Raw genomic sequence first — 57,562 nt, forward strand, 5'->3', positions numbered from 1 at the left:
CAAGGGGAGTAGCTACCAGAGCTGGGAGCACGTCTCCCAGCGCTGGTGCACTGGCTACACTGGCACTTTACAGCACTGAAACTTGCGTCGCTCGTGGGGGAGGTGTTTCACACCCCTGAGTGAGAAAGTTTCAGTGCTATAAAGTGCCAGTGTAGACAAGGCCTAAGTATTGCTCTCCGCCAGGCGCTAGGAAAGCAAAGATGCTGCATCACCTGGGTTTGATGGAAAAGAGGCATAGAACTGTGTGTGCCATGTGAATCTTGATAGAACTACAGCCCAAATTGTTTTATTATTTTCCTCAGCATGACATACAGGAGGGGTACTCAAAATTAGCCTGGCAGAACATGCATGAGCACTGTCTCTGGACAGAGAAGCAATTGATCAAAGCACATTCTCTGACCTCTTGGGGCCAGACCCTGTTCCCATTGAAATCAAAAGAAGCTTTGCTATTGAGTTCAATGGGAACAGGCTTTGACATTTGGAGAGGAAAGAACAAAACCACTCAAGCAAGGGCTGTGTTGCTTATATCACAGGTATCAAAGGCTGCTGACTCATGTGAGAAAGTCAGCAGACATCTGATCTTTGCTGATTTTTCCCTTGCAATGGACAATCAATGAGGCTAGAACAGTCTTTGTACCATATCGAACTCATAAATCCATCTGCAAAGGATCAAGGAAATATGAAGGCTCCAGATTACCTTAAAATTCCCAGTCCCTTGGCCAGAATGCTCCCATCCGTATATGTTCCTAGTCCAGAGGCTGGAGCAGGAATCAAAAACAAATGTTTAAACAACTTCCTTCCCCCTTACCACTCACCCCTTGAGGACTCCTGACCAACTTAACAGCACAATACATATGCTAACAACCTTAAACAAAGCCTTTATTTTAAGGTTGTTAGCATATGTATTGTACTGTTGGACCCATATAAAAAATGAATGCCCTCCGTAACCACGTTCTGCTCCTTTAAGGAGCAGAGTGCAATTTCACCCCTCCCCGAGGGGGATTCTAGCTCCCCCCCAAGTCTTTCCGGTACCCTGTACCCACTAAAAATCTCTTGCCGGTACAGCGTACTGGAGCGTACCACCCTACGTGCACTCCTGAGCAGGTTAGACACAGTGCTTCCTATGCCAATGTTATGGGGATGCTCTTGGACTAGTTGCATCTCTACTTGAGTAGGATTTGAGATTCCTGTAGCCCTATCAATCATACTGGTCATCCAAGCCCACTTTCTGTCTTTCATCTGTGCTAAAAGGTCCGGCCTTCCTTCTGTTCAAACACCCTCAAGCATACAGGAAATGTAACCTTTATCATGAGCTTTCCAGATTCATTTCTTAACATATTGAGGTTCTAATGGGAATTTGTTATGTCAAAAAGTAGCAGCTGGACTGATTTCTACACCAGAGGCTGATATAAATTGCAGCAGCAACAAAAAAAATCTTATTTAACCCCAAACCAACCCCCCAAAGATGTTACGCAATAATATGGGTGGGTCTCATTTAGTGTTAACTAATGCAAATTATTCCATGTAAAAAGTGTAATACAAACTGCAGATGTGATACTTAATTAGATCAATGTGCACATTTTCTTGTTATTTGAATATGCATTAAGCTGTTAAAGTTATGACTAACAATAGTACATTGCACTTTAAATCCGTATATCTCAAAGTGCTTTACAAATAGAGGATCCTGGTGAGTATTATTAGCCTCATTTTACTGATGGGGAAACAGAGGCACAGAGAAGTGAAGTGACTCGCCCAATGTTACCGAACAAGTCAGCATCACAGCTGAGAACAGAACACAGGTTACTGATTAATTCAACCATGCTGCCTCCCCATGCCTATCTAGCTGTGCCTAAATACCCTCTTTTATTCTGACGTGGGTGGATTAACTGAGTTCCACATGTTTTACTGTTTGTGGGGATTTTTAGGCAGGAAAGCATTCCATTAACAAAACAAAACAATTACATATGTACTTAACTTTAAGCATGTGTTTGGGACTTGTGCACATACTTATGTGCTTTCCTAAATCAAGGCCCTTTTTTTCTTTGTCATATGTTGTAAGAGTCAGGGCTTGTTCTGGAGCTTTTTTGCTTTAAAAAAAAACTATGAATTTTTTCACAGCAAAAAAAAAAAAAAATCCATGTTGGAAGAACAGAAATGGAATTTTTCAAAGATTTCCAGGGCCAGCTCCCCACACTCCTTGTAGCTCAGAGCCTGGGGAAGCCTTCTCTATGAATAACCCCAGTACCTCTCTCTGCCTGGCTTCTAGTTTTCCCAAGCAGCTGCTAACTGAAATGATCATGATTCTTGTCAGTTTCATTAATGTACACCTCTGAATAGCATCCCTGAAACTGACCAGACCCTTGTTAACTTCACTCAGCTTTTTGATAAAACTATGAGTAATAAGAGGAGATAGGTACTGGGATTTTTCAGAGAGAAGGATTCCATTCAACAAAAAAAGGAAACTAGAGGAGGTACAGCATTGTATGATTGCAGAGCTGGGAGGTACAGCCCTGCATTAGGATTAGATGTTGAAAGATTCCTTCAAAACTGAAACCAGAGAGCTTGGAAGCCCAGGGAGCCCAGTCTCTGTGCCAGTACACCAGGAGAGCTGCCAAGGAGCTGGGAGGTGGGCAGAAGAGCTGGCAGGAAACCAGGCAGGTTTCCATAAAAATTTGCATTGAAATCGACACGTTCCAACACAACATTCTGATTTCAATGAGTCGGCATTTTCTGATGGAAGAACGTTCCTTTGGAAAATCTCTCACCTAGTGCTAGTATGTAATTTGCGAAGTATTCTGGGATCCAGTTGGATGAAAGACACTATGAAGCAGAAAGATATTATTATTACTATGATAGAAAATAAATTATCCTAAACTCTTATAAAAGAGTATCACCTATCAAAATGCCTGAACCTCTTCAAGGCACCATATGTATTAGCATACTTCTCAATGATGGATAAAGGGACCTCTTTGCTTCTCATGAAAAGGCTATGTGCAGTGTTTGTTTTTCTTTTACAAAATTAAACAAACTTTGATGCAGATGGGGTCTTGTACTCCTCTAGCAGCTACATATTTCTCATCATATAGGTCTTTTGCTCAGGTTCTCTATTACACATTACCATATTCATTTTTCCTTCTTTTCCTCAGTGTTTGGTTTGGTTTCTATGGGTATTTGCCGGAGCGGTAGAGGACAGGAATATAATTCTGAGGCTGTCTTGTAGAGTTCTATTATACAGTGGAGCTGGCTTGGTGTAAAATCTACAAGCCTATAATTTTCAGGTGGCTGGTCTCTCTTTTGCGGCTGCAATTTGCCTGTGCAAAATTTGCACTCACATTTTTGCATCGCCAACAGAGCTGTGGGTAGAAATCTCAGTTGTAACATGCAACTTATGACTTACACCCATAATTCATTTGCTGACACAAAAGACATAGGTGCAAATTTTGCACCTTTTTTTCAAGTGCAATTTGTGCTTGTAAACAGTGAAGCTGAGCCCTCTGAGAAGCATTCCCACAGTATCATCTCCCTGTGCATACATTTTCTGTGCTTTATTGCACTGTCCGTGATCTTTGTGCTATTAAACATTCATAAGAACATTTCATTATTTTTAAAAATGTCCAACAAAATCCTCAACTCATCACATCATAATTAGCATTACCTGGCACCTTTGCTAGCACTCTCAGATACTAAGGCCTGAATGGAACATAGAGATTGAACCATTCTCTCAGCACTTTTTTTCCTGGTCAGGATGTACCTGTTCTGGCCCTAACCAGATATTCCAGCCAGTTTTACAACTTTAACCAGCACTAGAGTCACTAAAAGAGAGAGAAAGAAATCCCAGTTTAAAGCATATTGTGTAAATTGCATGGGTCAAGCTACAGACTTGAAAAGATTTATTTTAAATATGCTTTTCAATTTAACATAAGCTACATTCCATAACTTTCCCGGACCTGTACATTTTAATAAACAGAGCAAGAGGAAGATAAAAACAGGAGGAATAAACCCTGTATAATTGCATAACTTTCTTACTAGAGCTGGCCAGAAAACAGAATTTCTGTTCTGTAGGAAATTCCTACATTTCAAAATTTGTTTTCATTCAGAATTGGAATGAAAAGTCAAAATTTTCTGTGAAATGGGAAATGCCAAAAAATTTAGGATCAGCAACATTTTATTTCAATCATGTAAAATCATTTAGTTTCAGTAAGGTAAACACATTTCATTTAGATAATGTCAAAACATAATAATATATAACAATAAATATATAATTTTAAATATACTATTCAAATTAATACTGTGATATACTATAAAAGTATAAATGAAATTACTTGATATGATAAAGTTAAAACAAAATGTTTCAATGTTATCAAAATGAAATGAGAACGTCAGAATGATTCATTTAAACTTTCACCCATCAAAAATCAATATGCTCCTGAAAACCATTTCAATTTCAACTAACTTGCATTTTATGATGGAAAATGGTTATGCTGAAAATTTGACTAGTTTTTCTTAATTTTTCTAATATGCTTATTCCTTTACTTAATATTCATTTTATAAAGTACCAATTTTATGTCATATTGCTACTCTGTGGGATTTCTGCTCTGTTTTATTTTGATTTGGTACGCGGAAACATACAGTGGAAAAAATAATTCCTTTAATGAGTTATTTTTGCATTAATACGCTGGAGTTGTATTATTTTCTGAGGTTCAATCCTTAATCAGGTATTCCCATCTAAACGGCTTCAATGGATCTCTCTTTTGCAATTAAACACAGTCTTTTAAGTGGGCTTAGCTGGCCAAAGGTATGTGTTTCACTCCAGCCTGACATTCCTTCCTTATTCATGGCCAAGATCTACTTTAGCTAAACCACTTACAAGTCAGATGTGCCAGGCAGAGAATTTAACCTTAACAATTTGATTAATCCTATTTGAATTACAATGCTTTCATAAATCAGGCTCCAAGCAGAGCCTCTCCTTCTATGTGAGTTTGAAGGATAGAACAGTGCTTTTGTGTATCTTCTTTTCAATTTGGGATTTCATCCTGCAAATTCAGCAGAAACTAGGAAGAAGCAACACAAGGGAAGCCTCAAAAACATTTGTTAAAAGCACTCCTCTGTGCTTGGAGAGCATGGGAAGAGAATGAAAAGGTGAAGGAGAATTTAGTACAGCACTGCTCAGAAATAAACGCTGCAAGTCATAAGACATCACATGGTTGTTAGCAGACTGAAAGACTCTGTTGACTCAGTTTGTTCATCACAACTTTTCAGTAGTGTAGGTTATTGGGAGGGGAAATAGGACGAGGCAAATTATAACTCACTTTTTATATTTCTCTTCCAGGAAGATATTTAGCTGCTGAGGACTAGAGAAAGTTATTGGCGCTGTCATGCCACATAAATGGGAACACGAGAGGAAAAAGGGCAGCATCACCAGCTCACTGAAGATGGATCGACAGAGCAGCGTTGGGAGTAGGAAATCAAAAAAGTTTCGCTCCATTTCAAGATCACTTATACTCTGTAATGCCAAGAATACTGATGATGGGTCGAGTCCAGATGAGAAATGCCCTGATCCCATTGAGATTTCTACCAATTGGGATCAAGAGGAAATTGACAGTTGTCCTGGACTACAAGTGCTGTGCACTTCAGAACCGGATAACAGCACTCCTTATCCTCTTGTGATCACCAACGTGATCCAGTCCAAAGATGATGCAAGTGAGAGCTGCAAGAATATGAGAAGAAAGTTCTTCATCCAGGTAGGCAATTCACTGACTCTTTTTTTATTTCATGTTACAATGGTTTCATGAATCTCAGGGCACAGAAGACACCCCACTGATTCTCAGAGATCATGAGGCAGCAGTGTTCCAACTCCACATAAATAGCATACAAAATGTATTACACTCCCTCTTGGGCTACAGGGTCTCTCCACTGCACTCTGCTGACTGACATGCCATTGAAGTCAGTGGAATGTTAAACCCTACTCAGTGCATTCAGCAGCACAGCAGGTGCACTCTATCGGGAATGCAGCAGATCAGCTGTCATAATAGAAAGCTGTCATTACAGTACAGACCATTTTTAAACAGTGATCTTGTCAGATATTACAAGCTAAGTGAGGTGCAGCTGGGTTAGCACTATAGGAAACTATGATCTGTCTGAGTTTGAAGAGTGCTAGAGACTATGTTGCTAGAGATGTCACCTTCTTAATAGATATAAAAGTGAGACCCTAAGTACCTCTGGTCATTAAAAAACTGATGCTGCTTTTATGAAGAGGAAATGTAGTAACCCCACCATTCTGGCCATTTTTCAAATTGAGTGATTACATTCTGGACACCTATAATAAATCCCCTCTACAATTTCAGTTGGATGCTGCATATTTCATCACTTTCTGTCCTAAAGTGTTGTATATTGTTGCTGTGCTCAGTCTCACTCTCAGCTCCTCGCGCCTCTTGCTCCCAGCTCCTCACACGCACACCTCACAGACTAACTGGGAGGCTTTTAATTAGTTCCAGCCAGCCCTTGATTGGCTTCAGGTGTCCCAATCAATGTAGCTGTCTCCACTGCCTTCTAGAAGGATCTTAATTGGCCCCGGGTGTCTTGATTAACCTGGAGCAACTGCCATTTGGTTACCATGGTACCAGGGATTTGTTTTGCCTGGGGCTAACATACCTGTTCCTCATTACTTTACTGTAGCTATCTGGCCTTGCCCCGTCACAATACCTAGGTAATTTATAGCTGGTGACCTCCATGGTATCCTAATACCTATTACATCATATTCATATTAGCAATGCAAATATTGTCCTGTATGAGGGAACTGATTCCTTCGTATTAAATATTCCTTCCATTCATTTTTGCATATCTTCTTTAGCGATGGGCTCAAATCAAAACTTCATATCCAAATATCAACTAATATTTATGGTGTTCAAACTCTGAATCCAAATCTACATCATGCCGCTTGAGCTTCTCTCTAATAATCACAGCACATAGCCCAAACTTGACAAAAAGGGATTCAGGAGAATATAGTGCGCAACATTTCAGTCTCAAAATGGAGGCCCTCCCCCCTGCCTTCTACTGCATTCCAACGGAAAGAAAAAAAATGACAAATTGAGTCAGCCCCAAAAGACACACAATCACAATGGAGCTCTGCAAAACCACACCCTTCCTCCAGCTTGGAAACATTCCACATTCTGGCTGGTGATCTCACTCTGCAAATGAAAGGAGGCTGCTGGCCTCTGCCAGCCAAAGGATTCCTCTCTATCTTCCTTGCACAGTGCATTCTAATAATAATAGGAGCCATACCTATCTCCTAGAACTGGAAGGGACCTTGAAAGGTCATTGAGTCCAGCCCCCTGCCTTCACTAGCAGGACCAAGTACTGATTTTTTGCCCCAGATCCCTAAATGGCCCCCTTGAGGATTGAACTCACAACCCTGGGTTTAGCAGGCCAATGCTCAAACCACTGAGCTATCCCTCCCTACCTCCCGCCCACCTCATGTGCGTGTCAGAGGTTGCAGCTTGTCCATCCACAAACCCAAAGCACTCCGAGTTCCAATAACTGCTACCAGCTTCACCAGCATATGACTGCTCACCGTTTTACCAAAGATAGTTAAGTCAGAGAATCCAGGTGCCTTGAATTTACAGTAGTCAGGTTAGCTACTGCCGCTGGAGAACAGTTACACATTAATTCATCTTTAACAATGTAAGTGTTCCCTAGTGGCACTTGTTAACCTTCTGTATACAGGGTGGAATCATGGTGATGCCATCAAGTCTTCATTTTTCCTCCTATGAGCGCAGAGATGCTGGCATCATGTACTTTGATCTCCCTTCTCTGTCATCTTGCTGAGGCTCTGCAATATGCAATGAAGTGATTGGTACATCCCCTCTATGTCACACAGGTCTGTCATAACTGGCTCCTTCGTGCAGCATGTATTAGAGAGCCCTTGGCCCTCTCTTAAAACCTCTCTCCTCAAACATCCAGAAGAGTTGGTGATTTTCTTCAGGTCCCCGTGTGTCAGGCTCTCTATTCCTCTCTATAATCAGCTGCAGAAATTCACTGGTCAATGCACGGCCCATTCTCATTTCAGGGAATCAGAATCCATTTTTCTGTGACATTACTGGGGCACACAGCTGTGCCAGACTATTGCGTTAGTCCATCAGTTTTTTGCCTGGCAATACCTTCAGCCCTATGCCTACTGCCAGTGATGAGCTGCCAAAATTTTAACAACCGGTTCCCTATAAAAAGTTCTGATTTAAGGGGGGGGATCGGGGGAGAGGCTGGGGCAGGCGGAGACATACTTGTGGGGCCGGAGGCCCCTGCAGGGCCTGGGGCAAATTGCCCCACTTGCCCCCGCAGCAGCCCTAGAGCTTGCAGCCCCCTCCCCCCTTACCTTGCTGGCAGCTCAAAGCAACTCCGGAGCTCAGCTGAGCTGCCCAACTGATGCTGGTGGCTGGCCACGCTGCAGCTGGGGGGAAGTGGGGGAAGGGCTGGGGTAGCCTCAGCCTCCCCAGCTGGGAATCCTGGGAGCAACAGGATGGTCCGGCCCATGGACCAGAATTCTTTGTCCACCCCCTGGCCCTTTAACAACCGGTTCTCCATGGAGGTCTAATTTTAGCAACCGGTTCTTGGGAACCTGTGGGAACCCGCTCCAGCTCACCACTGCCTACTGCCCATGATACTGAAGGTGCGAACACCCTCCACAAAGACCTACTGAGGGTGTTCGCTGGAGAGGAGAAGTTGTTAAAATAATATTAAATGATTTACTGTTCATTGCATACAGATGTGCCAGATGTAGATGGAAATCCAGAGCACTGAACTCTCAAAAAGCAGTTCCTTCCACGCCCAGCAGTGGACGAATTCATGCTCCTGTCTGAGCCTTACCCTGTTAATTGTGTACGATTCACTAGTGTTCATACTGTGATTAAATTACACAGTGTTTCCAGCATCACTTTATTTCAGGCAACCAGTTTCAGGTACTCTTGTTGCAAATACTTGGCAAGTTCTATGTATCGACACAATACATATCATAGGAAGTGCCATGATCTGATTACAGCTATCATTTACATATTACATAGAAATAATTTTGATAACCAGTGATCGTAACAAGAATAATAGCAGTACTATAAGGGTCTTTGTCACTTGTCAAAGGAGAGCAGCTGTGAATAGATGGAAGTGTGGAAACTAAGGCAACACTTCTGATCTCTGGAAGACGTGGCTTGTTTTGTTTGTTGTGGTCTGGAGGGCCACACTAACAGCTTACAAAGACCCTGAGAATTGTATGTGACTTGCACCATAATCATAGAATCATAGGACTGGAAGGGACCTTGAGAGGTCATCTAGTCCAGTCCCCTGTGCTCATGGTAGGACTAAGGGCTTGTCTTCACTACTGGGGTAAGTCAACCTAAGTTACACTACTCCAGCTACGTGAATAATTTAGCTGGAGTTGACGTAGCTTAGGTCAACTTACCCCGGTGTCTTCACTGCACTGCTTCGATGGGAGGCGCTCTCCAGTCGACTTCCCTTAGTCTTCTTGAAGAACTGGAGTACCGGGGTTGACCAGAGAGGGCTCTGCGGTTGATTTAGCGGGTCTTCACTTGACCCACTAAATTGATCCCTGTTGCATCGATTGCAGCAGCATCCATCTCCTCGTAGTGAAGACCAGCCCTAAGTATTAGACAAACACCTGTAAGGATGGTTTAGATAACATGCTCTTTAAAATCTCTAATGATAGAGATTCTACAGCCTCCCTGGGCAATTTAGTCCAGTGCTTAACCACCCTGACAGGAAGTTTTGCTTAATGTCCAACCTAAAGTGCCCTTGCTGCAATTTAAGCCCATTGCTTCTTGTCCTATCCTCAGAGTTTAAGGAGAATACTACTACTACTTTGCTCTTATTTAACAAACAGAAATTGAGCACAATGCAACTAAGGACATTTTTTTTTGTTCCAGTGTGGCGATACTGATGTAGCCACACCAGTGCAACCCCTGGGGCAGACACTGGTGCTAGTATAACAAATGACTTGTGCCAGTGTAGATTCTCCTAGTTCCACCTTAGTGATTTGTACCATTAAAGCAACAATCGTGTGAGGTTGCATAGTCTTCACCACGCTGACATGTGTATTATTATAAAGTAGCAGAGAGTGCTGTGTATTAGGTTTGCTTCATAACTGATTTCTAAGCAAAGTCACAACATTTTCGGTCTACTGTGACAATTCTGATAACTGATACTGGGTGGCTGAGTTTCAAATGAATCCCGGGAACTGTAACTTGTGTAACAGTTTCACTATGGGACACTTATTCTGCTTATGAAAATAAACAAATACTTTGATGTAAATTCAAACTGAAAAGATCATGGAGAGGTTCTGACATTCTGATTACATTATGGTTCTAACTCATTTGCCTTTGCTTTCAAGGAGGAACATTCAAAGCACGGTTAGTCCCCAGTATGCATTTTGGGGATTATTTTAACCCAGCAAATAAAGTGTTAATAATTTCAGATTGCATGCTCAGTGATTAAACTGGGGTGTATGTAATTCTATGTTCCCAATGGGTAGATGGACCTGGGGTGAAACAAAGGTCCCTCACTGATTACTCCAAGGATTCTCAAAATGGGGGTCGCGAGGTTATTACCTGGGGGGTCGCGAGCTGTCAACCTCCACCCCAAACCTCGCTTTGCTACCAGCATTTATAATGGTGTTAAATATATAAAAAAGTGTTTTTAATTTTTTGGGGGTCGCACTCAGAGGCTTGCTATGTGAAAGCGGTCACCAGTACAAAAGTTTGAGAACCACTGGATTACTCTGTAGTTGGCATGAAGCTATGTTCTAAGTGAGTTTGATATTGTCTGAGACAAACTTCCCTATATCACTATAAAAATATACATCCATACAAAAAGTTGTCTGGAAAATGAAAATTGGTCCATTTGGAAAAGCCATGGAATGAAAATGCTTTCCAGATCTTCTAGATGCCTACATAATCTTTTTTATTTTTGATCGACTCTCATGGCAAGAATAGTCTGGCAGTATTCAGAGTATTCTTAACAGTATTCACCAAGAAAGGAAGGCATCTCAATCTTCATCTGGATGGGTCCTATGAGAAATCCTATGGCCTGTGTTATGCAGGAAGTCAGACTAGACTATCGCAAGGGGCCCTTCTGGCCTTAAAGTCTAGCATTGGTGAATCTCTGATGTCAGACAACAGAATCCTAAGAGCATTAAATATTATTGTGCTGGTCGGTAGCTGTCTGAAAATGCAGCTTTGGGAGGCTAGTGATAGGGGCTATTTTGACCTCTCTCACTCATTGGAATTCTCTTTCTATGTGTCACAAAAGTTAAGGATTTTGTTAAGTAAGTTCTACTGGGTGTGCTATGATCTTTCAACACATCCAATACTTAGAAGTGCAGATGACTCAAGCTACTGTGACCTTGGCTAAAAAAATAACAAAGAAAATGGAATGTCAAGCCAAAGGCTGGTAGCCTATAAGAAGTTACCCTGAGCAGGATGATCACTGGGAAAGAATGCGCCAATCTGAATGCGTTCGCCTGTCATGTGCTGCTCAAAGTAACTTCCTGGCTTTTCATGTGTGCACCAAACAGTAAGGATGCTGGTGTGTAAATAAGAAGATCTGCTTTATAGCTTCTCTGCTCTTGATGACACTTGATGCACTGACACTGAGGCAAAAGTTGTGGAAGGAGGGTATATCTGATAGGGCTACTGAGAAATCAGAGACAAAGTCAGTCATGGGGAGGAATGGGTGGGACCAGGGACATCCACTGTAGCAAGCAATTTTAAGCAGTAATCCCCATCTAGTTTATTCCCTTCTGGCTGCACTACATGATGATATGTGGCTTCTCTTGCACATCTCACCCTCACCCATGTTGGGCAGTGGCATGTAACACCCAATCACTGTAACAGTAGCCATGGCAATAAGGCTACTCAGGGAGAGAGGGTATCCAGGACAGCGTACAATGTTGAGGGGCAGGTTTTCTGCCCAACCACCAAAAGACTGGAGTCAGGATTGTCAGTGGATCATAGAGCTCCGTGTGGTTGCAGAACCATACCCCTGGCCTCTTCCATGTGGCCCTCGATCTCTCATGCCTGAGAGAAAAAATAACTCACTTTTTCTGCATCATCATCATCATCCTGGTATATTTTTTGTTAACTTCCCATTTTCCAGAAGAGGATGATTTGACCCATTCTTTGTGATGGGACGATTTCCATGGCAGAAGACTGTGATGTCTCAGAAACAGGGGTATGGCATGACAGCCAGACAAGGTTGGTTGGGAGGGAGGCTGTATTTATTCCTTCACTTTCTTCATGTGTGCTCTCTCTCTCTCTTTCCATCCTCTTCCTTCTGCCTTTCCCAGAAATGGGACTGTGAGATCAGAGACAGGTTCCCTCTTAAACTTGCTGAGTGATGTGACATGTAGGAAGTGGGTGATACAACAGGTGGGGCAGGTTCCCAGAAAAAAAACATGGCTAAGGATAGCTGATGAATAGACCGATTTGTACTGCGTGATCTGTTTACCTGTCTCTCTATCCATCAACTAGCTATAGCCAGGGTTTTGTGGGAACCTGAATTCCATGCCCCACTTGTTGCATCATCCCATTAATTCATGTGCCACTGATCTCATAATTTCACTACCGAGAAGGAGGGCAATTGGGAAGAAGGTGGTAAAACAGAGAGAGAAGGAGTAGGGCGGCCACCTCCAATGGCACAGTTCCACTAGCCCATGGATTTTTCACAGGTACCAGCTGGTACCTTTATTAATTGCAAAGGGAATTTGCAGACAGATGCTAGGAAAATAAATGGAATTTTGTCTAAAAGTTTTTAAAGGGCCAGTTCCTCAACTGAACATATCAAAATCAATGGAGCTCTGCTGATTTACATCAGCGAGGCCTCTGGCCCTATTTTTCAAAACTGACACAATATAATTTCTCTGGAAGAAAATTCAGAATGGCTCTATTCTCTTAATCGGTCATTGACTCAGAAATCACAGCTCTTTAGCATTCAGCAGGATACAGAAGCCTAATAGTTGCACTCACTGTTATATTGTTATTACTGTTTTTTAAACAGAGTCAATCAGGTTATCATCATATGTCAGGTTAAGTGATTACCCGACCTTCCTTGAACCATCCATGTGCAGCCATGTATTTCATTTCAAACAATCTAACTATTGAGAGTTACGTTCGGAGTGCACAAAAGTGTTTCCAGTGAAGTCGTGGTTACTCTTATTTCAAAACAGCATCTGGAAGGAGATGTTTCAAGACAGGATTCTCAACTAGAAACGTCTAATAAGAAAATGACAGAAAAGGAAATCTCCGAAATGGCAGAGAAAAAAATATCCTGAGATTTGGCCTTTGGCATGAAAAGAATGAAGAAAATTGGTTGCAAAATGAAAAGCGTGAAAGATCAGCTGAATCTAGACACAAAAGTTTCCAAAAGGTTCTTGCGATACTCGTTTGATTCAGACTTTTCTTCCAGACTGAGATTTTTTGCTTAAATCTAATCTTACTAACAGTGCACTATTGAAAGGCCTTCATTTTATTTGCATGCTTGGGGTCAATAAAATGTGAACAGATGTGAAATACATGTTTCACCAGCTTCATTAAGCGCTGTATGGCAAAGCTGCCTATAAGTGAAAGATTTTTTTTATTCACTGGCAACCAATATGCAATAAACATACGTTCCAGTAACGACTAGGTCAGGTGCCCTAGGAGGAACCCCCTGCCCACCCAGCAAACCTGCCAACTTGATTTTAACAAGTTCTCTACATTTGCCAGGCCTGGAACTATGAGTCACCTAACAAAACCAACAGGACACATTAAAGAAAGGGGCAGAACTAATAACTGCTCTGCTCTTGGAAGCACTAGCAGAGCATTTTTATATATAAAATAATAAATGAGACAGGAAATAAGACATTAAAGAGCAAAGCCCAAACAAATTGGCTGCTGTAACATTGGCCAGTCTAATATTTATTTTTTAAAGGTCAGCTTTTATGTCATGTTGCTATAACTTGGATATTAATATAATGATCTATATCCGGAACTCAAAACTGAAAATGACGACAAACACATACGAATTGCTACACATCCCTCCAACAAAAACTAATTTCTAATGTGTTTGACAGAAAGAGCTAAACTGAAAATTAACCAAGCCTGATGGGGTTAAAAAAGGGGATTTAAAACAAAAATTATAGCTGTTCTCTAGTATTTGTGAGACACACAACAGAGCTAGCTTCCATTTTTGCATTCTCACTGATTTAATGCATACAAATGATTGTGCCCAGAAAAATATCCAAACCACCTCTTATTATTATTATTTGGCATTTAAATAACAGTAGCGCCTGCCTTGAAATCTGAGTCAGGATAGTGTCCCCATTGCATATGTGGACAACACATATTGAGATCATTCCGGCCCCCAAAGAATTTACAATCTAAGCTTCTGATCTTGCAAAGAAAACCATGAGTCCACCTGCATGGAGCTCCACTAACTCAACTGGGAATCAAGCAGTTCTCCTTGCGGGATGGAGATCTAAGACCTGTACACAAGTTGGGGAACCCACATGTGGGTTTCAATGGGAGGAGGTGTCTCTGAATAGAGTGGAGCTTGAGACTGGCTGAAAATTTGCCCCAACGTGTCAAAAAATAAAATCCTCCAAATTTAAGTGCTCAACGCTGTAAGCCCTGACTTGTACGAAGAATCATTGCTCATGTGAGCAGTTCTGTTAATTTCAAAGGGGCTATTCATGGGAATAAGTATTTCTGTGAGAAAAGGTTTGCAAGATCCAAGCCTGAATTCTGAATATAAAATGAAACATTGTTCGGGCACCTCCTCAGACCATACGGCCACTACCACTTTTATCCTTAGCTGTCCCAGCCCATGGCACTGCCAACTGCACAAGCTTTACCAGGCTGTAGGTATTTGGCCATGAACCTAGTGCAAGAATCTCACCAGACCTTATGTTCCAACATCAGTTTTTGGAAGCAAGAGTGACTTTCATGTATGTTTCTATAGGCAAAATTTGGCCTTGTATTGGCATGAGTTTCTTAGCAGTGCATAAAGCCAAGTTAACAAAATAAAAATGGCAGTTTAACTCTACTGCCGCTAGCGGTTGAATATTATAACGTATTACTGGGATTCAATCTCTCATTCTTTTTCTTTTCTTCCCCCCGGGGTGGGTGGCTACTTCTTTCAGGACCATTAACCACTTGTAACGTAGTAAGGAGAAAACACTTAACTGTATCAATAAAACAGAGGGAAAAATACTCCACTGACTTCAAGTATAAATGTGTCCTAGCATATTTAACTTATTATTTCTGTCTCTCCCTTCCCTTCCAGTTGGCATGGGCAAAAAACTCACACATCCCTATTGTCAAAAATCTGTCAACTGCTCTCTTGCCTCTTCATGGCAAAACACATCGTACTATAATCTTTTCCTATGGTAATCAGAAGCCATTGCAGTCCCATGGAGAAGAATTGGTTGACATGTTTGTCTCACACAACAGCATCTACTCACAAGTGAGCTGCATTCAGCTTCTACTTTTCTTGTGCTTAGACATAATCTGGATCTAGGACCAAGAAAATGGATGCTTTTTTTTTTAAAAAAAAATCAAACTGTAAATAACAAATATACTTTGACGCAATAAAGAGTTTTTGTCTTCATCTTCCTGAACCAGGATGGCTGCATCTGGAGGCTTTGTATAGCCACTGGGAATGATGGCCTGGGGATCCGAGTCTCGAGAACCCCCAACTGCACTTCTGTTGGGAAAGGGTTCACAGTCAGCCAGGTGATCAATGGGGGTGCTGCCCACAGGTACTTGGTTTATAATTATTATTATGGACTAACTTGATGGTTTTTGCAGGATCCATCTTCTGACACTAGCTGCACTTTAAGATCTTAAATACAAAGGAACGCAGTGATGCACAGGAAACATCTTACATTGCACTGAGCTGAAGAAATGGTTACACATATTAGAAATAAAAGATGCAGCCATGCTCTGCTCTAACTCTTCTCAATGTTAATTGCAAATAAGGATTATAGAATCATAGAGGTGTAGGACTGAAAGGGACCTCGAGAGATCATCTGGTCCAATCCCCTGAACTCAAGGCAGGACTATGTAATAGCTAGACCATCCCTGACAGACGTTTCTCTACCCTTTCTTAAAACCTCCAATGACAGAGATTCCACAACCTCCCTAGGCAATTTGTTCCAGTGCTTTGTTACAGTTTTTCCTAATGTCCAACCTAAACCACCCTTGCTGCAATTTAAGCCCATTGTCTCTTGTCCTATCCACAGAGGTTAACAAAAACAATGTCTCTTCCTCCTCCTTGTAACAACCTTTTATGTCCTTGAAAACTGTTATCGTCCGCCCGACCCCGCCTTCTCTTCTCCAGACTAAACAAACCCAATGTTTTCAATCTTTCCTCAGAGGTCATGTTTTCTATACCTTTAAATCATCTTTGTTGCTGTCCTCTGGACTTTTTCCAGTTTGTCCACATTTTTCCTGAAATGTGGCACCTAGAACTGGTCGCAATGCTGAGTAGAGTGGAGAAATTACTTCTTGTGTCTTGCTTACAACATTACAGAATAGTGTTCACTTGTTTTGCAACAGCGTTTACACTTTTCACTCATATTTATCTTGCAATCCACTATGGCCCCCAGATCCCTTTCTGCAGTACTCCTTCCTAGGCAGTCATTTCCCATTTTGTATGTGTGCAACTGATTGTTCCTTCCTAAATGGAGTACTTTGCATTTGTCTTTATTGACTTTCATCCAATTTACTTCAGACCATTTTTCCAGTTTGTCCAGATCATTTTGAATTTTAATCCTATCCTCCAAAGCCCTTGCAACCCCTCCCAGCTTGGTATCGTCCGCAAACTTTTTAAGTGCACTCTCTATGCATTATCTAAATCATTGATTAGAAAGATGCTAGCTTGTGCATTGTACAAGATTTATGGTGTCCTCTTTTTAATAGCCCTTGGTAAGGGCCACCATGCTAGCAGAAGTACTGGAAGACATTATGGCCCTGAGTTCTCTTAAGAGAGCACAGTATACAGTGCTCTGCACAGCTTAGACTGGTGGGGGAAGAGGGCGGTCTTTGGGATGTTTTGTGCACTAAGCAGCAAAGAGTCCTGTGGCACCTTATAGACTAACAGATGTATTGGAGCATGAGCTTTTGTGGGTGAATACCCACTTCGTCGGATGCATGCATTTACAGATCCAGACTAACACAGCTACCCCTCTGATACTTGTGCACTAAGGAGTGCTAGCAGGGAGTCATCTGTGATTGTAGCCATCAGGGTGTTCAAGGTGGCAGGGGAAAGGAGAGATTTCATGTGGCTCCTTTGCGGGCGAGACACCAAGAACAATCTCAATTATGCTGTATTGTTTTTGGCTCTGAAATACTGTGTGTGTGTTTTTTTTAAAGGGATGGTCGTCTAAGCCCAGGGGATGAATTGTTAACACTAAATGGACAATCACTTAAAGAGCTCACCAGCAAAGAGGCTGAATCTCTCATTCAGTCAGCAACAGGCCTGGTGAATTTGGTGATTGCTAGCAAGGTAAGTGTGAGGGCTGTGCCCCACCCCACATCTCCATGGCAGTTCAACAGCATTTACCTGAAAGACAAGAGGAATCAGTGCACTGAACATCTGGAACATTTGTTTTTTCTCTTCTTGACAAACCCCAAAACCTCATGTGGTCTAAGTCTGCTAACCTTCAGTGTAAGTCTTCCAGGACAAACAGAGACTATGGGGAGCCATCAGCCCTTGGAAATTCTAGCTGGGACTATACAATCACTCCTTTCATAAGCACATATCCCACCCACTGGGTGTTTTCTATGTACAAACTGACCAAAGCTGGAGTGGATGAAGGGAAGATCCATGAACCCAGGACCTGGGCTGGGAAAGGGCCCAGGACCCACCAAGTTTGGATCCAAGGCTCTATAGCTGTGGGACCCACTGCTACAGAGTGCTAGGGTTTGCCGTGGGGATTGGAGAGCACGAGGTAGCACTCATAGGACAGTGAGGAAGGAGTATTACAAACAAGCCCTTTTTCAGTGGAAGCCCTTTGATTTTTTTTTGTGGGCGGGCCATTTGGATCCAGATCTCAGGGTTTGAATCTACTCTAAAGCACACATCTGAGGGTGCAGGTTGTATTTCCCTAATTTAGTCCTTGCTGCTTGCCCAGTAATCTGCCATATAGTGTAAAGGCATTAAAAAAAAATGAAGCCAGAGCTTTATTACATTTTACATAAATGTATTCATTTAAATTAAAACCCTGCCTCCATAATTTGTAGGAGAGACTCAGAATAAATGGTTGGACAGGGCATTCACTTTTTGATAAAAGCAAATGGCATATTGGCAAAAATTACATGACGACAGCGGGTACTGGACACAGTCTAGTGCACATTAAGGTAGTAGTGTCTGAAACGGGACTACATTAACGCAGACTAGGGAGCTTTTAGTGTGCGCCAGCAGGGTGCACCCAGGCCAATTAGTTCTCAAACTAGGGCCGCCGCTTTTTCAGGTAAAGCTCCTGCTGGGCCAGTTTGTTTACCTGCCACGTCCGCAGGTCTGGCCGATCGCAGCTCCCACTAGCCGCGGTTCACCGTTCCAGGCCAATGGGGGCTGCAGGAAGGGCGGCCAGCACGTCGCTCAGCCCACACCGCTTCCTGCGGCCCCCATTGGCCTGGGATGGCAAACCCCAGCCAGCGGGAGCTGCGATCGGCCGAACCTGCGGACGCAGCAGGTAAACAAACCGGCCCGGCCTGCCAGGGGCTTTCCCTGAACAAGCGGCGGCCCTAGTTTGAGAACCACTGCACTAGAATTTATACCCAGCTAGTACAGACTGAAGCACTGTGTAGACAAGCCCTAAGGCACCATTCCTGCAGTGAGTTCCATGGGGTATTTCCCTGCCTTGCATCTGCGTGGAGCCCCTTTGAAGTCAATGGTGTTTGCATAGGTGTTCATTGCAGGACTGGGACCTAAATGTTAATGGGGAAAAAAAAAGTTCAGTTATCTAGAGCCCGGGAAACTCACATAGCCAGTACAGGATTAGTTAGAGAATGAGAGCTGAAGCCTGCAGTCCTGCCCAGAGTGTGCCTCTTTTTAGCATCTTCATCCTGTACATTGTCCCGCACCCTGAGGGCTGTTAGACTTTAACCAGGAGTTTGTTTATTTTTCCTTTCAAAATCAAAGAGGACTTCTGATTTATAAGGCAGACTATATTTAACATTGATATTGTGGTAGCACCCAACAGCCTCAGCCAGGGTAGGCCCCACGGTGCACTTTAAAACATACATTACGTTGGCTGAAAAACAAAACTAAAAGTGAATAGAAAACATTTTTGAAATGAGATTCTGGAACTGGCTGCTTAGCCAAAAGCTATAAAATCAGTTTCGCAACGCACCCTTCAGACTCTTCTTTGTGCTTCTTATTCTAAAGAATTCACTAGGGGAAGCAAGCCGGAAAGAAGACGTATTCTTTTATGATTTGGCAATGGCGCCACCTGCTGCTGAAGAGGAAAGTTATCATTCATTGGCTCACTGTGATAGGATACCTCCAAACAGCTCTACTAAAACTAGACTTCAGGTAGTAAGTTACATCTTTTTGTTGGCTCTCGACATCTTATGACATATAGACCCTGCTCCTATACCATTTTGTGGCCTCCTCAACCCCTGCAAGGTTCCCTTGAGTAAAATTGGCTTGGCTTTTTATGCAAAGTGATAGTTTGTCACATACATGTGATTTTAACATCGCTATTTTCCCAATGATTTAACTGGGGGGGGGGGGGGTTCCATGCAATTAATACTTTTTTATAGTATGATTATACTGCCAACAGTTATCATTCTTTTAGAACTGATAGGGCTCAATACATCCTATTAATTGCAATAAATTGCATTGCCTAGATTCATAGATGGATGAAACTTGTTATTTTTAAAGTATGCTTAGAGTGGGGTTCCTAGTTTGATGGGAAAAGTAAATGATTACACCCAACTCTTTAACCCCAAAGTGATTTTGGTTGCCTGTCTTGGAACTCCTTGAAAGGGCCTGATTCTCAGAAAGTGCTAATCATCTACCCTCCAAAAATCAGGCCCCTTTAAAACCAAACCACTAGTCACATCTGATATTTAGACCAGCATATCTAGAGTTTATCAAGAAATGAAAATATCCTTGTAAATTTGTTGGGGGTGGGGGAAGAAGAGGGAGATGGTCTCATTTTTTACAGCATCCTGAATGTAACTTCTAAACTGCATGTATTTCCATACTAGTTCTCAGGTAAGTTACAAATTACTTCTGTTTTGAAAGAAACATTATCAAAGAAATCATTTAGAACCACCATCCCTCATCATTCCATTTATGCCAAATAAACCGCTTTTCTCCCCAAGTTCTGGGATAGAAGTTAAAATCCAGGCTGAAGTTTGTGCAAACTAAATTTTGAGAATTTAAAAAAAAATGGAGATTAACTTCCATGTTTTTTGTTGTTGCACTTAGTGAAGGGATTAGCACTCTCAGTAGAAACATAGCTGGTCAGATTTGTATTTAAAATATTCTGGGTCTCTTTTCAGGAATCCTCAACAGGTGTCTGTAATGAAAGGCCTGTTAAATTGGAAATACAAACTAATTGTTTTCTGCACACTAAAGCCAGCTGCCAAAGGACTCGCAGTAATTCAACCAGTAAGTTTCTAAGAGGAAATATATTCTCTTGGGAAATTTAAATGTATGAAACTTTCTCAGGTTATGATATCAGGATGTTGAAAGAAAGAGCTTTTTTTTTTTTTTTTTTTTGTGTGGCCAAGCTTTACTCTGGAGGGTTTTAGCTAAAGTTTCTTCTGTAAGACTCATGGTGCATGAAAAGCTAGTATTAAAAAATGGATTCAGATATCCATGCAAACTTATCAGTCATGATCCCTGTACATAAAAATTATGTATACACATAGACATGCACACCATTTTGTATATTTTAAAGGTACCCTGAACTGGTTCAGACTATTTTTTGGGGGGGATGCTTTGATTGAGTTTTACTAAAATTAACATTAACAAAAATAGTTTTGTAATTTAAAAAAATCATTTTAGATTTAAACATTCCTCTTAAGTGTTATAATTCCCAATGACAACATATACCAATACTTGAGAAACGGGTAGTGCAACTGACTATAAACAAGTCTTTAAAAAGGGTAAAATTTAGAAGTGTGCCTCCTGTCTGTGTGTTCCATTCTATGCATCCGAAGAAGTGAGCTGTAGCCCACGAAAGCTCATGCTGAAATAAATTTTTTAGTCTCTAAGGTGCCACAAGTACTCCTGTTCTTCTTCCTTCCTGATTTGTAGTCACAAATATGGGCACACCTATTTCATTGTGTAGCTATTTGCGCATACACATACACAGTGTGTGTCTGACGTTTTGATGTATGCTGGCTCCACTGAAGATAATGCCAAAACTCTCATCAACTTCCGTAGGACTGGGATTTCACCCACTGTGTTTGTGTGCAAAGATGCACATGAGCTTGATTTATAGGTTCAATTTTGAAGGTCCCTTCGAGAGATTGAGTGAAAATGCAAAAAAGGAAACAAGCAGCATAAATTCTGAGAAATAAATTAGATATTCAAAATTATTTATCTTTCCATACTCTTGAGTGTTGTTAGTAATAGGGGCAGTGGCATTTTTGAATGTATCAGTTTTATGTTGGGAATGTCGCTTTAACTCAATGTTAGCCTAACACTAAAACTACAGCACAGGAGTTATGTTAAATGTTTGCATTAAATGAGACATCTGGACATAGAGTTTATGAACTACGTTATGATGTTCTCTCCCTTTCTTTGTCTGTACACAGACAGACATCACACACGGTTACTTCGCTGACAGTGTAGTCTGAGTTTATCATTCTCCATAAAGTTTTAAAACCGAGCCCTTACTTCCAAAAATGAAAGATTTTCTGCATTTTAATGTCTTTTAGGAGACGTGAGAGGACTGTCTACTGTACTGCAATAACTGTATACAAGTTCTGGTTGTAATTCCTGGAAACAAAAATAATAGTGTTCCAGGGTACTCAGGTGGGCTGAGTACAGTATCTATTCTCTAATCAAATGCACGGACTAGTGATACATGTCCCCCATGTGCTTCATTGGTAAAATATTTTGTCATATGGAGATGATTATTCACAATGCTGTTGTCTGTTTTCCATTGAGTGTAATCAGCATGGCCTTTCAAGTGAAATAGTTAAAACCAACAATTTAGCTGAGTCTCTAGGAGACAGTTCACTTTTGTCCAGAGACCGTGGCAATGGGCACACTGGAAATGCAAAGATTGATATAAACAGCCAGAAAAGAAACTTTATGAGGAGGTGCAGTAGCTGAAATAGCTTGTAATAAAATGAAATCCTTATCAGATGTGCCTGTACACAGCATAGGTGAAGGCATAGAAACAATATAGCACGGGTAGCGGTAGTGAAACAGGACACAGCCAGAAAACCCAACCCTATACGCTGTATGGCAGCATGTTAAAGTTTTAAACAGGTAAATTACCTGCCCAGTCCCCCAGCACTGCATATTCCTTCTAGCAGACATGGCATAGGCCAGAGGGTGGTCATTGATGCAGCAGTTTATTATAGCCAGAAAGCCTGGATCAGGTTCCGGCCTCCTATGATTGTTTGGCATAAGTGACATGAACAGGAGTACACTCCAGTGATTCAAACTGTGAAAGTCTGTAACAGCTAGAAATGCTATCCTCATCCGGGTACAAGCTGCTGATCTTCCTCCTTATGGCTTATGCCAGGAGAACCCCTTTGTGGACACATAGTCTAGCATTAGGTGATTGGGCCTGATTACCCCCTTCTAAGACAGCTGGGGTTGCTGTGTCCTAGAGGGTCTCACCCCTGGGGAAGTGTAGGTAGTGTCTGCACCACTGTCCTCCTCAGCTGTTTCTCCCAAAGATGGAGCTTGAATTTGGAGTCAGGGGTTCATAGGATCCTACACTGGCAGAGGCTGCCCTGGGGATATGCTGAGTCAGCACATCCCCTCCTTTCTCTCCCTCCCCCCACAACTTGGTCAGCACCACTGTGGTAGCACAGGCTGGGTGCAAGTCCCTACGTGGAGCAGAGTGGTGTAGACATGGTGCATCAGTGGGCAGATTTTCCACAACCAGGGGCCTTGTGCTCAGGGTTTTGCTGTGGAAAAAAGTACACATCCAACCAACGGTCTTTTGAAAACCTGTAACAACTAAAAAAAATCTACCGAACAGTGAAGTCTGTTAGGTTGTGGAATAGTCTTCCAATGAAAGTGGGGAAATATGTGTAATAGTCTCACCCTGCATTGGCAGAAGGAAGAATTGGCTGAGCTAACAGGTCTTTTCATCTGTATCTCCTTTGATTCTGTGATAACTGTCTCTATGTCTTCTTTACTTTGGGGTAATGTGATTTTGCTCTCAGTGCATCATGTGATGCAATTAAGTTGCTCCCTTGTAACGAGCCCCTGATATGGAGAGAGAGGGTTATGGATGCCGAAGCTTGTGCATAAAAGTGAATGGAATGTGTGTGCAGCAGGCAGTCTTTGAACAAGGCCCTGTGTGTCTGCCATGCACAACTGTCTCTATTAGCTGTGTGTGCCCAGCAGCTGATCATGTGAAGTCACTGGGTGCAACTGAAGCTTGTGAGGTTTGGTTCCTAATGGTGGCTCAGGGAATCCCATCGCTGCCTGGGACAGTTACATTTACAACTTGAAAAATCTTTCTAAACAGAATTTATTGAGCACCTGGTCAAGTGTTTGATGCAGAAGTATTTGAAGCTAATGCTCATGAAAAATACGGTGTCATGCCTTCTGTCTCCTGTAGGTGTAAATCCTTACTGGATTGGGGAAATTGACTACCCAGCGACAAAGAAGTCAGCAGCATATAGAGACAGACAGCCCCATTCTCTTTACAGTAACCGGAAGTCACTCTCTCAACAGCTAGACTGTTTGGTAGGAAGAGGTCCGGTAAGTGCAACAGGAAATCACACACCACTAGAAAGTTACATTCATCAGGCTCAACAAACAAGAACACTCCAGCTAAGTTGCACTTAGTTTTCTTGCCAAAGCTTTCCCACCTTAGGGGCCCTGCCACTGGAGACTGCGCTAGGGATACAATGAATCAGTGCATCTCTCAGTCACTCCAGCCGTGCTCCCTGCCAGCGGGCCATCCCAAGTGAAAGGGTTTGTGCTGCCTCAATCTCCCCATGGTGAATTTTCTGCCTACTCCCCCCGCCCCCCCACACACTTGCGCAAAGCCACACTGAACTGACGGTGTGAGGTGCAGGTTCAGAAAAGGAGGAAAGGTTCTATGACAGCACAGCCCCTCCATTGTCCTTTCTCCAGCAGCTGCCGCCCCGATCATCCCCGATGCATGTTTTCCAGCTACAATGGATCCACAGGAGAGTGGATGCTGTTGCCCCTTTCCTTGTTCACCCCCATAGCCCTCTCGTCTATTTGGAGTTAGCAGAGAGCACTGCCACTGCGACAGCAGAAGAGGCCCCCTGAATGGCTGATCCACTCTGCTGGCCACAGCTAGAAATTGCAATGCTTCTGCACCTTGAAGAGCCTTACACAGGGGCATGGATTTCAACAAACTCTGTATAAACTTGCACATATCTCAGGTCCCCAGGGTTTTGACAGAGATGTACCTTTCACTGAGTATATTTTTGGCACTGCACAGCTATCTCCCAGATAGTCACATTCTTAACTCTCTCTCTATGGTACTGCACGAATAAGCTTCTTCTTATGTACAAATCAAGCCTCATTTCCTGACATACACAGAAGCTGAATGCTTGACGGGTGTTCCATACATTAGATCCTCATGCAGCTGTTAGTTTCACATCGCTGCATAAACAAATTTGTAGAAAACCAGAACTCTCAGCTTCCCTGCACATGCTTCTGGCCCTGCTGAGCTTCATGCATACGTAGCATTAGATAATAACTTGATTCAGTGCTTAAATGAGCTTCGTGCTAATGTTCATCTAGGGAGTCTTCATTATGTATGTAACCTTTCTGCCAGCTGGAGTCGGCAGCAACAAGGTTCAATATCTAGGGGTTCCTGTGAACAATACAAAACAGAAGTGGCTTGAGTCCCCATTTAGTAATCTGGGAAAACTAAACACCACCCCTGGGCACCTCTAAGAGGCAATATCTCCCCAGTTGCAAGCATTGAGTCTGTGTATAACAAAAGAAAAACTTGTATTAAAAAGGAAAGTGAACCAAGCATTCATTTGAGAAAACACCACAACCACCACTCAAAAGCATGTGGCCATAAACAAACACCCACCCCCAGTACTTTGGGCGGTGTCCTTTGCCTCAGTTTCCCACTGTGTGGTGTGAAACTCCAACAAATGAACATCCCTTCAACTCGCCCTTCCCCTTTCCCTCCGCTGCTCCCCACTCACAGTTGGTTGTCCTTAGTCAGCAAAGACCGGGAGTTCAGAGGTGCATTCACATGGGTCCATCCATCACTCTTGGTGGGGGATGGGGGTGGGCAGGGCATCAAGCCATGCCCTAGTTGCTGCTATCTCTGCCATTGCTGGCCGCTTGCTGCCACCACTCATCTCTGCCACTGCCATCACTGCCACTGCTGCTTGCCGTGTTCTGGGGTTCCCCAACTTAGTCCAGCTCTTAGTGATTTCACTGGGTAGCAGGGAACCTCGGTGCTGCTCCCTCTCCATGTCTTTCACTGCAACACTGTCCCCACAGCATGACCAAAGCTTAGCTCCAAGACCTGCTCATCAGCGGTTTCAGCTCTAGTAATCACTGAACAGAAACAAGGCCTCTCAATTGAGTCCAATCAGCTCTGTCTTTAAACACGGGAGAGGGGCGGGTCAAACGGTAGCTAGGACTCTTTAGGCAGAGTGCACACCGTCGGGTAGGAGCACCAGTCCCCATCCGCTCTCATTGTTAGTGGGATTTGGCATCCTTACCCTCTACTTAGCAAGTTAGTACTGTATGCCTTGACTGAACCTAGGTTCTGCTGCCCTTTACTCATACAATAAGGATACCCCTGCATTCAAAGTGGGTTGTAACCCAAAACCAGCCAAAATTGATCACTTTGGCAAAGCAGCTTTGTTTGCTGAACACCTAGGCAGAATAGGTGGGTCTGTGCAAATACGGTCTGCCCCAACGTCTTTCTCCCCAGTTCATCACTGGATGTCAGGGTAGAGCTCATTAATACCCTGCTTACAGGTATATCACTACAGATACAGACTCATATTAAAACTGGTCATGCCTGATGGGCTGGAAACAAATTAAGAAATCTACCATCTATTAAACCAGGCCTGCACAACTCGTAAAGCAGCAAGGGCCATATTACTCCAAAGAAAACAGCTGAGGGCTGAACACCCCCGGACCTGCCAAACCCCACCCCCAGCGCCGCCAAGCCCCCCTGAAATACTTCCCCCCCTCCCTGCACCGCCCGTCCCGCAGAAACAAACCCTCCTTCCCCAGCACTGCCCCACCGGAACAGCGGTATTGAACCTTGGTAATATGTTATAGCAGGCCCCTAAGGTAGTATAATTAAGGTAAAAGAAAAATGTCTTTTTGCTAGAAGTAGAATAAGATCTTCCCCCAACTTTGTAATCAATTGCCCTGTTGAATGAAGAGGTGTGACTGAGGAAGGCATGGAAGGCAGCACCTCCAGACAGCTGCAATCCCTGGAGAGGGGACAGGAGCCAGACCAGATCAGTAGAACAGGTCAGCCACTGACTCCTCGCTCGCCTCCTCAGCGCCCCACTCCCCCCCGCGGCTGACCTACTCACCCCCCGCCCACTCACCACCTCAGCCCCCCCACCCAGCCAGCTCGCCTCCTCAGCCCCCGCCACTGCCCGCCCGCTTCCGCCACTGCCCGCCTGCTCGCCTCCTCCGCCCTCCCCCCCCCCCCGGCTCGCATCCTCACCTCCCGCCACTGCCCACCCGCCCCTTCAGCCCCCTTCCCTCACCTGCCACTTGCCTACTCACTCCCCACAGGCTGCACAGTGAGCCCACCTACTCACCCCCGCAGGCCGCACAGTGAGCCCACGCGTTGTGCAGGCCTGGGGGAAGCAGACTACTTGCAAATTGGTTATCAGCTTCTCACTGAATATATCCAGGCAAAACAGAGCTACTTCCTTCACTGTTTGGAAGAATTTTGTACTACTACTTAATCACAGGACATAGCTGTTTACATCCTGGAAGCGCTTATATTGGCATGAACTAATAGTTGTACAACAGCAAGATGCTATAGGTAAGTTTATATTATTTTCACCATTTGATGGCAAAGGAAACAGGCAGAAAAATGGTGACAAAGATACAGAGCTAGTCAATGGCAAAGTCAGGACTGCACAGCGAGGTCCTGGTCTGTGACTAGACTGAACCTTGAGGTGCTATAGTAATAGCAATAAATAATAAGAATAGAAATCCGGAGATGATCTGGATTCACAGTGCTGTACTCAGGCCTTTACACAACAGTGCTTGTCGTGACCCAAATGTCCAAACATAGAATCATAGACTTTATGGTCAGAAGGGACCATTATCATCGTCTAGTCTGACTTCCTGCACAATGCAGGCCACAGAATCTCACCCACCCACTCCTGTATCAAACCCCTAACCTATGTCTGAGCTATTGAACTCCTCAAGTCGTGGTTTAAAGACTTCAAACACATAATTCTGGCATGGGAATAACAAATGCCAACCCAAATGATATGACTCAAATAGTAGATACTATTAGAGAGTACTTCTAGGGTCTAGATTCTAAATCTGGTTGGATCACTGTAGCTAGACAAGCATAGAAATGATTTAAGCAAGTTCAAAATCAAGCCCATACTCTATAAGGACCTCAGGGTTTTAGCTGAATATCCTATGCATCTGAAAAAAGGCTAAAGTACCAGGCAATTCTGTAGCCCATTGGTTCCTGGATAAACGAGCTATCTGAATCATGCAAATAAATATTTAAAAACCCAGCACTTTCTGCTTGTGGGATCTCTGTTGTTCCATTAAGACTATACTCTCTCAGAGCAACTGCACACATTCATCTGGTATGTACAACAAATGCCTGGCACTGCATTAAAACTATTTTTCTTTTTACAGGCGGTTTCAAGACCTTCTAGATCGCTGAGCACTGCTCAATTAACGCACACGTCTTGTGGCTCACAGGCTTCCGTAATATCAAACATTGTTTTGATGAAAGGCCAAGGGAAGGTGAGATGCTCATAAACAGATTACTAGTCATCTTCCCAGGTGTACATATCAAATGGGGAGCGAATGGTGCAGGGAGGCTGGTAAGGGGACAGCAAGCCTTTCACCTCTAGGTTGCCAGCTCCAATCTGGGCCTGGGCAGCCAGTGACTAAAAATCACCATCCTCTGCTGATTGTTTGGTGGTCTGTGTCGTGTGTTGCTGGTCACAGGCCAGTTCCTAATGGACATATGTCCATATCACACAATCACCACCAGCAGCTGACATTCATTGGCATCCTTCTTAGCAACGAGGGGCACTGACTGACTAGGGTGTGGCGACTGAATTAGCCTCTCCCTTCTAGAGATGCTCCCTCCAAGTCAGAGCTGAGAGACAGTGGTGGACTGGCAGTGTGGGGAAGAATGCACTGCCTGTACCGTATCTGACCTCCAGGTAAATAAAGGACTGCAGCCTCCAGAACCTTTTGATCTGTCACCTTTCACAAACACCAAACATTCACACAGCAAGATTAAAGCTGAACTCTATCCTGTTAGGTGCTGACTGCTCTCAACTCCCAACTGATTTAATACAAATTGAGGGAATTCAGCACCTTGCAGGATTGTCTCTTTAGTGTAATTTGTCTTCAGTTCGATTCGGATTTTGCAGTAATTCATAGCACACCTCCTGTACTCTAAGTGAGGGCTCACTCTCCATGCACATGCATATCTGAGGCTAATGGGAATTGCATGTGTGCACAGTAGCTAGAGCATGTTCTCCATGGCAACATATTACCAGCTTTGTTTATATCATCTAGTTAAACTCTGCCTTGCGGCTTGCATCATCCTGATTTGTTAAGCCAGGAAACTCCACAAGATGCAGTCGGTGATAAAGCATAGTTACATAAGCAAGACCCTCGGCAAAATCATGTACACATGCACAAAACCAAAACTTAGATTTACAAAGACCATATCTAGCAAGACAGAGAGAAGGCGATTGCTATCACACTTACAAATAAAAATGCCAAAGGGATGTTCTTGCTCTCTGTCTGGCCACACATTTGTATTAGCATGTGTGATTATTTTTTGACTGACTTTCATTTGTAACTTGAGATGCATAAAATATGGAAGCTAGAACTTAAACACGGGCCTTTTAGGCCTGTAAATTTGCTAATAAAGATCTCTTTCTAAATAATGTCTAGTACAGATGTAGGGACAGCTATCAGAAAGTCCTTCTGTGGAGTTCAATAAAATAAATTATCATCATCATCTGTATTACGGTAGCACCTAGTCATGTATCAGGGCCCCACTGTGTGTAGTCCTTTGCACTTCTATAGCACTTTTCATCCAAGGATTTCCAGTTGTTTTACAAATATTAATTAAGTACAGTCTCTACTTGGGGAATTCTGTGCCAAAAAATTAAAAATTCTGCGCACTATATTTTAAAATTCTGCATATTTTTTGTCAAAATAACACAATATAATCACACCAATTTCAAAATACCTGTTAGCAAGTATGTCTATAACAACAGAGACAACAAAAAAGATTCAGGAATTTTTTTTTGACAAATAGTTTCCTTACTAGGCATATTAATACAGAACGTTGAGTAATAATTCATTTACATTACGATACAGAAACATATTTCCCTCCATCCTCAGAAGCAGTGCATAGGGTTTGGGGGAGTCAGGGGTAATGGAGGAGTTGAGGGAGAGGGAAGTAATTGCTGGGAAGGAGCCTGGAGTGAACCTGGAGGATTGTTGGATGTGAGTGGAAGTAGGGATCAGGGGGTTTTTTTTGGAGGGGGGGGGGGAGAGGGAGGAAGGAGATTGTTAGGGAGTTGGGGACCTTCCCCCATGCAGATCCTGGCTAACCCCTAGCCTCTCCCATTCAGTCAGGCACATCTGAACCTGTCCTCATGTGTCCCTGCACTCCAGCTCAGCCACCCCTTCTCTGCATCTCCATGTGGCCCTGCATCCTCCTCTCCCTATCCCCATGTGTCCCTGCACCCCCACCTAGCCACCCTCTGCTCCTATGCAACCCCTGCCCCTCACTCCCCCATCCCCATGTGTCCCTGCACCCCCTCCCTATCCCCAGGCACACCTCCCCATCTTGATGTGTCCCTACACTCTCACTCAACCACCCCCAGGCACCTCCCACCTCCACTGGCCCTGCACCCACACGCAGACACCCCCATCCTCTTGTGGCCCTGCAGCCCCATTCCCATTCAGTTCCTTCACCAGTCTGTCCCCTGCAACTAGCCCTTCAGAGTCCTAGAATCCCAGCAGCCCCATCTGCCCTGCTTTGTCTGTCCCCACCATATCCTGTGCCTCCTCACCTGGCAGGACGCTGCGAGGAAGGCAGCCTCTTGTTCTCCCTATTGGCAGCCTCCCTATGGCTGGCGAACCGACTTCCCTCTGTTCTGGTGCCACAGCAATCCCTGGCAGAATGTATTTTCTGTGGAGAAAAAAAATCTGTGGGGGACATGAATTCTGCAGGTGAGCAGTGTTGCAGAGTTCCCCCAAAAGTAAGTCTCAGAACATCCCTCTGAGTGAATATCAGCTCCATTTTATAGGTGGGGAAATTGAGGCAAAAGAGGTTAAATGACTTGCCCAAGGCCACACATTATGTTAGTGGCAGAGTCAGGAGTATGGCACTTAAATCCTATGCTCTAATCATTAGACGTTACTATTGCAGCACATATATAGTCCCAAATTAATTGTTTGTGACTTTTATAAAGAAGAATTTAGAAGATATTTAACTGAAATTTTAAGTTGGGGATCACTATATCCACCTTTGTTTTAAATCTTGTAATGAACATATTAATGTCCACCATGCAGTTTTGCTAATTGTTATTGCCCATGTAGCATTTTAGTACAGAAGGGAAAACAGTGCAACCATTATGAGAAATAAAAATGGTCTCTCTCTCTCTCTTTCATAATTTAGGGGTTGGGCTTCAGTATTGTTGGAGGGAAGGACAGCATTTATGGGCCCATTGGTATCTATGTAAAGACCATCTTTCCAGGTGGAGCTGCTGCTGCTGATGGAAGGTTACAAGAAGGTAGGAAGTGACTATGAAAAATATTTAGCATGATTGTTTGGGGTGTTACAAACTTTCTAGCACACAAGCAATACAGACATTTAAAATGTAGAATAAAAGAGGATCGGATTGCTTGTGGGATTGGTGACATAAAGGTCAAAGCCAGCTCAGGTGGGCTGTGAATGAAAGTTGTTTTCCCCTGAAGCTTGTTTGGTGACTGCTGTGAAATGAGATGGCAGTTTAATTTCATTGGCTGCATGACAAATATCCACATTCTAAGTGGCATGGCTCCTCTGTTTATAATCTCAGAAGAGAGGCTAGTGACTCAGCTCCCTTTTTAGCCACTGTAAATAGAGCTAGGCAGAAAACTGGAGTGGGGAAACCAAATATTTTTGCTATTTCCCCTTAACCCCCATTTTTCAGTGAAATTTCAAAGTTTTTAGTCATTCACCTGCAGTATTGCCAACCTCGAGATCAAAAATCATCAGCAGAACCCCCCAAAATCAGGAGGGTGAGGTTTTTTAAAAATTAGATCATGTTGTTTAGTGTGTCTTTCGACTTTTTAACTCCCCTCTACTCCTCTTCCAGTGTAGATATGTGATCATTTCAAGCTGAAAAAGGCAAGCTTTAATGACCACAGAAATGCATGCCTCTCCCAGGCTGCTCAGATGGAGACGCCACTTTCCCAATCCTCACCCCTAAGACAGGGGAACTGCCATCCATTTCCTCTTCTTGCCCTGACCCCAGAGCAACATGTCTGTGCCTGGGACCCAGCGGCACCACTTCCTCAACTCCCCTCTCCTAGGACTGTACGTGAAGGCAGGGCTCAGTGGCAGGGCTGGTCTGTGTCCTCAGCTCCAAGGCTCTTGCTTAGAGCTCTGCCCACGTGCTGAAAATTATGAATTTCCCTACCTGCCCTGACTCCATGCTACTCCCTGAAGTGGCTGACACGTCCCTGCGGCCCCTGAGGGGGAGGGGGCAGGGGTCTCCGTGCACTGCCCACACCCTGAGCGCTGACTTCACTGCTCCCATTGGACGCAGTTCCTGGCCAATGGGAGCTGCAGGGGTGGTGACTGTAGGCAGGGGCAGCATGCAGAACCCCCTGGCTCCCCAGGGTCCACAGGGACATGCTGACCACTTCCAGGAGCAGCGCGGGGAGGAGGCAGAGCGCGGAGCCCCCTGCCCCCACTTATCTCAGGTGGCTCCCATCCTGGTCAGTGGTGCAGCGGGGCTAAGGCAGGCTCCGCTCCCACATAGCCCATTGGCCACAGTTCTTCGCCAATGGGATTTGCAGAGTCAGCACTTGGGGAGCATGTGGAGATTTCTGCCCATCCCAGGGGCTGCAGGGACATGCTGGTCGCTTCCAGGACTGGCATGGGGCCAGGGCAGGTATGGAGCCTGCCTGTGCCAGCAACTGGGAGCCGTCCAAGGTAAGCACCACCCAAACCAGAGCCTGCACCCCTCACCCCCTCCCGCACCCCAACCCCCTGCCCCAGCCCAGTGAAGGTGAGTGAGGGTGGGGAGAGCAAGTGATGGAGGGAGGGGGGATGGAGTGAGCGGGGTGGGGCCTTGGAGAAGGGGTTGGGTAGGGGCGATGCCTCTGAGAAGGGGCGGGGGCAAGGATTTTTGGGTTTGTGTGATTAGACAGTTGGTAACCCTATCTTTTCATGAAGCAGGGAAAAAAGCCCCAACCCAAAATATTTAGTCAGGATAAAATTGTGACAGTTGGCAATACTGAAAATGTAAAAATTCTAATAATTTCCTGTATTGGGGAGGAGTCTAACATTAACTTAATTTTCACACATTTGATTTAGAGCACGTAATATTTATAGCAGCATTTTAATTTCACTAAAGGGCTCTGTCTGGTCCCACTGAAATCAGTGCTGTAGGTGGTATATCTTCATCTCCATGCATTACACCAGTGTTTCCCAAACTTGGGATGCTGCTTGTGTAAGGAAAGCCCCTGGTGGGCTGGGCTGGTTTGTTTACCTGTCGCATCCACAGGTATGGCCGATCGTGGCTCCCACTGGCTGTGGTTCTCTGCTCCAGGCCAATGGGAGCTGCAGGAAGTGGCGCAGGCCGAAGGACGTACTGGCTGCCGCTTCCAGCAGCTCCCATTGGCCTGGAGCAGCAAACCGCAGCCAGTGGGAGCCGTGATCGGCCGGACCTGTGGACGCAGCAGAGAAACAAATCGGCCCAGCCCACCAGGGGCTTTCCCTACACAAGCGGCGTCCCAAGTTTGGGAAATACTGCATTACTACATTCAAGGCCTGATCATTCTTGGCTATTTGTCTCTCACACAATTCGGTAATAGCAATTAGTAACACAGTTTAAATTATTCCTTTTTAAAACAGGTGATGAAATTCTGGAACTGAACGGAGAATCAATGTACGGATTAACGCATTATGAAGCTTTACAAAAATTCAAGGTTATGCACTCTCCTCACAGCACAATTTCTATTTTTATACAAAAGGTCCCCGTAAGCTCAGCCCACTCATTGTTTTTTCTTTCTAGCAGGCCAAAAAGGGTCTCCTCACTCTTACGGTCAGGACAAGCCTTAGCACCCCTTATTCTGCCTCTAGCTACCTATCGTCACACTTATGTCAGTCTCTGAGCTCCAGCACTAGGATAACCAAGGAAAACAGCTCTTTCAGTTCAGATGGTGCGGCCATCTCATTACGCACCACAAAACCCAATGACAGGGTCATAATGGAAGTTTCCTTAAACAAAGGTAAGTGCTAAAATAAACTGAACAAGGAATACATGGAACAAGACATTGATTCCCAAACTGATGGTTCATTTACTTTCTGCATGTCTGTCCTCACGCTATCTTAATTCCTCCCCTGCTTGCACAGATTTTTTTTTTCCAACTCACCTAATACAGACTCAGTGCCTGCTATGATATCCTGCCAAGCTATCTATCAATTGTTGTCTTTCGCCTACCATATTTCCACCCACTGTTCCACTCAGGCACTAGATTGACACTTTCAGTTCTCCTCACACCCTTACAAGGCAAATCCCTCTGAGACACCACTCACTGAGCATTCAAACTCAGTTAATGAAGCACATTACACAACTCTCATTCTTAAGTATACGAAGTCTCTATTTCAGTGTGCAAATTCATGGCTTTATAAAATAGCCATTTCTTTTGTCTCTTCCCCCAACTGCTGTGTTTGTCCAGACACAAAAAACAATCACATCCGTTGAAAGAATGACTTAGTTTAGAATACAGAATGCACCAAAACAGAGAACAAAAGTAAATAAGTGTGACTCATCTCTTGAATAGGTTGCATCAACTCAATGGCTGCTGTCTCTGTAAAGAGGAAGAGTTCTTACAAATCTAAAGGTGTTTTGCACAGAAAACAAAAAAGAGAACAATTTCAGGCTACACACAACCACATTTCCTTCTTCATTTTTCTCCTGTTCTCTGTTACTATTTCTCATTGTAAAATGATTTGGGATACAGTTTGCACGACAGAGCCTTTGCAAAATAAAGCTGCATTGTACTGTATCTGCAACATGCTAACAATGAATGCGTGAACTAAATTTTCAAATGTGGCTAGCAACATTTATTGTGCATCCTCCTTACATGTGCAAAAAACGTGCATTTGCATGTGGAAAATGCATAACCCTAAGGATATGGCTCTGTTTTCAACAAGCGTGTTTTGAGGCCACCATTTAGAAACAGTATCAGGGGGTAGCCATGTTAGTCTGTATCCACAAAAACAACAAGGAGTCTGGTGGCACTTTAAAGACTAACAGATTTATTTGGGCATAAGCTTTCGTGGGTAAAAACCAACTTCTTCAGATGCAACAGATGTTTCTCATTTAGAAATTATTTTGGTGTTCACATTTCTTATGCATCTTTCTGATGGACCCTTTCAGAAGCTGGCGTTGGCCTAGGAATTGGTTTGTGCAGTGTCCCTTATGCCCAATGCATTTCTGGGATATTTATCCATACCCTCTCACCAGGCTCTGTAGCTCATATGGATGGGAGGCTCAGGTATGTTGAATGTTTTTTTTTTAATCAAAGAACCTTTCAGAATGAAAGTTTCGCATTCCCCTGCCAGATAAGCTCTGTCATCTTAGATGGAGCTCCCATCTCTTCAAGCAGGAGGCTAAGTATTGCAATATACAGGAACAGGTAAGAGCAAGAAATGGGATTATAATCCAGGAAAATAGGAGCTGAGAATGAAAAGAGATACGTGAGAAAATTGAGGATCAAACTAAGACTGACCTAAATATTGACAATGTCTGTCATGGGGTCAAATGCTGCCCTCTCTCCCACACAAAGTTCAAGTAAATGAGCTTTGCAGTACATGGGCCTTTAGATGGGGTTGATGGAAGGAATAATTTCTGGGGCCAGTTTATTCCCCTGCTCAAGGAGAAATGACTAGAGGATCCGCATAGTTACTGATCCACTGGCCCTGCCCCTTTCTTCCCCTCCCCTCCCCAATATTTGTGTGCACCCACAGTGTTCCTGGGTGCAGATGGCATTGCAGAGGTTTTGCACACGTTCCCCAAATTCTATCCCCTACTGTATGATAGAAATACAGCTTTGCTGCGTCTGGGACCTTCCACACCAACAGAAATTTACCTTATGGGATCTGAGAGCTTCATCGCCAGAGGATAACGTTAGGAGGACCTGGTACATTGTGTCTATTTAGAGTTGTGCAGAACTCAAAGGATTTCTTTTTTTTTTTACCACCGGTTCTGCACCCTGAATGTACCTGGAAACTCAGCTGAAAATGCCACAAATTCTGCAACATTTGGATTGAAACTTTGAAACCCTCAGCACCCATGTGCGTGTTTGGGATGGAGGGGAGAGAGGGCACGATAGTACCCAGCTGTGCCATGCTGGAATTTCATTAGGAAAGACTCAGAGCTCAACCGTGAACAGAGCTTCCAATAATTAGTATCTAAAAGCTGATTATTAATAAGTTGCTCTTTTGCATTTAATATAAAGGACAGACACCGTATTATGGAGCGGTGTTGTTGGTCCCAGGATATTAGAGACACAAAGTGGGTGAGGTAATATCATTCATTGGAAGCAGGTCCAATAAAAGATATTACCTCAGCCAGCTTGTCTCTCAAGCACTGTTACTGCCCTTTCTGCCCTTTCAGTGCAAGCAGTAGACTTTTCACAAACAAGAAGTGAAATGCAACATTATAGGCAGGAAGGAAGTTCTGGCTGTAAACAGTACACTACAAGACAGCCTTCTGTGTCATTTTCTGTCTGTCCTGCCATTATAATACAAAACGTGCACTGTGGGAAGTGCAGAGAATTCAGATTTATGGAGAATGCACCATTGAGGAAGCGTCATGCCTCAGTGCTGATTCCCTTCCCATTTTCTGGGAAGGGACCCAGTGAAACACACTTATTTAATCTGTGACCATAACAAAGCTCAACCACATGAATGTATGTTTCTTGGACAGTCACAGTCATGATAGAACAATATGCTAGAAATAACAATGTAAAGTCTGCTCTTCTTGCTGGATTATTTTTTTTTATCCCTTCGTAGGTGTGGAGATGAAATCATAGAAATTAATGAAGCACCAGTCCAAAATATGACACTTAATGAAGTTTATACTGTTCTAAGCCACTGCAGTCCTGGTGCTGTGCAGATTATTATTAGCAGACACCCTGATCCACAGGTAGCATTCCACATTTTTCTGATTTTGAATAAAACAAATATTGACAAACTAACACCAATACTGGTAGCAGAATTGGTATAAATCAGTTTGGTAAATAACGTGCCGATGTACATGCAGGACCTCTGGTTTTACCTAAGATATAGGCTAAGGTACAAACCCAAGATATTTAAATTCAAAATAGTGTGCTGTCTTATATATAGAGATATATGTGGTGCAAGGATCAGTGGAGATAGTGTCTGACATGAGAGTTCATGTGATTTGAATAAACAAGGTAAAGAAACAGGTTTTCAGGAACAATGATATACAACATATGCTTATTAGAAAACAAGAGTATCTGAAACTCATTCAAATGAAACTTCTCATTGAGGAGTAAGAACCAGGAAAGATTAAATATACACCAAGAATAGAATGTGAAGCTCAACAGTATTAATTTTAAGCCTCTGTCCCAGAATGTAATTAAAAGTCAGCGTTTTGATTTGATTGAATTTTACCCAGCCAATTCTTGCTATTCTATTGAGTGATATGAAAGAAATATTTTGTCCTTATGGGAATTTTTTTCAGAAATGTTTTTAATAGTCTGTCGGACCTATTAACTGGGTTAATTTGTGCACCAAAAAAAATACGCCATCCAGATACCTTATAATGGCAACCCCAGAATTGTGCATCTTGTACAACAGATAAGCTACCCTTTATTCTTGAAAAATGTCCCATTTATCTAGATTGTCAATACAGAGGCTTCAACTGTAATCAGTAATATATATTCAGTAAAGGCCTGAAAACCCTTCCTCATGCATGTAATCCTTGCTCACATGCTTAGGCCTACTAGGTTCATTGAGACCACCTGCGTGAGTAAGGACTATTTTTGTGAGAAAGGGTTTGCAGGAATGGAGAGTTGTGTGGTGAACCAATCTTTTGGTGAGCTTTGCAAGAATGACATGATATTTTATAGGTATCTGAACAGCAGCTAAAGGAAGCGGTTTCACAAGCTGTGGAAAACAACAGATTTGGACGGGAGAGGCAACAATGGAATACTGAAGGTAAGGGAATTCATGCAGCTGGCTGAGACATTATGACTTAGGGCTCAGCACACTTACCAGCCGGTTACGGCGGTGTGAGTTCGTTCGAAGTTCGAACTATCGCCATCATCTAATTCGCACGAGTTCGAACTCGAAGCGCGGGTCGACTCCGGTCCTCCACACCTGCAAAAGGGCGTGGAGCGTCGACTGGAGCCGCGACTTGATTCCGGCTGGCGCCTGGTGAGTGGTGTTAGAGAACTAGGGGGTATCCATTCAGCTCGCTATTCACCAGCTGAACTTGCGTACCCTAGTTCGACCCCCGCTCTTAGTGTAGACCTGCCCTTAGTGTTGACAGAGATACCAGACTAGTTAAGTAACCTGGAGCAGAAGGGAAAGGAGGAGGAAAGAGCATAGAGCTATACTACTGAAGTCCATCCTGAGAGATACTGCCAGAGAATGGTGTAAAAAGCTCAAGACACCTGGTTGACCTCCAACGGTATGTCTACAGTGCAGCTCAGGTAGACAGGCTTGCATTGTGGGGGCTTGAGCTAGCACACTACAACCAGCGGAGTGGATGGTGCAGCTTGGGCGGAGACTGGGCTTGGTGTGGTGGTGATGAGCATGGGTTGTTAGTCGGAGTCTCTGTCCCAGCCACAATGTCCACACTGCCATTTTTAGCATGCTAGCTTGAGCCCTGCTAACATGAGTCTGTCTGCCCAGACTGGGAGGCTTGTTCCCAGCCGCAGTGTAGACATACCCCAAACATTCTGAGACAACTCCAGTGAAGCTGATGTTTTGTGGCACCCCGCCCCTGCCGCTTCCCGCCCTTGCTGTACTCAGTATTTCACACCCTGCCCTCTATTCTCTCACAACTAAAACCAGCCTTTAACACGCTTCACAGGAATGTTCTGTTTTTCTGGTAAGAACAGCCAGAGCAATACGCTGCCTTTTGGGAGGACTGAATTTGGGTTTGATCGTCACACTGGGGGCACCGCAGAGGTAGCAGGCTTGGCTCTAGGGATGGACAGTGCCCAGCCCTATCATCCTCATGCTGAGTAACACACTCTGTTCGATTAATGGAAGAGCTGCATCCTGGACTTTAAAGGGATAGATGCTGGGCACGAGGTACAGCATGGGTGACAAGGGGTAAAATTTTCAAAAAGGTGGCATGGTTGCAAACTGATTGCACCACTGAAACTTTTTCGTTGTGATTTCACTTTCCGTTTCTGACTTACTTCCTGTCAGAAACAGACTAGATAACGTTCCCTTCACACTTTTCTTAACCATTACATTTTCTTGTGCTCACTTCCTCTGGAGCTTGTTCAGACTTTCTACCCCCCTGGCTGCAGGTATCTGACCCAATGTCAGCAGATCAATAATGCGGTGTTAGTGTAACATGCAGCCTATCCATGGATGGGATGAGCATCCCATTTCCCTTGTTGCCAAAGGCACACTAGGTTCCCCTTAGGGCTCCTTGCCAAGTCCCAGTATGGAGTGCTATTATCGCAATGCTTTATAATATGAGATACATTTCGCCTTCCCTTTCTTTACAAACAGGGTTAATAGATTGAACCAACAGCAAACTATACAGGAGAACAGTATATCTGGGCAGTACTGTTTGTGTCCAATAATTAAATGATTCCTTGATCTAAAAAGCCTCCACAAATGCTTCCCCCGCTTTTCGCTGTGGAACACTGATCAGATTGCTATACTCAACTGGTTTAGTTTTACAGTGGATTTGATTAACAACCCTAGAAGAAAATGCTTTGAATGTATCTGAGTGTTTTCATCAATGTATAGGCTGCATTTTATATATTTTAATCATGTTGCTGATACAGGTGTTAAAAGACTGGAAACTAGCTGGCATGGCAGATACCAGCATGAAAAACACATTGAGAAGAACACTGCTTATTGCAGCCGCAGATCTCAGAAGCTAATGACCCGTTCCAGCAGTGACAGTAGTTACAACCCCAGGTCATCTTGCAGTAATGGCACCCCATACCAGCGTGCTGACTTGAAGGCAAAAGTACACAGCATTGATGTACCAATTACCAGACAGCCTGGCTTGCTGGATTCATTATCCAGAACCAGTTTGGAGAACCATTCCCCTCCCACTGGCAATAAAGCAGGCCATCCCTCTCAGAACATAAAAAAATCTATGGAGATTCTTGTTAGAAAACCTAAATCGTCAAAGCCCAAACCTCCACCAAGGAAGTATTTTAAACAAGACTGCACAGACACTGACCAGTGTAACACAGACGTGAAAGGGAAACCTATGCTACAAGACGATGGGAGCCCCTCTTCTGCCAAAGTTCAGGTGAGGTAAATCCTGCATAGTTCTCAGGGTTTTTAGGAGAAACAGCAGGATTTTTTTCTTTTAGAATTGTCTTATATTTGGAAGGTAAAGTGATATGTTATCTGTTTAGTGAAATTTGAACCTTAGTTCTAAATAGGACCCCCCAAATGAGGGACGCTAGGCAGAGGAATGCTGTAATGCATTTGTACTTCACTTCTGGAAAACTGTGTTCAAGTCCAAATGCAGACAGGAGTGAAAATGAATGTGAAGTTCTCCCTGGAGTTCCCTAGTGAACGTCCCTCATCGGTACAAAACCATTTAGAGCATTTGGCAGTCTCTGGTCAAACTGGATTGGAAGACCAGTGGGCTGCAGACTAGGATTGGGATAGTTTGCACCACTTCTACTGTCAAGTCAGTATAGTTACTCCCGAACTCCACAACACCAAATTCAGAGCCAACCCATTCAATAAACCTTGAGATCAGTAAACTACAAGAACAATAATGTGAAACAGTCACCGCACTAGCATGCTCACTGGAGGAAATAAACTGGTATTAGTAACAGTGGGAACAGTTTGCCCAAAATCCCTAATGTAGACAAGGCCTAAATGCTTTAGCTATATGGTTAAACTAACCATGGACTCTCTCTCCTATTTTTTGATTAATTTAGCTCTTTTGAAATCTTTTAAAATTAGATGAATTACCCTACACAATCAGATGTACATCCCTCCTACCCCCAAAAGAATTAACAGAAACAGAGAAGCAAATTTGCATAAATGTGTACAGTTCTGTGATGTGTGTGTGGAAACTGAGTTGTGGTTTGTTTAAAAAAAGGAACCCATTTACCCAGGGTTTAGTAATAGGCTAGTAGAAATTAATAGAATTTAGTGCCAGGTGAAACAAGCAAAACTGAGCAACCATTAGCTCAAGGCTTATTAATGAAAATAAACCCACACAACAGTAAAGGCCTTGGTTAAAGTATAGCATAAAGCTAACTAATAAGGACATTGCCGCTTAGCATCTAAAATAAGGAGACTTCTTTCCTATCATCTAAGATGGAGTGCAGTAGAAATATATGCATGCACACCAACAGCTACTATACAATCAGCTTTGTTGGTGAAAACAGCTAAGACAAGGAGAAACAGCTTCTCGAGGTCCCATTTAAAGCAAGAAATTATTTGAGCTGAGAAACAATGCAATTCTTGGTTATTAAGCTGCAAGTGTGATTCTGCAGTGATAAGGGGAACAAAAGAAATCCTGAGATCAATATACACTAAGCAAAATTTAGTGCAGTCAAAGAAAGATTCCCCGGAAAGACTTTTGATGTCTCTTAAGTAGGTGACTGCATAGAAAACAAGGTTCCTACTTTTCAAAATGTCTTTCAGATAATTAAGTGAAAGATTTATTAGTGCTCTTCTCTATTTTCCTTTATTCTCAAACATGTCGTATTACTCAATTTGAGAAGTACTGGCCCCGGTTGTGTGTGCGGTGTCTGCAGATTGTGAGCTTACTTTTTTCAAGCCAAAATTATTTGATTTAAAATGTGCATTAAACTGTAATATTTTACAGATCACAACTATTATTTACAAAGCACTGGTGGTGTGCTTAGCACTGTGTCAATATGCAAGTCGATACAGTCCCTACCAGACAGGAACACACAGTCAGTTGGATCCAATCACGTGTTCCAAAATTCCCATTTCGTTACAATTGAAGATCTGGGTGCGCAGTGTTACACAAGATCAGGCTCCTAACTGGAAGAAAGATGCAAAGCTACTCAGATGCAAAGCTAGTTGCATTAGAATGCTTTAAAATGAATTTGAATCAGGCTAATTTACTTTCTGTCCCTATGAAAATCATTCATTATTACTCTAACCATTTGCACTATTATCATGTGGTCTCAAGCGAGGGATAAGCACACACTAAGATGCGAGTTTAGGTAATGCCATATTAAAAAGACAGAAGTTGCTCTTGGTGACTGGACGCAAGGTGCTGCCATCCAGAAGGTGATTAGAAAGTGAACCCAGATTGAGAATACCAAAGCCAGTGATGATCAGGGTCTTGACAGAGGTAAACTCTTCACTGGAATAGTGAGGAGTAAGTGCTAACCCATCACCATCAGAATGCTCAGGAGTTGCCAGGTAGACTGATGTTTACAGGATAATCTCACTTTTGTTTCAGAATTTCTCCCTCTTGCTTGTTCATGGTTCCTGTGAGTAACACTGGAGCTCAGGCAGATGGTAACTTTGTGATGTTAGTTACATAGTAATCTGGTAATTCTAGAGCATCTGCAAATGGCTGCTTCCAGTGGCATCTACTAAGACCTCAAACAAAACCTCTCATTCTGCATTTCCAACCAAGAACAAAAGGGGAAAAAATCTTGACGTTCCAGCCACGAATTGGGCTCATTACAATTTTGTGTTTGGGGGGTAAAGGCCCCACACAGAAAAGCACTGTGTAAAATAAAGACAGACGCTAGACAGTTCATTTTCTGTCTTTGCTTAACTGATTTGCAAGAGATTACTGTGTGGCTGGTTTTAGAAGTCTAAAGTTGTAGCAGCCAATATCTTGCTTTGTTGTGGAACACAACACAAACAATCCATCAAAATTTGAGATGTTAACAGAAAATTTTTCCAATGTGTTTACGTGCATACATATAATATTTTGCTCCCTTTCCTGGAGCATAGAACAAATCAGGCTTTCTGCTGTTTAATATTTATTCTCAGATTAAACACAAGAACATGAAGAACATTTTTCTACATCTCGTATATAATGTGGTTTGTGTGATTACGTTTTGACATAGTTCTATTTCCTGTTTATTCCACAGGAAGCAGGAGACCTGCTGCTACAGGGAAATAAAACAGTTATAACACAGAGTCTCTCTGCAACTTTTGTAACACCAAGAGGTACTGAACACTCAGCTGCAGTGTCAGCAGACGGAGACCAAGAGAGGAAAGCAAACCTAGGTAGGTGTTTCATTCCATTTGCTTCAAAAGCAACCTCTGTGAGCGCATAAAATATTTAGCAGGGTTAATGAGTTTTGCATTCATTTCAATTCCATCTTTAAAAAACAGACTGCAGCAAAACGCTAAATTACTGGGTGAACAGACACATTTCTACACAATTGTGCATTAACAACCTCTGACTCAAAGTGTGAACGACACCAAAAGAAGATGAATAGATTGTCTGTTATTAAAGAGAATTAGTGGTAATAGGCGTACAAGAATCACTAGTTGTTTTCAGACGATACTTTATTTGTTTATATTAAAAACTGAGTGCTACTGAATTTTATTTTTAGCGTGTACCACAGGACATTTTTGATTTATAGTTTCAAAACTGAACTGCATGTATTATAGATAATTGACATGAAGTTGATGCCCTGTTGATTCTGTTAGTGAAATGGTAGCTAGTAGTATTTAAAATGGCAACCGTTCCTGAGCATTATTCTTCTCATTGTACTGAAATAAATTTTCATAAAAAAACCCAAAACCTTCACCACTGTCCTGTCTGCACCAATAGTCAGTAAGAGGTTTAATAAGTCCATGATATATAAAACATCCTACATCAAAGAGAAAATGGTATACACTAGGAAAGTGCATGGATCCATATGGAGAGACATGTAGACACATCAATCAAAGATAGGTCTCGGAGATAATATTTAAAAAACCTGCTTTAAAATGCAGAAAGGGAAGTACAACATTTTTTATATGCTGCGATACCAGCTAGTTCAATCTGCTGTAGTTGAGATGAGATAAATTTAGTCTTATATTTTAACATGACAGTGCTGTAGCATGTACAATGATTTCAGTGTCCCAGTATTTCAGGAGAGAGGCTTACCTGCAGAGGTTACATGTCCCTTGAGGGAAGTGACCAGCACCGAAGAGCCTGGGTTTGCAGCTAAATCCAGTATCAGCACAAGACGGCTTCTGCCACAATGAAACAGAACTTTAGATTAAGAATTGTAACCTTAAATAACCTGTTGGAGGCTTGAATGTAGAGAAGCCCACAGACAGTGAAGCAGCAGCGATGCATGCAAAGGGATATATGGAGGGAATGAAAAGAAAGCTTATGTATAATAATTATTTCTACAACACAGGGAATCCTATCTCATCAATACAAAGGCCTGTACTTAGAAGACAACCCCGGGTAGATTACAGTCTTGATACTACAGCAGAAGACCCTTGGGTTAGAATTTCTGATTGCATCAAAAGCTTGTTTAATCCTACTATGAGTGAAGAAAACAGTCACTTAGATTTAGACCCCAACAACAACACCAATGAAGAAAATCAAAGTCCCAGCTGTCCAGAGGTAGTGCTGCAGAAATCAGAAGCAGAAGCAGAAGCAGATGGTTCAAAAGGACACAACTCAGATGAAAGTGACACTGGGAAAAAGGGCCCTCCAGTAGCACCTAAACCAGCCTGGTTTCGCCAAAGTCTAAAAGGTTTGAAGAAAGGAAATTCACATATCAACACACGGGCAGATCAAAGTTCCATTGACCTCCAGAGTGTTTCTGGCAAAGAACGGGGCTCCAGTATATCCCGGGCCTCACCCAGAGGATCATCAATAAAGCAGAGAATAAACTCCTTTGAAACTTTCAGTGCTCCTCAGTCACCCGAAAAAGGAAACAGAAAACCCAGCCCAAAGCCATCAGTCTGGAAAGAAAATCCTCCCAGCCCAAAGCCATCAGTCTGGAAGGAAAATCCTCCCAGCCCAAAGCCATCAGTCTGGAAAGAAAATCCTCCCAGCCCAAAGCCAGCAGTCTGGAAAGAAAATCCTCCCAGCCCAAAGCCAGCAGTCTGGAAAGAAAACTCTCCCAGTCCAAAAGAGCCAGAATCACCTGCAATTCATTTAAACCAAGGCCCTTACAATGAAGATTCTGATAACAGCCAACTACAATCAACTCCATCTGTGGTTACAGTCGAGACTCTGAGCCTAAATAGGTCCTGCTCTCCCAAAGAGGCACTCGCTCCTAGTCCAAAGAGAAGCAACAGCACAAGTACTGAAATTTCCTTGGATTTACTACCTTCACAAGCCACTGAACTTCACTGTCCAGTAGCAAAAGCACAGACCCAAAGAACTCGAAGCTTCCCCCTTACTGCTAACCAGTCTTGTGAGATGATGAAGACAAATGATGAAAAATACAGCAAAATCTATTCCATCAGCAATCAAGTGTCATCTGCTTTAATGAAATCTTTGCTTTGCCTTCCTCAGTCTCCGCTCTTTTCTGGGAACAATCCATGGAGCACTTTGGAAACCTCATCTCAGCACGCCATGGAAGAGAATGGGACTCCTCCCTCATCTACGAGTGAGAGTCATCATTCAGACACTGGATTTTCCCTGAAGTAAGATACCATATTAAAGTTCCCCACACACTGCACAAAGCAATTTGCACCGCAGGCAATTTAGACAGGAGTATAGGTTGCTTAGAGTGTAGACAGAGTTGTTAACTCCTCAGAGGAATATAAAGGATCAGTCGAATGCATGCTGCCATTGATCACAAGATTTTTAAGCTTTTATGCTGCCAGCTTCTTTGAGCCACAGAACAATATCCCTAGGTTCTCCATAGTTTGGAGCCAGAATGGACCCAAAACTGCTAATCCCAATATTGGGACAGTTTAAAGAGTAAATCCATATAGCTGCTCCTACCCCTTTATTTCAGTGCTACCAATTTGCCAACATTTGAGGCCAAGTTCTGCTGTTATATTAGCGCATTGATGGTCTTTTGGGATCAGTAAAGGAGAAGGTCTGACGGCTGCTGCACCAGATAAAGTAGCCAGCATGGGTTCCATACCTTCCCCAAAACAATGCATTGCACGTCCCCAGAGAGGTCTTGCCTCTTATAAGGATTTGCCCTGCTCAGGTTATCAACATTAGATTTTTTTAATAACCATTTTTTCATATCTTATAAATATCTAACCAGGTGAGGAATCTAGAAAAGAATAGCTAAATAAACTAGAATTAAAACGTTGGGGAAGTTATTTTAAAAGCAGGATGTGAACCTCCCAAACCTTGCCTCATGCTCTTCAAGGGTGTCCCAGTATGTAATTCAAATATATTGTACAGAAATTTTTTTTAGTCTAGTCTCTGTTTTGCAGACTTGCCCTCTGTGCTGCTAGTTTGATATGACAGTGTCATTAAAGAAAGAGGGGGAAGCTATGTGCTTAATAGCTTTTGCAAAGGTTATAGTTTGTGATGAATTAATGTCATGGGCCTTGGGGTTATGGTTTGGCTAAGCATCTGCACTCTCAGGTACACATCTGAACCTTTTGTAACTGCAAAAGTGGGATGGGTATTTCCAAGCTCAGATTTGAAACACAGTGAAAACAACCTCTCTCACAAGAGTCTGATCTATTTACAAGAGTGTGGTACTTTTGCTACCCGTTTCCAATCCCAGATATAACTAGGAAGTCTGGAGTCATGTTAAAAAAGAAAAAAAAAGTTATCTGGACTTTTTTCCAATGCCCAGGAAAGGTTCAATTTGAGTTGGGGTAAAGTTTCAAGAGGGCTCTTATTCCTTCATGTAAATGCTCACACAAGTGTGTCATCACTGAAGCACAGGGTGACTAGACTGCAAGTGTGAAAAATTGGGACAGGGAGTGGGGGGTAATAGATGCCTATATAAGACAAAGCCCCGAATATGAGGACTGGTCCTATAAAATCGGGACATGTGGTCACCCTACTGAGGCAGCAACCCTGCCACCTCTTGGTATGTTACATAGTAGGCATTACTGGGAACAAATAAATAGAGATCAGAACCGCTTGGCCCATTACCAGTTAAACTCTAGTATGATCAAAAGATGAAGATTCCAGAATTGCCTGTTCTGTGCCACAGTGTGGAAGCTGGTATCACAAATTAATGTTGCTTTTTTCCCTTTTCAAAATGGGAAAGCCTCTCTGAATTGAGAGACTATACTGTGAGTTTAACAGACAGAGGGAAAGAGGAAGAGAAACAGGAACACTGTTCATCTCAAGCATCTGGTGTGTCCGGGCAGTCAGTCATCTCTCTGCTTTCCCCTGAAGAATTAAAGAAGCTTATAGAAGAAGTAAAATCACTAGATGAGGCTACCTTAAAAGTAAGTCCACTTTTCTGTGCACTCTATTCTGAAAGAATAGTGTTTAATTTTTGCTATGTGAAATTCTTACAAACACAACACCAATATCAATATGTAATAGTAACGCTCAGTTCTTTCAGCCATGAATCTCAAATCACTTTACAAAAATGGCTAAGAATTATCAGCCCGATTTTACAGATGGGATAACCGAGATGCAGAGAGGGCAAAGCCAATGTTTTCAAAAGTTTGCATCAATTTTAGGTACCCAACTAGGGGTACCTTAAAGAGGCCTGATTTTCAGAGGTAGCGAACACCCAGTTGACTCAACAGGAGTTGTGGGAGCTCAGAAAAGCTGAAAAATCAGGCCTTAATTGTCTCTCGTTTGGGCAATCAATAGCAATGGACATTTCTGAAGACTTTGGTCTAAATGGCTTGGTCAAGGTTATATAATCAGAGGAAGCGCAGAGAATAAAATCCAGGCGTTCTCACTCTTAGTTCAGTGGCCTGTCCACCAACCTATGCATCCAGCTACAGAAAAGCACATTGTTATGAGACAAGTGAAGATAAATCAATCAGTTTCTCTTAAGAAAAAGTGTTATACTTAAATCCTTAAGAACACTGTAGTATGTGCTACTAAAAAAAAAAAAAGGAATTTTCCCTCATATTAACTGTAATCTAAAAAGGTAACAGACTGAAACAGCTCCTTCCAGGCTATTGTTACAATTAAAACTTTAACAAAATGTACATTAAAATAGCAACCCGTCTTAGAAGTAATTTTTGAGCCACAGACCATTACTCATTGAGTAGGATGAGTTGTAGATAACAAAAGTTTTTTCCTCTCACAGTTAGAAGACCATGTACATAGTTCTCACCATTGAGCCAATACTATTTTCTATATCTACTTCAGTAGTGATCAGTGATCTTTAATATATTGTAATTTACAGCACATTCACTGAAGCAGCAGGTGAAGTTAGCCCATTAAATAAAAACAAATACAGAGTTTGTTTTAGCCATCTAAGTGCCACTGCAGAATACACAGTGGATACAGGAGAAAATATACAGATCTTCTAGTAATCTTGAATTATAGTAGGATGCATCCGAAATTATTTTTTTTTCCTGTTTAGCAATTTGATGATATTCAGGTTACAATTTTGCATAAAGAAGAAGATGCTGGTCTTGGATTCAGCCTGGCAGGAGGAATCGATCTAGAAAACAAAGTTGTTACTGTAAGTAGTATCACTCTCATAAAGTACTCCCAAAATAAACATTCAGTCTAAAAAGAGGTGGCAGAAAAATTGGAATGGATTGAAAAGAGAACGTCAAAAATGGCAAAGGTTTGGAAGCTAAGACCTATGAGGACAGATTAAAGAAACTGGGCAAGTTCAAGGCTAGAGAAAGCAAGAATATGGTGGGAATGATAACAGGCTATACATAAGGAAATATTAAAAAATTAGAGCTGGCCAATGTAGTTTCAACTGGAAAATGTTCTCTCTCTCTCTCGCTCAAAAAAAAAAAGGGGGTTTCATCAAAAATGAAAACTTTCTGCAGAAAAATATTTCAAATGGAAAATTTTGAAAGAAAATTTTAATTTTGAATTGAGGTTAATGTCATTTCATTTTGGTTTTCAATTTTTTTTTCAGATTTTTGGGTTTTCCCCTTTTTGTCACCTTATGCAAACAAACAAATATCTAGGTTTCCCCACATCTTTTCCTTTTCCTACTCTGTAACTTTTTGAACTTTGAAAAAGTTTGAGTGACAAAAACAAAAATGGAATTAATTTTGCCATTCCATTTTTTCAGAACGTCCTTTTTAAAAAAATGTAACTCCTTAACAGTACCCAGCAACCCTACATAAGCAGCATAGGGCGGGAAATGGAAAATAATTTATGGTGGCAGAAGATAATTAGCAAATTGGAATGAAATGTTGCCAGAAAACTGGGATTAGCATGCCTATTTTAAGTGCAATGGGATATTTAATCATCAGTAGTGATGAAGGCCTTCAGGAGCACAATACCTACTGCAGCATAGATTCAGCATGGACTCAGAGGAAGATGGTCATTTACTAAATAACCAATCCCTCTTTTCAGACTCCTGACTCTCTCTCTCTCTCTCTCTCTTTTTAAGTCACTGGTGCAGGTTCAGGACAAGATGACTGACCTGGTTAGACTCTGTGAAATCTGATGGCTGATAGCATAAGGTGGTACCAGCCACAAGCCACCCAGTATCTCCTGTATCTTAATAAGCTTCTACCACAACAGTTACAATCCACGAGCCTTAAAAATCAGCTCTCTTTCTTGCTAAGAAATGAAAATGTGTCACATTTCAACTTTACTAACTGTGAGACTTAGTCATGTCTTCTCTTTTTTTGTGACGGTTGGGGTCTCTAATAGGTTCACAGAGTATTTCCTAATGGACTAGCATCTCAGGAAGGAACTATCCAGAAAGGAGATGAAGTCTTATCCATTAACGGGAAGTCTCTTAAAGGTGCCACTCACAACGATGCCTTGGCGATCATGCGCCAGGCTCGACCGCCAAGGCAAGCCGTCGTAGTGACTAAAAAAGCTAAAGAGGAAGAAAAAAGTCTTAATGTTTCAGTTGACTCTACTACGTATTCTACAGAAAGTGAAACTTCAACAGAAGCTAGTGAGTACTTTACACCTGCATAAACCACATTCGCTACCTATCTAGATATTAATATACCTCCCTGTATATACCACCACAGAATCCTTGCCCTTTACAAAGGGTTGTATGGGATTTAGCTAGACAAATCTTGGAGTTGTGATTAAAAGTTGTACAACTGTTTAAAAATCCAGGAAATCGGCTTTAAACAATCTGTTACTCAGTTGATACTACTCTCTGCTGTACAAAGTCCCAGTCCTGCAAAATATATCAGCCGAATCAAGATTCTAGGTGTATATCTAACTAATCATTATGAAATTACAGATTGAAATCTATGCAGTCTTCAGTATAAATCAGAGTTGCAATTTTGTTACATAAAATATTGACAATTTCATGCAAAACAACATATACTATTTTATTCTGTATAATTGTGTGGTAGATGCTGATGTGGGGTTCAGCTGTGTATGAACAAAAAATTAATATTGGTGGGGGAAGGTATGCTGGGAAAATGCAATAAATAAAGATATAAATCTGGTAGTTTTACTAAGAAGTTATATATACATGTTACATAATTCAATAAACTGCACCAAAAAGCAAGATTTCTCAAAATGGAGCTCTAAAAAAGATTCAGATAATGTCAAGCATAGTTAACAGGATTAACTGCATGTGTAATGGCTACTCATGCGAGTAGTAATGAACTTTCATTTTAAGCCCCTAAAAGTTCCTGTGTTGTGAAAATATTTTATTTGAAAGGATACTTTCTCCAGATTACCTAAATCATACTCTGGCCTCCAATACACCAGCTGGCTATATTCAAAACATATGGAGGACATACAGTTTTGTAGAATTATCTTCATTCTTAGGATTTTTTTTCAGAAGTCAGAGTTTTGTAATAATATTTACATACCCCAAATAAACATTATTGGCTGTTTAGGTAATATTACTTTTAATATTACCATCAGGTCATTTGTACCGAACACTTAATTTTGGAATATATACAGTATATGGAAATGTTAATGTGTCTCTAGCATGTTTATGTAATTTAAGCAAATGCCGTTTATATTAAATCCAACCTATTCATTCGGCTCAGATTTCAATACACTAAAAATACATCCCCCCCCAACCATAACCTTCTGTAGGAGCAATTAACAACTTTACGTTGAGCAAAAAGATGAAGAAAATTGTCATTTTCTGCCTTGTTTTGCGCTATCATTTACTTGCCTACAAAAAATTAAACAAACAAAAACTCATTCTTTGTTCAGATGTTTTCACTTTTCAGAATATTTTGTACCCCTCCTGATACCATTCTATTCCTTTCCAGCAACTGAAGACACAATCTGCACTGTAACTCTGGAAAAGACACCTGCTGGCTTAGGATTCAGTCTGGAAGGAGGGAAAGGCTCCATCCATGGAGATAAACCCATCATCATCAACAGGATTTTTAAAGGTAGAGGTGTTTAAACACTGTCTCTATTTATTATTACACACACACACACACACACACAGATCCTCAGCTGTGGTAAACTGGAGTAATTCCATTGACTGAGCTACACCAGATGAGGATCCAGTCCATGATCATTTTTATTTAAACTGCAGCATTACATTTTGTCGTGCGGGATGAACTCCTTGCTTTGTAATTAGACCAGACGCATTTTATACCATTTATACAGAAACACACTTCTTCTTTTGCATGGAAATGGCAACATTTACAAGTTAGCAGAAAGGTTTGAAATCCATTTGAGGGCTTGAGAAGATGCAGTGTGCACTTTTGCTATACCTCCTGGAAATGAAAAGAGGGGGGCACTTGTTCACAATGTGTTCAATGATTTGGAGGTCTCTGCATTTGCACTGTGGCAAATACTTGATTCTCTATTTGTGCATCAGATGTGCACATCTTCCATGTAACGTCCTACTATCCATAATTACAACAACAAAGATTTCCCCACACAAAAGAACTGAAGTAAATTCATTGTCTCCCCACAGGAGTTGCATCAGAACAAAGCAGCACTATTCAGCCTGGTGATGAGCTATTGCAAGTGCACACAACTGTGATGCAAGGACTCACCCGTTTTGAAGCTTGGAATATCATCAAGGCATTACCTGATGGGCCCATCACTGCTATCATCAAGAGGAAAAATCCAAGTTCTGTTACCACCAAATCATCTGAAACTTTGCAAGGAGAAGAATGAAACTGCCGCCAGTATTCAGACAAAACAAACCCGTAACATTTCATTACTTAAAGCTATTTACCAACACAGCACAGATATTGTGGAAGTGCAGATGATCATATTGCAAGTTTTACAGATATCTTTGCAACCTCAAAGCAAGTTGTCCGGAATAAGAGACTGATATAAAATGCTCACAATTCCGTTTACAATATTCATAAGAAGCTGTGGAAACTGTAGAAGGCTAAAAAAAAGTTCTTAATATAATGAGTGTAATAAAATGTGTGAAAATTGCAGTACTCTCTATCCCATGTAAATCAATTTGATGGCGTCACAGACTAGCGTGCAAAGTTAATTTAACCACCAAATTTAAGGAAAATTAGAGAAAGGCCAAAAGCCTAAGGCAGATTCTCAGTCCAGCTCCAGAGACTGACCAAACCCTAGCTGGGGACTCTGTAACACAGGGTAGCTCTCAGTGGGTGCACAATAGAAATGGCTGGCTCCTAAATCTCCCTCCCCACAGCTTCCAGCACATGGGGAAGGGAGGAAGGAAGGGCAAGCAGCCAAAGGAGAATGGGCTCTATCCAGCACAAAGGAGCCAGGGCCGCCCAGTGGAGAAGGGGGATTCTTTGCTAGCATAAAGCTGGCTCTGCTGCCTTCTACGCCAGTTGCCCTACACCCCCATTGTAAGGGGAAAAAAGAGGATGTTTGGGGGTATTCTGGGGTCAGAAGAGGGAGAGGAGAAGACGGGACAGGAAGTAGCAGAGCTCCATCTTATCTTCCCCTGGTGTAACAGTCAGATATGTAAGTTAGAGTTGCACTGGACAGCAATCATTTGCTCAGAAGCCAAGCGGCCCTGAATCAAGGAGCGACTAGTTCCCTGCAGTGCCCCCACCCCTAAATCGGACAAAGTAGAGAATCAAGCTAATATAGATGCAAATCTCGTTTGTCTGAATTAAGCACATACATCTGAAGAACATTGTACCGCAGCACATTATTTACTGTGAAACAAGAATCTGAAAAGCCTTGCAATACTCAGGCATTGCATTGTGAATTAAAAATATCCTAGGTACAGGGTTGAGAATTTTGAAAGGTATTCAGGGATTGCTCTGCTCAGCGCTGCAATGCCTAAATGATTCAGGAGCCTAAGTCATCAAAAGTCACTTAGCAGCCTATATTTCATTGAAAGTCAATGGGTCCCTAACTGTCAAAGTCACCTTTGAAAATGAGACAGGCTCCTAAGTCACATAGGCCTTGCAACACTGAGCAAAGCAATACCTAAATACTTTTAAAAATCTGGGCCAGATAACAAGGACATTTAGAACTGAACCTGGTTATCTGAATATATAGTTTGTGTAATTTTTAACATCACTGCAGTAGTATTTAAAATGAAAATATCAGTGATTATGAGATTTAAGGCTCGGTGAGCCAGTTGGTGACTGGAAATACTAAATACCTTGGGGACAGATCTGGCATTGATGGTTACACAAGGCATGCCATTGCTTCAAATGGAGAGTTCTGTGTAAACGTTGATAGTGTACTACAGCATCTTTGTCAAGTTTTGTAAGTACCTCCAAGATCTGACCAGTCTTCAGGACCTACTAGTACAGTACCCTGGACGATATTGCTGCCTTGATCTCCTCCATGTATTTCTATCACTTACAACAGAATTTAAATTAACAGAAAGTTAATGCAACTGTAACTTATTTGCTTAATTTATTATTGTGCTAAAACTAAAAGACAAGAGGGGAACAAATTCTGTGATTCATGCTAGTTCAGATACAGTAAATGAATGTATCATCAATATGAATGACAAAAAAAAAAGTCCTAAGAGCATCGGAATCCGTATTTCAACAGTCCAATTATTTTTCCCCTTTCTTTGTTTAAAGAAATGTTGCTGAAGGCAGCACCAATCATGGATTGTTCCACTGTTACCACTATTAGAATTTTAAGGTTTTGTTATTTTTAAAATATACAATGGCCTTAAACACAGACAAGTTTTTGCACATTTTTATTAGCACCCCCATTTTCAAAATAAGTCTCTTATGGTGTACATGCACCTAGAACTGCATCATCATTATGATTTGTATCATCAGATTCACCCAGGAGCCCCAGTCATGGACCAGAGTCTTATCATACAAGAGGCTATACAAACAGAACGAAAAGACAGTCCCTGCTCCAAAGAGCTGTCTTATGACAGATGAAAGTTGCTGCTTAGTTTGGTCAAGACAATACCTCTTTGCCCTGTGGTCCTTTTAGTCTCCTCAGACCTGCTTTGTTAATATAGGGGCATGACATATTAAGATAACTGATTATTACATACCACAGTGTTAATCTTAAAGGGCAGGTTCCTGCAAAGCACAAAAGCAATTGTTATTCTTTAATCAACAATCAAAAGAAACATTGTAGCAATAGGCAATGTGAAGATAAGCAATACAAGTCTAGTTAAGCCATGACTACCTTTTTTTGCACAGTATATATTTTACAATTTCCTGTTTAGCACCCTCTCTCTCTCTCTCTCCCCATGTGAAATCTCATCTGGTTAGCCACTTCTAAGTAAATATCATTTCCGCAGTGTGTATACTGGAAGATCAAAATTTTTAAAGCAGCTGTCCATACAGATCAGTGGTTCTCAACGAGGAGCATGCGTATTCCTAGGGATATGCAGGTCTTCTGCGGGGTACATCAACTTATCTAGATATTTGCCTAATTTTACACCAGTCTACATAAAAAGCACTAGCAAAGTCAGTACAGACTAAAATTTCATACAATGACTTGTTTATACTGCTTTATATACTATACACTGTAATGTAGGTACAATATTTATATTCCAATTATTTTACAATTCTATGGTTAAAAATGAAAAAGTAAGCAGTTTTTCAGTAATAGTGAGCTGTGACACTTTTGTATTTTTATGTTTGTTTTGTAAACAAGTAGTTTTTAAGTGAGGTAAAACTTGGGGTATGCAAGACAAAGACTACTACACAGGAGTCTGGGAAGGTTGAGAGCCACTGATACAGATAACATGAAGAATCTGAATCAATGGTCACTTTAGCAGCTGTACAGTGAAGCAGGCCCTGAGCTCTTTAGTTCTATTCTGGCTCAAGTCTGCAAAAGCCAGGTCAAACTCTTCTTGTGGGTTTTCACAGCCTTGCTCAGAAAGACTGAGAGATTGTATTAGATAACAGTCCTTGTACAGGGCGGCCTGCACTAGCATCAGCTTTAGTCATTAACAAAAAAAATCATCCAAAAATTTGAACCAAGCTTTTCAAAGGTTGTAATAATTTCAGATCACCTGTCTACTCTTCCCTCTCCTGGCTACCAGTCTTTTAGGTTTCTGAACCTCTGCATTTTCTGGTTCTGGCTGAGACCAAAAGCAGAAATGTCAATGTACCATGTAAAACAGAAGTGTCTCCCAGTATTCCAGTCTCCCCCAAAGCAGGAAGTCCCAGAAATCTTACAAGGCAGCCTGTACTTACAAATTTCCAGCCTACTTTGGCAGAGTAGAGGGCTCATGGAGCAGTCCTGTGATGGGCTGAACACCCTCAGATCCTGTTGAACTGAGCACCTCACAGGACTGATCCTTTATTCAGATTCTGGTTCTGCACCTCTGACCCGCCCTGAGTAATATTTACTCATGGGTAATGCCGTTGACCTCAAAAGGACTACAGGCATGAGTGAAGGTGGTTGGATCAGGCCTAAGGTTTAGATAAACCCTTGATCTTTTGAGTGCTTAAACAACACAAGGCCCTCATCAGGCAAAGACTTTACACACGTGCTTAACTTTATACACCTTGAGTTGTCCTACTGACCACTCACTGTGCATAAAGTTAAGCATGAACCTAAGCCTTTGCAGGACAGGCGCCCAAACCACTCTCTTACAAAATCACTTGCCATTCTGCATAGTTGCAGTATGCAGCAGTCTAAGTTAAAAACAAAAAAATCCAAAAAACTAGGACTAGACAAAAGCTGAGGGGCTCAATCCTGCAAGATGCTGAGTACCCTCCCCCCTCGCTAAAATATCTACCTAAGTACTCATCCTGCAGACATCTCCATAGTGTCTGAGCAGCTAAGGGCACTCTCAACCTCACAGGATTGGCCTTAAGCCCCAAGAAAGTGCAGAGCAATCTTGAAAGGTGCAGAGCTCCCGTAAGTCTCATTGGCAATGGGAGTTGAGGGGACACTATGACAGAGTTAAAGGATAATTCAGAAGAACAAAAATATGAAACAGAAAATATTTTATTTAATTTGCAACACACACTGGCCAGTATTAAAAACCCCAGTCACAAAAGAGAATAAATTTAACCCCCCTTCCCTAAAATTCTATTTTATACATTAAAAACTACAGTGGAAATATTTGTACATAAATGTCCCACAAACCACACCAAATATGCAACAAATACAAGAACAGAAATTTCAATATATTAACACAAATAAATACTTAATAAAGTAAAAGCATGAAAATTACAACCTGATTTACATATTTGCAACTCAACAATCATAAATTATCATTTTTTTCTTTTGTAAAAGGATAAATGAATAGTATGCAGTTTATAATAACTTCTGACATTACCTAAGTAACCAGCTACATAAATATTTTCGATGGCTGCATGCATCACTGCACATTACATCAATAACTGATTTCCTAAGATACGCCGTGAGGTGTGTCAGTCTTGGAGACATAAACAAGAACATCCTACTTTTATGAACAAGCAAGTCAAGATTAGTCCACAACACTTTACAGAAAGGACTATTCACAAGTTCACAACACTTTCAAAAACATATTGGAAAATTGTTCAAATGCATGATCATTTCAAATGCAGTTAGAAAAATGACAAGTAAAGTGCTTCAATACATCTCTTTATTTATTGCCATTATGTCAGTGCAGTTCGGTTTATGACAGTTTGTAAATCAGAATTTTTTGGTAGACAGGGGATGATGGGAGAGGACAAGGCCCAGGGATCTGTGAATTGGTTGAGGATATCAGGCTCTGATTCAGCAAAACACTTAAGTGTATGCTTAACATTAGCACTGAAGTCAGTCCGACTTCAGCACATGCTGAATCAGGCCCTTATAGTCTAGAATGAGAGGGGCCATATGTTCTCACCTCCCCAGTTCATTGTGGTCTACCCCATTTTTGGGGCTGGTCCCAATGTAATATCTCAAACTATACTGATGTCAGCAGCAGCTCCCCCTTCAAGAAAGGAACATTGTTTCATATGGGTCATTAGGTAGAATCTGAGATATAACAGGGCTCCCTTGAATCTAACTTATACTGGTGGAACTACATTGACTTCAGCAGAGCTGCTCCTGGTTTTACTCCTGGGGGAATTCTGTGCCATTGCACGCATGCATAATTCATGTCTCCCGCAAATTTCTTTGCTTCCCCGCAGAAAATGATTTTCTGATAGGGAAGCAAAGGGAAGCTGCAAGAGTGGTCACGCTGGTCACGCGCTCTTCCCTAGCAGCGCAGGCACATTGTTTCAGGCATCCGGAGCAGCCGGTGGAGAGGTAAATCACCATGGTGGCTCCTATCCTACACCGGAATCAGCTGCTAGACCCACCCCAGACACCTCCCCTGGCTGTAAGAA

The 57,562-nt window shown here is 42.3% G+C and overlaps 1 protein-coding gene and 1 long non-coding RNA gene across 2 annotated transcripts; one reads left to right on the top strand and one right to left on the bottom strand.

Annotated features, from left to right (window-relative positions):
* Window positions 1-5,362: 5,362 nt before the first annotated feature.
* IL16 (interleukin 16) lies at window positions 5,363-52,265 on the top strand. Its single transcript, XM_039492970.1, has 21 exons — window positions 5,363-5,741; window positions 15,657-15,793; window positions 17,409-17,541; window positions 19,426-19,575; window positions 20,550-20,658; window positions 23,807-23,949; window positions 28,057-28,167; window positions 31,082-31,196; window positions 33,530-33,603; window positions 33,690-33,906; window positions 35,061-35,178; window positions 36,698-36,830; window positions 37,780-37,867; window positions 39,685-40,163; window positions 42,964-43,102; window positions 44,233-45,478; window positions 47,026-47,209; window positions 48,313-48,414; window positions 49,578-49,830; window positions 51,128-51,253; window positions 51,790-52,265. The coding sequence occupies exons 1-21, from the start codon at window positions 5,376-5,378 to the stop codon at window positions 51,993-51,995; spliced, it is 4,629 nt and encodes a 1,542-aa protein (XP_039348904.1). The 5' UTR covers window positions 5,363-5,375; the 3' UTR covers window positions 51,996-52,265.
* On the bottom strand, window positions 9,437-44,217 carry LOC120373914. Its single transcript, XR_005585798.1, has 4 exons — window positions 43,974-44,217; window positions 30,474-30,592; window positions 17,475-17,598; window positions 9,437-9,642 (listed from the first exon to the last, which is right to left on the bottom strand). It is a non-coding gene; the product is annotated as an uncharacterized LOC120373914 (long non-coding RNA).
* Window positions 52,266-57,562: the final 5,297 nt, after the last annotated feature.

Source organism: Mauremys reevesii, linkage group 10 (assembly GCF_016161935.1).
Source record: "Mauremys reevesii isolate NIE-2019 linkage group 10, ASM1616193v1, whole genome shotgun sequence".
Lineage (NCBI taxonomy): Eukaryota > Metazoa > Chordata > Testudines > Geoemydidae > Mauremys > Mauremys reevesii.

Excerpts from the sequence above, each read along its gene's own strand:
- IL16 (XM_039492970.1), top strand. The coding sequence starts at position 5,376 with ATGCCACATAAATGGGAACACGAGAGGAAAAAGGGCAGCATCACCAGC. Across the intron at positions 28,168-31,081 it reads TGATGAAAGGCCAAGGGAAG|GGGTTGGGCTTCAGTATTGT; the intron begins GTGAGATGCTCA and ends TTCATAATTTAG. Across the intron at positions 40,164-42,963 it reads CCTCTTCTGCCAAAGTTCAG|GAAGCAGGAGACCTGCTGCT; the intron begins GTGAGGTAAATC and ends TTTATTCCACAG.